The 72,089-nt window shown below is 39.2% G+C and overlaps 1 protein-coding gene and 1 long non-coding RNA gene across 4 annotated transcripts in view; both read left to right on the top strand.

Moving 5' to 3' along the window:
• The window catches only part of LOC104237698 (uncharacterized), a 4,379-nt gene extending 1,960 nt beyond the window's left edge, over positions 1-2,419 (top strand). Inside the window, exons 1-3 of one of the 2 annotated variants that reach the window (XR_011401818.1) lie at positions 1-920; positions 1,017-1,072; positions 2,087-2,419. The exon at positions 1-920 is cut by the window's left edge and continues 1,960 nt beyond it. This is a non-coding gene — a long non-coding RNA (uncharacterized lncRNA). The remainder of the gene's footprint in view (positions 921-1,016; positions 1,073-2,086) is intronic. The other variant, XR_713698.2, reaches the window with a different exon arrangement.
• Positions 2,420-34,627: 32,208 nt separating this feature from the next.
• LOC104237697 (villin-4) lies at positions 34,628-69,198 on the top strand. 2 transcript variants are annotated; one of them, XM_009791895.2, is made up of 23 exons: positions 34,628-34,934; positions 40,836-40,903; positions 41,047-41,146; positions 42,179-42,247; positions 42,324-42,560; positions 42,655-42,832; positions 42,915-43,047; positions 46,403-46,565; positions 46,656-46,803; positions 46,930-47,030; positions 47,211-47,366; positions 53,980-54,048; positions 54,141-54,209; positions 54,312-54,449; positions 56,594-56,722; positions 61,505-61,652; positions 61,817-61,827; positions 62,133-62,273; positions 67,081-67,206; positions 67,276-67,341; positions 67,825-68,152; positions 68,228-68,469; positions 68,559-69,198. In XM_009791895.2, the coding sequence occupies exons 2-23, from the start codon at positions 40,848-40,850 to the stop codon at positions 68,670-68,672; spliced, it is 2,922 nt and encodes a 973-aa protein (XP_009790197.1). In that variant the 5' UTR covers positions 34,628-34,934; positions 40,836-40,847; the 3' UTR covers positions 68,673-69,198. The 2 variants fall into 2 exon arrangements, with proteins under 2 accessions (XP_009790197.1, XP_009790196.1); XM_009791894.2 differs by having other exon boundaries at positions 40,824-40,903.
• Positions 69,199-72,089: the final 2,891 nt, after the last annotated feature.

Genomic DNA, 72,089 nt, shown 5'->3' with positions numbered 1-72,089 from the left:
TCATTTCTATAATTACAAACTGTGGCACTCAATTCACATTGCGCTTTTGGAGAGCTATGCAAGGAAGATTGGGCACTCAAGTAGAGCTCATCATGACATTTAACCCAGAGACAAATGGCCAGTCCGACCGAATTATTCAGATCCTTGAGGATATATTGAGAGCCTGTATTATTGATTTTTGAGGGCTTTGGTGTAAGGCCCCGTAAAAGTTTGCTAGTGATCTAAGGTTTTATAGTGCCAAGGACAAGTTATGATGTTTAGAAGGTTGTAGAATAAGTTTCACACAGATTTGTGGACTGCACAATGCGTCGCGAAGTGTGTAGAAGAACCAGCTCAAGAGGATGATTCTTAGTCAATTATGCGGACCATGAATCAGCTTCGCTAACCACAGAAACGTCACAGAATGGGTCAGAAGAGTGCTAGTTTTAGAGATCTTTTCGTGGTGAACTTTCCGGAGTGCATATCAATTTCACGGACCGCAGATCTGTCATAGAAATAGTTGGGCCACTTAGGCAATTTTTGAAGGAAGAATCTATAGTCCAATGTGCGGACCGTAAAACATTATGCATACCGCAGATTCCCTGCATATCTGACCAGTCCATTTAGAAATTTTAGATGACCATTTAACGATCCCTTTTGCGAACTGTGTATTGAAGTGATCCCTTCAATAATGGAAATGTTAGATGGGAATTGAACATTGGATCTTATGGGATGGTGATTGGAAGTCATAAGCTTCCAAACTTGAGTTTGGGTATTACGGAGAGTAGGGAGAAGGTATTTTTTGATGTAGTTATTGGTTGGGTGTAGTTTGGGTGACCATGCATGTGTTGTTGAAGGTCACATAGTAACCAAGGGTAACTATGGGTGTGAATTGGTCATGGAAGAGGTGTGAAGGATGAGAAAGCACAATTACTAAGATGGTAAAGGGCTATTCCCCCTACGTATTTGACAAAATATTTAAATGACTTACACATAGAAATCCTCTAATGTTGGTCAAATTAATTTTTTTGATGTAGATTGAAGTATAACGAGTGGAGCAACATAGTAGGAACCCTAAGGAAGTTTGATTAAGGTATGTTTGGCTAAACCCTTCCTATAGAATTTGATTTCATGAACTCCTTATAAACTCCAAGTTTGTTTCATTCAAGTTCCCTTTTTCCTTTGTTCTAAATTGCTTCAAATGATTGTATAACTGAATGCCTATGAACTCGATTCATGTTATATTTTCCATCGTTATGCTCTCTTCTTTGAAATTCATTTCAAGTGTTTAAGCTTTCATATACTTATGTGTTTGTAGCCATGGCTTTTCAATATTTTAAATACATTTTTCTGACTTTTGATTACCCATGACACATGAATGAAATGAAAGAATGAAGATGATATGTGGCCATTTGTACCCAGAATGATAATGATGATGTATGTCGAAAAGTGTTAATAAAAAGAAAGGTTTCATGAAATGCTATAAAGAAATATTTTTGGGAATATTATTATGTAACCGAGAAGGTATAGGTTGCAAGGACCTATACATGAAACTACACATGTCGTGGAGGAAGACGATTGGGAATGAGTCCCTTCACACTATGATGCGATTATGACCCTTAATTGGGATGAATGTATTTCTAGAAAATTTACATTGATTCACATGGCATTATGGTGAGATGGCTTAACCGATCAGGTCGATATCTAACACAATACCTTCTCCCAACTAAATCTATGCGACTGTTCTCCCAACTAAAGTGATAATGTTCCTATGTCGGTAACTATGTGACCTTCAATAACACATGCATGTGGGTGTGACTGTAGTTTGGGTGACCATGCATGGGGGTGCGACTGTAGTTATACATTCCTATGTCGGTAACTAATGATCTCCCAACTAAAGTGATAATGTTTATTTGAAAAGTTGTACTCATTTACATTCACTTCTTATGTTATAACTTCTTGTCGTATATTTCTATTGATTTACTCCTTCTTCCGTGCTTTCTCTCCTTATGTTGACATTTCATTTCATGTGAGGGTATTTAGCCTTTCATACTAGTATTATTCCATATGTACTAATGTCTCATTGCTGGGGATACTGCATCTTTAGTGGATACAGGTGGTACCTCAGCAGGCGGCACAGATTCACGATAGGAGTGCATCCTTTCTTTAGCTAATTATGGTGAGCCCTACTCTACACCAGGGCCCTCATATTGTATTTTGGTCTTCTTGTATATTTTTTTGGGTATCGTCAGGGCCTTGTCACCGGCACTTTCTTACTTTACTCATGACAGTTTAAGGATCAGTAGATAAATTGTGGGTCACGTATGTATGGGAAAATTATAAATGTTGTTGTCTTTTTTCTTCCACTTATAACTATTGGCTTGTAATGTTTTGTCAACTATTAATGGGATTCTTAAGTAATGGAAATCAGCATTGCGTATTTCTATGTTCTTTGTGGTCAATTGTGTATTATTTCTAGGCATTATGTCAACTTGCTTGACTGGATTACCTCGGTTGAGCGTCGATCCCTTTCTCGAAGTTTAGGGCGTGACAATTGGGATCAGTTCCTACCACTGGAGGAGTTTGCTTACAACAACAACTATCAATCCAACATTCAAATTGTGCCTTACGAGGCTTTATATGGTAGGCGGTGTCGTCTCCTATTTGTTGGTTTAACCCTGGTGAGGCTAAGATGTTGGGTACGTATTTAGTTCATGATGCCTTATATAAGATGAAGTTGATTCAGGATTGTCTTTGAACAGCGCGGAGCAGAAGAGTTATGTGGACAAAAAGGTCCTTGATGTGGCTTTTGTGGAGGGCGAGAAGTTACTTTTGAAAGTTTCGCCTATGAAGGGTGTGATGTGATTTGGGATGAAGGGCAAGTTGTGGACGAGGTTTATTGGCCCATTTGAGGTGTTAGAGAGAGTTGGGGAGGTTGCTTATAGGCTTGCTTTGCCTCCTAGTCTTTCAGGAGTTTAATTGGTATTTTATGTTTCTATTCTTTGGAAGTATCATGAAGACAAGTCACATGTATTGGACTTCATGTCTTCATCACAGTGCAGCTTGATGAGAATTTGACTTATGAAGAAGAGTCAGTAGCTATAGATCGGCACGTTCAAAAGTTGAGATATAAGAAAATTACTTCTTTGAAAGTTCTTTTGGAAAGGGAAGCCAACTGAGGAGGCTACTTGGGAGTCCGAGTCCGATATGAGGAGTAGATATCCACATCTTTTTGCCAGTTCAGGTACATTTCTATGTCCATTCGAGAAAGAACGTTTCTTTAAAGGAGGAAAGGTAACGACACAATCGGTCATTTTGAGTTATAGATTTTCATTTCGTGATTAGATAGCTTGAATAACTTTATTTGACGATTTATGACTTGTATGCACGGTTTGTTTTGATTTTCCAAAGGTTTAGATGTGTTTTGGTAAAGAAAATTGATTCTACAACTTTAATGTTATTGAAGTTGACCACGGTCAATATTCTTGGTAAATGACCTAGATCGGTGTTTTAATGATTCTGGTAGGTTTGTGTGATGATTATCTACTTGTACATATGTTTGGTTTCGGTTTCGGGTGACCCGAGGAAATTTCAGCGCTTAGAGTTGAAAGTTAGAAATTTTAGTTAAGAACATTGGAAGCTCCTTACATTTTTTGGGGACTGATTCTTGATTTTAGATTTTATTATGATGTTTAGAGCTTACGAGTGAGTTTGTGCAAGGTTTATATACTTGATTGAATGCTTAGACTGGGGACCGAGGGGCTGGGTAGGTTTTGAGGTGGTTTCCAGCAATGTTTGCACAAATTGCAGCAACTGTTCTTCTACTGGTTTACTATGCATCACGAAAGCGAAGCTTGTCTTGCGTTCGCAGAGGGATATTTGGGGCTAGGGAGGTTTAAACTCCGCGAATGTGAAGGGCATATCAAGAATGTGATGGCCTAGGAGGAAGCTAGCCTACACACACGCATAGGCTTCCAAGTGTTTAAAGAGCTGGATGGTTTTCTTCATCGCAAAAGCGGTAGGGGGAGTGCGAACACAGAGGCTTAGGGGGAATCAGTCTTCGCGAATGTGATGTTATATTGACCATTGGCCTTCGCGAACGCGAAAGGTGCATCGCGAATGCAAAAAGCACCTGACGCCCAGGTATATAAAGTGTTGAAAATCGGAATTTAGCATTTTTTCACTATTTCATTAGACCTAGACCACGAATTGAGGAGATCTTTTAGAGGATTTTCTCCCCAACTTCAAAAGTAAGTAATTTTAACTTAATTTGTATTTATTTTCATGATTTCCCTTATATTTCACTCTTAAATCTAGGAATTTTAAGCGTAAAAATTGGGGTTTTGGGGTAAAATTTAAGAGAGCTAATTTTGGAGATTTGGACCTCGATTTGATGTCCGATTTTGAAACAAATCAGATATTTGGACTTGGAAAAGAATGGGTAATCGAGATTTGATCTTAATTTCGGATTTCGACCAATTCGGCCCGGGTTGACTTTATATTGACCTTTCCAATTATGATAAAGATTGAACTTGTTTGACACTAGAATAATTTCAATGCTTGTTTTGACTTATTTGAGTATTAATTGACTAGATTCGAGTTTGTTTGGAGGTTTGTGGTAAAGAGAAAGCAGTATTGGAGAGTTGATTTATTCCGGAAAGAGGTAAGTATCTTGGTTAACCTTGATTTGACAGATTTACGTTGTAACTGGGTCTATTTTCTACGTGCTATATGTGTTGGGGGCGATGTATATACAAGGTAACAAGTGTATATACGTTTGCGGTTAAAGCATGAAGTTAGATCTAGCCTTAGTCATGCCTTGTTTGCTTCATATATTATTTCTCCAACGTTTTAGATAGTTCATTGAGTTACATGTTTATTTATATATATATGCTATTAATTATATTCAGGCTTGTTGAGTAATTTGGACATTACGGACCTTGAAATGTTGATTCATCGATTTGTGCAAAGGTCATGATTATCTCTTATGCGATGTTTTATGCTTAATCAATCTCCTTGATGTTATTTATGATTTTCACCTTCCTTGGTATTGATTGACATATGCTTGGTGAAGATGAGAAATTATGCACTATGGGTATTTTTGTGCTTTTGAGGATGAGAAATTATACACGACGCGTATTTTCGAGCTATGAGAATGAGAGATATTGCACGATGGGTGTTTTCGAGGGGTGAGAATGGGTGATATAAGCACTACAGGTATTTCTATGCTATTTTATAAGATATCTTTTACTCATTCCTTTGTTATGCAGATTTATGGACTCGGCTATGTTAATTCATAGTTATCATTTTATTTTGTTAAATTTGAGTTGTGGAGATAGATTTGGTTGTGACATTTGAGAAGCATATTGGTTATTTCGTTAGTTGATCCTTTTACTATCACTCATATTTACTCTTACAATTTCTCTTATTATTTATCTTGTTATTCTCTGTTTGTTCTCTTGCTTATTAATAGCATGTGTTTATAAAGTAGGTTGTATACGGCTAAAATTAGAGAGTCTGATTTTATGATCATTATGATATTCTATGGCCCGTGTTCAGAAGGCCCGAGGCACAGCTCAAGGTTTGACCCCGAGGGTTCCCTATGCTCGACCTCGGGGTAGCGCAAATCGATGGCTATCTTAGACGAGCAGGAAATTTCCAAAAGGCACGTGGTTACAGCTGACCAAGTCTGCAAGAATAGTACATGTCCGTACCATGACATTAAATAGTTGTACCAGCTGCATTCCTTTGTAATAAATGCATATGTACTACGTTGGGATTCCCCTCCTATATAAAGGGGACCCTTGTCATTTTGTAAAGATGGATGATAATCAAAACAAGAACAAGAACATTCTCTGGTCTCTAACTTAAACACTCTCCATTGTCTTTCCTTTGATTTATTGCTTACATTTATTGTGTTTCATTGATTGTTCCTCATTTATTATTCATCATTGATCGTAAAGAGCCATTATTGAGGCCCTTGGAACTGTTAGTCCTTCATCGGTCATCCTCAGTCAAGCTCGTTAGCTAAACCTCGAGGCCCAGCCTAGGCCAGTCAGAGACCCCGGTTCGCAGCCATTCAGTTTGAATAACAACACTACCTCTTACTCTTATTTTACCTTCTTAGCTCATACTTAGCACCTATCGCTTAACAACTAACATTAAAATAAATCACGCATTTTTAGAACCACAAAATCAAATCTAATTGTAATAACCATTTTCAAGGTAAAAAGTTTGGCGCCCACCGTGGGGCTAAAATTAATAGTGATTGTTTTAGTGTTGGTTTACTGAAAAACACAAGTTATTCTTCACACTTTTTCTTGTCCAAGAATCTTTGATTTCAGGTCAAAATGTTTAACTCAGTGAATCCACATGAAAACAACGGTCCTGAGGACCATGGAGAGAATGGTGTAGCTGTTCCACGCATCGGTGTACCACTGCAAAACCCTGAGGATGCGCTAGAGCCAATACCCATGGATGTGGTCTCACGCAATGCCTAACACGTCGATGTAAGCTCCCACACTAACGGGGGTATATGCCGAGAAAACCAATAAGAAGCTCAGAGAACCCCAGATCAGGAGGAACGAGAGGTTAGCCTTCACGTCATTTTTGAGATGTTGCAGGTGCAACATCTGGTGATTGCTCAACTGTAAAGCCACCAAAAAACTCCAAGCACAACAACACCGGAAATGGCTCCGCGAGCCGAATAGGTACCGGGAAGATCGAGCAATAACGGGTCAGCAATCGACCCCGCTATTATGAAGATGCTCGAGGACCTTATAAAGAGGATTGAATCGGGCAAAAAGAAGATAGAAGCTAATGACAAAAAGGTGGAGACCTACAATTCAAGGGTCGATCAGATCCCGGGCGCACCCCCGATTCTGAAGGGTGTAGATTCAAAGGAATTCGTACAAAAGCCATTCCCGTCGAGTGTTGCTCCAAAGCCCATCCCAAAGAAATTCAGAATGCCCGATCTCCCGAAGTACAATGGAACCTCGGACCCCAATGAGCATATCACTTCTTACACTTGAGCTGTAAAGGGAAATAACCTGAAGGACGACGAGATTGAATCCGTCCTATTGAAAAAATTCGGAGAAACCCTATCAAAATGGGCCATTATATGGTATCACAACCTATCTCTGAATTCGATAAACTCATTTTCCATGCTGGTAGATTATTTTAAAAAGGCACATGCCGGTGCCATCAAGGTTGCTACAAGGAAATCTGACGTTTTCAAAATCAAACAGATAGAAAACTAGATACTACAGGAGTTTGTATCTCGCTTTCAAATGGAACGAAAGGAGTTACCACCAGTCTCTGATGACTGGGCAGTGCAGGCCTTCACCCAAGGTTTGAACAAACGAAGCTCAATAGCTTCAAAGCAGCTAAAGCGGAACTTGGTTGAATATCTCGCCGTGACCTGGGCGGATGTCCACAACCGGTATCAATCAAAAATTAGGGTCGAGGATGACCAACTAGGAGCCCCCTTGGGCTTAGTATATCCTAGAAGGCTCCTGGCAAAGGAACTAAGGCCAAACAAGGAAAGGTACCAACCGTACACTGAAGATCAAAGAAACGCCCCAAGGCGTAACATACCTCGAAATGACTGAAGGGCAGATCGAGGTCAGAATCCATGGGGACTCGTGAGCAGATCCGGATTCGACAAACATGCAGGACCGAGGGAGGCACCCCGATTATCTGAGTACAACTTCAACATTGATGTTTCGAACATCGTATCAGCCATAGGTAAAATCAGACACCAGGTGGCCAAAACCCATACTACTAGATCTGTTGCAAAGGAACCCTAACCTGATGTGCGAATTCCACGGCACGCACGGTCATAGGACCGAAGATTGCAGACAGCTCCGAGAAGAAGTAGCCCAACTAATCAACAAAGGGCACCTCCGAGAGTACTGTCACGCCCTAAGCCTAGGGGCGAGACTAGCACTCAGTGCCTTACCTATCCTTGCGTATCACTTGCGACTAAGAATCTCTGAACATGTAATGTCATACATTGGCCATGGGCCACATTACAAGATAATGTGCGATGCAAAATATAAAAACTGAATAGAGACTAACGCTGACTAAATGTCAACATAAGGATGGGCCGGCAAGGCCGTCATAATTACTACAACTGACAAGCCAACAAAATATACATACAGGGCCTACAGGCCCAACATACTGCACTATCTGATAGGATATGTCTACAAGCCTCTACTGATAGATGTACTGTGATCAGAATAGGGCCCTGACCTACCCATAACTTATCTACGTATATACATAAGATATACACCACACTGCTAGACCCGGCAACTCCGAAAGAGGGGGAGCTTACCGATAAAGCTGAACTCGGGCAACACCTAGTGAGGAGGTCTACCTATCTGTCTGTCTGAACCTGCACGCATGAAATGCAGCATCCCCAGAAAGGGGGTGTCAGTACGAAATAATGTACCAAGTATGTAAGGCAATATACTGAAGCTGAAATTGAACTGATAATATAATAACTGAAAACAACTGGGAGTCAAAAAAATTTGAAGATATGCTCATCTGCTGATACTGACTCAACTCTCTTAATATAGTGAGTAAAATAGATGTCCGGCCCTATAAGGCTCGGCATACATATATATCTGCTCTGCCATAGTAGGCTCGCTCATAAGCGCTCGGCCATACAGGCTCTATATCTCGACCAACTGGGCTCGCTCATAGTCACTCGGCCACAACAGGCTCAGTATATAACTTACCATCTGATCAGAGGTTGCCCAACAGGGGCCTGCCCATCGATTATAGCTCGATGGTAAAGAAAATACTTTAATACTATATATATAAATTCTCTGCTCTCTTTACTGGAAAAAGGAAATACTCAATTGAATATGAAGTCCCGATAAGAAGAATATCATAATTTATAAAACTAGAAAAATATACGTAACTTGCGAGACTAGCAAAATATACTTAAATTCCGGGATATGAATTTTTCTTTATGACTCGTTATCAAACTTGTGTAATTACGAGATCATGCAAAATGAAAGAAGAGCTTAGCCTTAACATACGTAGAGTAGGGAAAACTTCGTATAATATTTCGTTGGAAAACCTTCATTGATTGAACAAAATTTGCCTCTGCTCCTTAAAGATTCACGGATGAAATTTGTTTCTGGTTCCTAAAATTTTAGAACGAATTGATCTGATTTGGAGTGAGGCTTGGACAAAAATTGTTTAGAATTGAAATGAATTGTTTCTGCTTCCTCACGTTTTGGTCTTAAGGCGAAATGTATATTGTTGTTTTATCTTGAATGAATCGAGCTTATCAATTCTAAATGCTCACCAATCTTTATTTGATAAGACCAAGACTTTGTAAATTAGCTTGTGACACATGTAAAGGTGAGTAATGAATCACCTTATACTAAAAAGAGGGCTACCACGTTCTCTTGGTTTAATTGATTAAATTTTGTCCGCTTATTAATTAACTGGGTAATGTTCTGTTACCTGTTAATTAACCACTTACCCGCATTATTTAAAAATTACCCTAAATTACTTAAAATTCTATTTATTTTAATATACTTTATATATTATACTACCGTGGCCATATGGTACCTTGCATGGTACTAGTTCATAATTATCGGGTATTATCGTTCGACCCGTATTTTATTCCAAATTGTCCACTCCCAACGAAACTCATTTCGTTAATCCGTGTACCTCTTTATTCTTCATAATACTTATTTATCGCTTGTTATAAATAGCGTAAGTACGTTAACGTCAAGAAGATCTCATCCCCGAGTCTACGTCGGTTAACCGAAAACGAAATTTTTAATGTACGAAAATCGCGAGATGTAACAAGTTCCTCAGTGACCGCACCAAAAATCAATTTCGGGAAAGAGAGGCTAATAGGAAAAATGAAACAGAAGAGCCACAACATGTCATCCACATGATCGTTGGAGGAATCAACATCCCACAGGAACCCATTGTCAAACGAACGAAAATATCCATCACTAGGGAAAAGCGAACTCGAGGTTACATACCCGAGGACGTTCTCACATTCAACAAAGAGGATATCGAGGCCTTGTCTCAGCCTCATAATGACGCATTGGTAATTTCTTTTCTTGTGAATACATTTCAAATTAAACGTGTGCTTGTGGATCCAGGTAGCTCGGCCAATATTATCAGGTCGAGGGTGGTGGAGCAGCTCGGACTGCTCGACCAGATTGTGCCCGCCTCTCGAGTCCTCAACGAATTCAACATGGCGAGTGAGACAATGAAATGGGAGATCACCCTCCCGGTCAACGTGGTTGCTACAACCCAAAATGTCAAGTTCCATGTCATCGAAGGAGACATGAGGTACAATGCCTTGCTCGGAAGGCCATGGATACAATGCATGAGAGCAGTACCATCAACCCTTCATCAAATGATGAATTTTCAAAAAAAGGACAGAATAAAAATGGTATACGGGGAGCAGCATGCAGCAAGAGAGATGTTCGCGGTGCATGATGTGGCACCGGCATCGACACCTTCAACATCGAAGGAGCCAAAGGATAAGCGAACAACGAAGTAGAAATCACAAGCTACATTCTCGGATGCACCCGAGTGAATGAGAAAAGGATTGTACCGCATCCTCGGAGCGAGCAGTTGAAGCATACCGAGGCTCGAAGTGCCATTGCTACTGAGGTATAACCGTCTCCTTTTTTATTTACATCTTACACTAACCTGTGTGCAGGTGTCCGGTTAGAAAAATCATAGCACCTTCTAGCTTGAAGACCTTAGGTTTTAAAGCATGTGTTACACTCTTTTCCTTCGATCGGATTTTATCCCAAGAAGGGTTTTAACCGCAAGGTTTTTAATGAGGCAACATCTATATGCTACCTAAGGAGAACTTAACAAGTATTCAAGGCTTCTCTTCAATCAACCTCGAATACTGGGGGTCATCCCCCCGGGAGATCACCTCCCCGGAAAAGTCAAGATGAGCCAAAGAGGGTCTCGATAGAAAAATGAAGTATTGGTCCAAACAGTCAAATGAACCGTGTCCGCATAAGAATAGTCAAACCCTAGACGACGAAAACATGTATACTTGTACCAAGTAGTCAAAAGAGTATCTTTTACCATCAAAACGCTTCGCACTTCAAAAATATTTGCTATTTTTTACAAGAAATGGCCCCAGGGCCAGAAATTTCCCGAACACCCGGGAACTGACATCAAAAACTCGAAGTTGTAAGACCTTCGGGCCGGAAACTTTGAGCTCATAAACCCTCTATGAGGCAACATCAAGTTTATAAAGAACGGCTCCAGAGCTAGAAACTTTCGATGTCTTGGGGACTGTCACTGACTGTCACCCCATCAAGCTATCAAAAGACTCGAGGCCATAAGACCCCAAGCGGGCAACCTTGAGCCCGAAAGCCCTCTATACGGCAATGCTAGAAAATGTAAGACCTCCATGAGGCAACCTTGAGCTCATAAGACCTCCATGGGGCAATACCAAATATGTAAGACCTCAATTAAGGCACGAATTATACTTGTGCCAAGTAACCGAAGAATCTGTAAGACCTTAATTAAGGCATGTTCAAATTTATAAGACATTACAAAGGACATAATCCCGATCTTAAAGTCAAGGCTATATACTCGAACTTGTAAGACCCCTAAAAAGGCATACCCACAATATAAACGCTGAGGCTACCTCACTCGGGGACTAAAAGGCTACGGCCAAATACAATGACTACGGTCATACAGCTCCGGCCAAACTAACGCGACTCGGGGACGCCCGACCATCGCCGTAAAATCACAAGCCTTCAATTACTTCAAAAATACTTTGAAAAGAACCGATTAATCAGGCTACCCTCGGCATAATCAAAAGAGCTTCGATCATGTCAGCTCTAAACAATAAAAGGCTTCGAGACAATTCAGCCATCGAGCGAAACCTCCTGAGGTGCTCATTTATCATTTCATAACGGCTCACAATCGAGGTTCTTATCGAACCGCCGAAGAGTCAGACGAACACAAAAACTTCAAAAAGTCTTTAATGAGGGAAAAATAAAGCCTATGTAAGAGGTCGTACCGACCCAACACGTAAGAGCCTGAGCGCCAACCTATATTAGAGGTCGTACCGACCCAACGCATAAGAGCCTAAGAGCCAGCCTATATTAGAGGCTGTACCGACCCAATGCGTAAGAGCCTAAGCGCCAGCCTATATTAGAGATCGTACCAGCACAACGCGTAAGAGCCTAAGCGTCAGCCTATATTAAAGGTCGTACCGACCCAATGCGTAAGAGCCTAAGGACCGGCTCAAATAGCCTCAGGGCCAATTTTTAGACCTAAAGGTCAATGAACTCAAGTCAAAACTTGACTCGGGGACTAAGCCCCAAACGGTCAACTTTTGACCGTTACAAATCGCTCAGCAGTAGCAAGAACCTAAGGGTTTAATTTGAGGTCCAAAATTCCGGACCAATTGTCAACAAATGTCAAAATTTAAAACAAAAGAAAGACATACACAAGCAAAGGGAAATTCATGAAAGGGGAAAACCAAAAAACTTCTTTTTATATGTATATGTGAAATAACACAAGGCTTCATTTACAATGTTCTCTAAGAGCATTGTACGCAGAATCAGAAAGGAAAAGCCTAGTCTACTTTCCCCTCGGGGACTACGGCTCCATCGGCCTCTTCCTCATTATCTTCGGCATCGGAATGAGGAACTTGGCATCGTATTCATCCGCCTTGGCCTGCTCAATCTCTTCCAAGAGATCGAGACCCCTAACGTGGATCTCCTAGAGGGTTTCCGTCCGGGATCTGCATCAGGCAGATTCATTGCTTCTGCTCTCCCAAACGGAAATCTCTCTCAACTCAGCTCAAGCGTCGGCAGCATCTTTTAAATAGACAGTCACTTTCTTATCAGCCTTAGCTCGAATCTCTTCAGCTTCAGCCCAGACGTACATGACCTCATCCTTCATCTTTACTAGGTTAGACTCAAGCCTTACAATCCTGCTCGTCTGGACCAAGTTGTTTTCATGAGCATTTCGGAGTTGCACCTCGAGGGAAGAAGCCTTGGCCAAAGCATTCTTCTTGGCCGTAACTTGGGCATCAAACTGAGCCCTTAGCTCATTACACTCATACTTGGCCTAACCAACTTTGCCCCAAAGGCGTTCCAGGTCCTCCGTCTTTCTCTACAACTGAAGTATCAAAATATTAATCTCAGAGGGTAGAAGAAGAAACATGCATCCCCTCGAAGCAAAGGTTACTTGTCTCTCGAGGCGGCCTTCGTAGTTCAGGCTTCGATTCATCTCATACCAAAGGTGTGTCAACTCCTTTCCCCTTTAATCACAAAGAAGTCTGAGGGATTTCTCCCCGTCCAAGGCTTTCTGCAATCTGGCTTCACGGCGGAGTAGCTCGGACTTGAGCTTGTCAAAGGCCTATAAAAAATGCTCAGTGAGAAAATGAAAATGCAAAATCGAAAAACCAACAAAGTCAACCAAAAATCACCACTGAATAGAGCCACTGAGCCTCTTCAGAAGTTGAGCGTACATCGACTGGCATGGTCTCATCGGCCCCAGTCGAACCGCCCTCGGTGGGGATATGATCGCTCAAGACCCCGCTTGATTTAGGCGGCCCCTGACCTTGAACATCCCTCGAAGTACCTTCAAGGGGAGAAGAAGATGGCGGTAGAAAATCTTTACCCCTCAAAGTACCTTCGACGGGAGAAGAAGATGGCGGAAGAAAATCTTTATCCCTCGAAGTACCTTCGACGGGAAAAGAAGAAGGCGATAAAGGAGGAATAATTTTTCCGAGGCTAGAAGCCTCGGGTACTGTAGGCTCAGCTGATACATCTTAGTTGAGCCTTCGGGCAGGGCTTGCCTCGCTATGAGCACCCTTATCCTTCGAGGATTCCTTTCGTTTGTTATCATTCCTCGGCCCCGAAGATGATGATCTTTCCTCCTCTCCGAGGGGGCATGGTCTCATCTTAGAAAATTCTCCAATGCCTGTGGTGACGGAGTTAATACACATAAAAGAAAGTACCTTTCAAAGAAAATAAACCACACAACGCATACCGTAGTGTTTTGCCCCCCATCTACCCTTGGACAGATCTCGTCACTTACGCTCATTATAAGTCAAGCAAGTTGCCAGTTTCTGAGTCCAATCCGCCAGGTCGGGGACCTTGTATGGCAGCCGCGAGATTGCTGTAGAAAAGAAAAGGAAAACATCTTTACGGAGTCTGCCTCCACCATGAACAAAAATGATAAATACACAAATGTACCACATACGTGTGAAATTCCATTTCTCAGGAAATGGCAGGAACTCTACGGGGATGATATCGACAGTCCGCACTAGGACAAATCGACTCATCCACTCTCGGTCCCCATCTTCTTCATCGTTGGCAACAAAGGGCCTGGTGGATCAATGTTGTAGACCTCGGTTTTGCAAGGGCCGATACAATCTGATGAGATGGCTAAGGGTGAACTCGAGTCCGGCTTTCTCCGCAAAAACCTTATCATCAATACTATCCTCCAGAACGACGGGTGAACCTGTGCCAGGGTAGCCTGATATCTTCGGCAGAAGTCGAGCACGACTCTATCGAGAGATCTTGATGTAAAGGGTTACATGTATACGTTCAAAAACCCCTCTACATGAGCCATGATGTTCTCTTCCAGGGAAGGTACCTGCAGTACCACCTTTTCTCCCCATCCGTAGTCTCTCCTCACTGCCTCGAGGTGTTTCTCTCCTATTGATGGGATAAACCTCGACGCATGCTTCCAATGGCCCTGAACAATTGGGAGGTATCTCTAACGTAAAGTTCCTCCTCGAGACAAAGCATCTCGAGGTTAGCTCATCGTACGCCGATGGTGTACTACCGACTAAGTGGGAAGTAGAGGTAGAACTATCCCCTTCTTGATGAATAGATTTAGGCACGACAGCCATGATTATGGTGAAACAATAAGGAGGTGAAAACTTAAGCGAAAGCTTTGAATTAAAATGATGGAAGCACTGATTCAAGGAAGAAAATTTCTACAAGAAGGATAGTTGCTCAAAATAGCAAAGGCCTCAAATGAAAGAAAAGCAAGCTCATATGTAGAGCAAGCGGTGACTGTTCGCCTACTCTGAAGGCTAATTAACTTTGACTAGGCCATTATCACTTTTGGGGAAGTGTACCAGCGGGACCACCTCGGTCACTTCACGGTCATGTCATATGAATGACGCTATCATACATCATTCGGGGGATCAAGATCCTCGTATCAAATCTAGCCTCGAGATGGTGCCCGATCTCGAGGATCTTTGTTATTACGAGTATGGGCTTTAAAAAGCTATCAAATCTAGCCTCGAGACGGCGCCCGATCTCGTGGATCTCTGTTACTACCAGTGTGGGTCATTCACCTGATTATTTAGCCCCCGGGCTACCCGAGTCTAAGTCAGTTCTCGCTCGAGGACTATTAATAAAGCCTCAGGGCTATCTTCGCTTTAAGTTCAATTTAAATGCTCTCTCGATTACTTTAGCCCAAGGGCCACCCGAGTTCGAGTGCATCCTCGTTCAAGGACTATCTATAATGCCTTAGGGCTATCTTCATTTCAAGTTCAAAGAAAGTTTTCGAGGCCGCCCGAGTTAAAGCAAACTCTCACTCAAGGACTATTTGTAAAATCCTAAGGGCTATCTTTATTTTCAGATGATCAAGTAAACTCCCACTCGAGGACTAGCAACGAGGCCTAAAAGGGCTAAGCTTTATTTCAAAGAAAATCGGGACCCTGCTCTCGCTCAACTCAAACTTAGAAGTCCCAGCAACCTAAGTTTGTATCAGATCAATTCAGACTTAGTCCGAGGCATGACAAAGAATCTCAAGGAAGATTATATTAACCAATCGGGAACCAAAGGGACTACGATGTCCGGGTCCAGTATTCGGACCGATCGAAAGTAAAATGGAAGTTCAGCACAAGCCAAAGGCAAATCGAAGAAACTTTTGTATTGATAAAAGACGATTAGAAAAGTCCACGAGGGATCCTTACACAGAAACAAAGAAGCAAAAAACAACAGCTAAAAAGCCTAATCTACTTTCGAAAGTACATCCTTGGGAGCAAAATCTACAAAAACCGATTCCTCGGGGACCCTATTTCGATCTTCAAAGCGACGTCTTCGGGAATCTCCTCCGAAACAACAGTAATGAAAAAGGGCTATAGCCGATCAAAGATCAAAAGCTTTTAACAAGCAAGGGAAATTGTGGCTTGGTGAAAAATTTGGCGAGTATGGGTCTCGTCAACACTACTATTGTGAAGCTACTTCTTAAGACATTGCACTGGTGTGAGATGCAAAAGTTAGTAGATGATTCCACCTCACTCCATGGAAAGAAAAAGGAATGAGGCGCCATACCAGGTTGAAGTTAAGAGAGATGAGCAGCGGTCTATGGTCCATATATCTTCTGATGCGGGATTAGAGGCCTCTCTCTCATTATCTCGGGCCAACAACAATAACAACACAACCCAGTGTAATCCCACTCAGTAGGGAAAGGCTCTGTAGAAGAGCCATGGCATAACTGACAAAGTTGTTGTCGTATGACCTTACGGTCACTGGCTTGAACCATAGATATAGGAGTTTGGATGAGGATGAAGAGAAGGGAAAGGGCTAAAGGTTGTTGAAGGAAGACTGAGTGAAGTCTTGGCTCAAGCAATCGCCCATTTATAGAGAGACAGTAGTGTAACCGACAACGTAATCAATGCCTTTGGAAACGTAGTAACGGCGCAATCACCGCTTTTAGGAAAGTAAACCGACAGTATATTCAATGCTTCTAGGGAGACATTTCGGTTACTTCGAATGCTTATATCACAAGCATGACGTCATTGCGTGATGTTCGAGAAGATCGAGGTCAAAGTCGTTTCATATCATTCTATTCTAAGAAATGTGGGGACTATCTGTATACGGCTAAAATCGGAGAGTCTGATTTTATAATCATTATGACATTCCATGGCCCGTCTTCAGAAGGCTCGAGGAATAACTTAAGGTTTGACCCTGAGGGTTCCCTATGATCGACCTCGGAGCAGCACAAATCGGTGGCTATCTTAGACAAGCGGAAAATTCCCAAAAGGCACGTGGTTAAAGCTGACCAAGTCTGCAAGAATAGTACATGTTCGTACCGTGACATTAAATAGTTGTACCAGCTACATACCTTTGTAATAAATGCATATGTACTATGTTGGGATTCTCCCTCCTATATAAAGGGGACCCTTGTCATTTTGTAAATATGGATGAGATTCAATACAAGAACAAGAACATTCTATGCTCTCTAACTTAAACATTCTCTATTGTCTTTCCTTTGAATTATTGCTTACATTTATTGTGTTTCATTGATTGTTCCTCATTTATTATTCATCATTGATCGTAAAGAGCCATTATTGAGGCCTTTGGAACTATTCGTCCTTCATTCATCATCCTCAGTCAAGCTTATTAGCTCAACCTCGAGGCCCAGCTTAGGCCAGTTAGAGACCCCGATTCGCAGCCATTCGGTTTGAATAATAACACTGCCTCTTACTCTTGTTTTACCTTCTTAGCTCATACTTACAACCTATCGCTTAACAACTAGCATTAAAATAAATCACGCATTTTTAGAATCACAAAATCAAATCTAATTGTAATTACCATTTTTAAGGTAAACACAGGTGTCTTATCATATCTCATCACTATCTCGTCGAGGTTAGACTCGACACTTATTGAGTGCATTGGACTGGCCGTACTCATACTACACTTCTGCACTTCTTGTGCAAATTCTAGCATTGGTCCTAGCAGTGTTCCAAGGGGCGACTAGCTAGAGTCACCTTCCTTATCTTGTTTACTATTAAATTTTATAAGATAATATTGTACTTCATTTCAGACTTTGTACATAGCACTCTTTAGAGCTCATGTACTCAGTGACACCAATCTTGGGATGTGTTATGTCAATTATGCCGGTTTTAGAGATATGATATTGTTATAGGAGCTTTTACTCTTTATTTATGATATTATGTTGTTTAATTTTTAATTTGCTTCATTATTTACTATTGTGTGTTGGCTTTCCTAGCACGTAGTCTTAAGTTCAATCACGACCACTTGGTTGGGATTTTCGGGCCGTGATAAGTTGGTATCAAAGCCCTAGGTTGCATAGATCTCAGGAGTCATGAGCAAGCTTTGTAGAGTCTTGAGGATCGGTGCAGAGACATCTATACTTATCTTTGAGAGGGTATAAGGCATTTAGGAAATGTCACTTTCTTTCTTTCTCTATCGTGCAACTTTATTTTATCCTAAAGTTTGAATCTTTTTTCTCTATTCTCTCACAGATGGTGAGAACACGCGCTTCAGCTGCAGCAGAGTAGGAGCCAAAGCCCCAGGTTGCAGCCTCTACCATGGGTAGAGGCTGGGGCGGGCTCAAAGCTAGAGCCCAGACTAAATCATGTGCAGTGGCACCTAAAGCTACTCATGCTCGTGCTAGCTCAACGTTGTCTAGCCCTAGATAGCTCTAGATGGTGATATTTCAGTTCAAGATGAGCTGTTAGGGACAACTTAGGTTCTAGAGGGATTTATTGCCACCTTAATGCTTCAAGAGGCCTTGGTATGTATGGTTGGGATTATGAATGGCATTGCTCAGGCAGGTGTACTTCCTATGGCACCCGTTGCTTCTTGGGGGGTAGAGCTCAAACTCCTGCTACCTGCACTCTATAGCAGATGGTGTAGGGATATCATACCCCAAGAGTATTACCAACTGATGTAGTTCAGCTTACTATTATCGTGCAACCTGAGTTTAGGCCCGCTATGTCTGATCATGAGCTGAAGAGGATGGATAAGTTTCAAAAGTTGCATCCTCATTGTTTTAGTGGGTTGCCTTCAAAGGATGCCTAGGAGTTCTTAGACCGATGTCATGAGATCTTGCAATTTGGGACTAGTTGAATCCAGTGGAGTGGACTTCACTATTTTTCAGATGTAGGGTTCGGCCAAGAGGTGGTGGCAGACTTATGAGATAGGCAGACCAGTAGGATCACCTCCTCTTACTAGGGCTCAATTTGCATATCTTTTCTTGGAGAAGTTCATCCCAATCACTTAGAGAGGTGATCTACGTAGCCAGTTTGAGCGTCTTTAGTAGGGTGGTATGATAGTCACCCAGTATGAGTTGAGGTTTGTGGATTTGACTCGCTATGCAACTATCATGATCCCTACTATGAGGTAAAAGGTGAAGGGGTTCCTAAAGGGACTTGTTTATGGTATCAGAGTCGAGACTAAGACTTCATTCACACAGGTAGCGGAGATTGCTAGGAGGATTGAGCGCATTCATGGCCAGGTGAGATAAAAATGAGTGACAAGAGGCCTCGTCATTTTGGTGGTTTCAGTGGTTCCTCATCTGGAGGAAGGTGTCATTGTGGTAGAGGTCATACTAACAAACTAGTACAGTTAGCAGTCCAAGTTTCTCGTAGTACTTTAGGCAGCTACAATACTTATGGTTCCTGCCTAGGTAGTCATCATTTAGTGCACCTCCGATACAGAGTTCTATGGTGGTCATTAAAGTCATCAAGGATAGCTTGAGATTCAGCAACCACGTCAGCAGGCAGGTTGTTATAAGTGTGGTGATATGGGGCACATAAAGAGGTTTTGCCCCAGGTTGTAGAGTGGTATGCCACAAACAGAGTACTCATGCCATGATTTTGGCACTAGTTGTTACACTCCCTGCCCAGCCAGCTAGGGTTAGGGGTCAACTAGATAAAGATAGAGATCATCTAGGTAGAGTCCTTCCTAGAGGAAGAGGACAGGCTGGCGGGGCTCAACCAGTTTCTATGCATTTCTGGGTTGGCCTGACGTAGAGTCATTCAATGCAATCATCACAAGTATTATCTTAGTCTGTCATAGACATTCTTCGGTATTGTTTGATCCGAGTTCTACTTATTCATAAGTGTCCTCATATTTTACATCACACTTGAGTATTCCTTATGATTCTCTTGATATTCCTATTACTGTCTCTACACTATTGGGGATTCTATAGTAGCTAATCGATTGTACATGTCATGTGTTGTGACTATTAATGGTTTTGATACCATGGATGATCTTGTATTGTTAGATATGCTGAATTTTGAGGTTATTCTTGGGATGGATGGGTTGGGTCCATATCATGTTTTTTTTTGAAATTTCACAGCTAAACTGTGACTTTAGCTATATCAGGGTTTCCTAGACTAGAGTGGAGAAGGACCCTTGTCCATTCTACAAGTAGGGTAATTTTATTCTTGAAGGCTCAACATTTGTTTGAGAATGGGTGTTTAGCATGTTTGACTTACATTAAAAATTCCCTTATGAAGGTTCCTTCTATGGATTCAGTATCGGTTGTGAGGGAGTTTCCATAGGTATTTCTTGTAGATTTACTGGACATTCCACCCGATAAGGATATTAACTTTTGTATTGACTTGGTTTCGGACACTTTGCCCATTTCTATTCCACCATACCATATGACTCTAGCTAAACTAAAGGAATTGACGAAGTAGCTACAGGATTTACTTGATAAGGGGTTCGACCGAGTGTTTCTCCTTGGGGTGCACCTGTGTTATTTAAGAAGAAGAAGGGTGATTCTATGAGGATGTGCATGGATCATCGACAGTTGAACAAGGCTACTATCAAGAACATGTGTCAATTGCCTCATATTGATGATTTGTTTGATCAGCTTCAGGGTGCTAAGATATTCTCCAAGATTGATTTGAGATCTGGCTATCATCAAGTGAGATTAGGGCTTTGGCTATCATCACCCGTTATGGTCATTATAAGTTCTTGGTGATGTCATTTGGGTTGACTCATGCCCCAACAACTTTCATGGATTTAATGAACCTGATGTTTAAGAGAATGACATTGTTGGTATGTTTCACGGTGTTTGAACTGCCAGTAGGTGAAGTATTAATAACAGAAACCAAGTAGTTTGACTCAGTGGTTGGTTATACATGAGTGGAAGTGGGAGCATATTATAGTGGACTTTATAGTAGGATTACCACAGACTTCGAAGAAGTTAGATGCCATTTGCGTCATCGTTTACAGATTGACCAATTCTGTGTATTTTATTCCAGTGATGACCTCTTACTCTTCAGAGAAGTTGGCTCAGATCTACATCTGAAAGATTGTTTGCTTGCGTGGTGTGCCCATTTCTATCATTTCATATTGTGGCACTCAGTTTGCATTGCACTTTTGGAGAGGTGTTCGGTGAGAGTTAGGAATGTAAGTGGAGCTCATCACTACATTTCATCCACAGACAGATGGGTAGTCCGAGCAGACTATTCAGATCCTAGAGGATATGCTGAGGGGCCTGTGTTATTGATTTTGGAGGCCATTGGAACTAGTTTCTACCAATGGCGGAGTTTGCCTACAATAATAGCTACCAATTTAGCATTCAAATGGCATCGTATAAGGCTTTATATGGTACACGATGCCATTATCCTATTGGTTGGTTTGATCCTGGTGAGGCTAGGATGTTAGGTACGGACTTGGTTTGTGATGCCTTGGATAAGTGAAGTTGATTCAGGATCATCTTCGGACAACACAGAGCAGGAAGAAGAGTTATGCGGGCAAGAAGGTCCGTGAGGTGGCTTCTATGGAGGTCAAGAAGGTACTTTTGAAAGTTTCACCTATGAAGGGTGTGATCGAATTTGGGAAGAAGGGCAAGCTGATCCATAGATTCATTGGCTCGTTTGAGGTGTTATAGAGAATTGGGAAGGTTTCTTATAGGCTTCCTTTGCCTCCTATTCTTTCGAGAGTTCATATGTTATTTCATGTTTCTATGCTCTGGAAGTATCATAAACACAAGTTGCATCTATTGGACTTCACACAGTGCAGCTTGATGAGAATATGACTTATGAAGAAGAGACGGTAGCTGTTATAGATAGGCAGGTTCGAAATTTGATATCTAAGTAAATTCCTTCCGTGAAAGTGCTTCGGAAAGGGCAGTCGACTAAGGAGGCTACTTGAAAATACAAGTCCAATATAAGGAGTAGATATCCGCATTTGTTTGCCAATTAAAGTATATTTCTATGTCTATTCGAGGATGAACGTTTCTTTTAGAGGGGAGATTCTAACAACCCGATAGGTCATTTTGAGTTTTAGATTTTTGTTTCATGATTTGAGACCATGAATGTCTTTATTTGATAATTTATGACTTATGCGCATGGTTCATTTCAATTTTCGGAAAGTTTAGATGTGTTATGGATAAAGAAATCTTAATTCTAGAGCTTTGATGATGTTGGAGTTCACCCAGTCAATATTCTTGATAAAGGACCTCAAATTGATGTTTTGACGATTCCGGCAGGTTCGTATGATAATTTTGTACTTTACTTATGTTTGGATGGGGTTCCGGATGATCCGAGGCCGTTCTGTGCTTATAGTTGAAAGTTGGAAACTTGAGTTATGGACATTTGAAAATCCTTGAGCTATGATGTTTAATTCTTGATTTTTGATGTTATTTTGATATTTAAAGATTTCGAACGAGTTTGTGTAAGGTTTATATACTTGTTGGGACTAGGTACTGGGATGCTCGGGTGAGTTTCGGGTGATTTTTGGTCATTTTTGCACAAATCGTAGCAGCTATTCTACTGCTGGTTCACTTTGCATCGCGAACGGGAAGCTTGTCTCGTATTCGCGAAGGGATATTTAGGATTGGGGAAATTTACACTTCGCGAAAACGGAGGGCTGATCACGAACATGATATCCTTGGGAGAGCTGGCTTTCATGAACGCGATGGCTCGTGCGTGAACGCGTAGGCTTTCGGGCATTTTGAGGCCGGGTGGGTTTTATTTATGGCGAACGCGATAGTGGGGATGAGAATGCAGAGGCTTGGGTTGAAATGGACTTTGCAGATTCAAATTAGCCTTTGCAAACACGGTGGTCAGGTGACCATTGGCCTTCGCGGAGATACATCGTGAACGGGAAGAACAACTAACGTCCAAGTGTAAAAAGGGCAGAACATCGGGATTCAGCTACTTTTCACCATTTTGTGACCTAGACCATGAATTGAGGAGATTTTTTAGAAGATATTTACTCCAACTTCTAGGGTTAGTAATTTTCACTTATGAATAAGTGAAACGCGGATCAAATAAAATTGAGGCATCTCTATGGAAAAACCGGAACAAAATGACCGCATCTGATGACTCTGCCTTAGGTCTAGCTGGAAATGCATAGAAACGAGGTTGAGCCCCACTAGTATGACCTCTACTTCTTAGACGACCTCTCCCTAGCCGGCTTCCACCTCTAACGACATGACCACCACCCCGGGCTGCCTGACCCCGCCTCTAGTTGGCTGAGCAGCGATGGAGCAACCGGTGCAAAAACCATGGCACGAGAATCCTGCTGTGGCATACTACTCTAAACTCTGGGACAGTATCTCCTGATATGACATGACCTTCCACACTCAAAGCACTCGATCGGCTGATGTGGTTGCTAAATCTAGTACTGACCATGATGGCTCAGATAATCATTGTGATAACTCTGAATCGGTGGAGCATTGATGGGAGTTAGAGTGTATTGTAAGCTAGTTGCTCAGGATGAGACCCATAAGAATCACGACTGCACGAAGCACCATGTGATGCCTGAAGTTCTGATTGAATCGGCCTGATAGGATGGCCTTTACCAAAAGACCCCAGCCTCCAGATGTGGTACTACTGAAACCACCGAAATGACGAGGCCTCTTCGCAGGAGCCACCTCTCTACCCTGAACCTTCTCGATCCGTCTAGTAATATCTATAACTCGATTGAAAGAAATATCATCATCAGTTTATCTGGCCATCTGTAGCCTGATACCAAAGTAAGGCCATCAATAAACCTCTTCACCCTCTCCCTCTCAGTGGAAATCAAGAAAACTGCATGGCGAGATAAATCCACGAATCTGATTTCATACTAGGTAACAGTCATGCTACTCTGCTAGAGGTGCTCAAATTGGCTGCGGTAGTCCTTTCTCAGATTAAAAGGAATGAACTTCTCCAGAAATAGCTGTGAGAACTGATCCCAAGTGAGTGGAGGTGAACCTACTAGTCTGCCCCGAACATAATCCAACCACCACCTCTTGGCGGAGCCATGCATCTGAAATACCGCAAAGTCAACTCCATTGGACTCCATAAATACCCATGTTGCACAACACCTCATGACAAATGTCTATGAAATCCTGTGGGTCCTTAGAAGGTGTGCCACCAAAGCGAATAGGAAATAACTTAGTGAACTTGTCCAACCTCTTCAACCCTTCTGACGAGATTGCGGGCCTCTTAATGAGCTGAGTAGAAATGACGGGTTGAACTCCAACAGCTGGGACTGCCGGAGTCTGATAACCATGAGTCATCTGCTATGGTGTGTGAGGAGCGGGAGTCTGGGCTCCTCCCCCAGCCTGTAAGACAGTTGGTTCTATATGAAATACTCTAGCCTGGGCCACACTCTGCATAAGGCCGACCAGGCAGACTAGAGCCTCCTGAAGTACGGGAGTAGCAATAAACCCCTCTCGTACCTGAGTTGGTCCAATTGGCGCAGTCTAAACAGGGATCTCCTCCTCCTACTCGATCTGAGGCTCTGCAATGGGGCGTGCTCTAGGCTGAGCTCTACTTTTGCCCCTACTTTGGCCCCGGCCCTTACCCCTAGTAGTGGCTACAACTTGGGGATTCGGCTCCCGGTCCGCTGTGGATATTGTGCGTGTCCTCACCATCTGTGAGAGAACAAGAATAGGATAATTCAATCTCAATTATAGAATAAAACCACACGATAGAGAAGGAAAGAAGTGAAATTTTCCTAAAGCCCTATAGCCTCTGGAAGATAAGTACAGATTTCTCCATACTGATCCTCCAGACTCTACTAAGTTTGCTCATGACTCGTGAGACCTAGGAAACCTAGTTCTTTGATACCAACTTGTCACGATCCGAAACTCCAATTGCGGGGCCGTGATGGCGTCTAACGTCCACTTGCTAGGCAGCCAACATTAGTACACAATTAATCATTTTAAAACCAATTTGAAATCAATTTAATAAGAAATAAAGCTGTAGAATTTCAAAAATAGATATAAATACTCCAGACGCTAACTAGTCAAACCCCGGAATCTGGTGTCACAAGTACATGAGCATACTAAAACAAAATACTACAATCAAGGTCTGAAATAAAGAAATACAATTATCTGTATGAAATAACAGTGCAAGAAATAAGAAGGAGACTTCAAGGTCTGCGAACGTCGTGCAGCTCTACCTCAATGTCTCTGTGATAAGCTAATCCGAGCGAGCCTCCCCTAGCTGCTGCTGGGACCAACACCAGAATCCGCACAAGAAGTGCAGAAGCATAGCATGGTTACAACCGACCCCCTGTACTATGTAAGTGTCGGGCCTAACTTTGACGAAGTAGTGATGAGGCTATAACAAAGTACTCACTATAAACTTGTACGAGTATAATGGAATAACGACAAAACAGAGAAAAGCAAGTGTTGATACCCAATTTTTCCCTCATATATTTCAAATATGCATATATACTTTCAAAATAGTGCATGAGCATCATCAAGTATTTTTTTCTAATTTTTTCATAATTTTAAAGATTTTTAATCAGTTTATTCCCATATTTTATTATATAAATAATTATTAATTGCATCACAAATAATTTTTATGATGAATTTATCATCTAACTTCATCATTTATATCCATATTAAGCAGCCTTAAATGTTTTTGACGCATTTATTATAATTACATTTGCATCTTTAGGCTAAAATTGCATATTTTGCAATAATAGCCTTTATATACTTATAATCACTCTATTTATGCAAAAACTAAATTTTTATATTTTATAATATTAAATAATTGTTTTAACCATTTTATGCATAAATAATATTTTTACTATTTTATTTATCATTTTTATGAATTATTTTATTAATTAAAAAATAGGTATTTAACTAATAGTCCTAAATTCCTAATTTTCGGACCTAAGCTACCCAAACCAGCCCAACATCTAAAATGCCCAACCCAATCCGCTAGCCCAAATCAAATAACCCAATTACCCATACACATTCATTAAACCCAACCCCAATCCGCCTAAATTCTGACTGTTGATCAAAGTTGATCAACGGCCCACAACTAATGCCCTATTCCCTTTTATCCCTCCTCTCTACCCTAATCCCCACTTATTAAAGACCACTACCCTCAAACCCCACTCATTTCTTTTACTCTGAAATCCTAGGCATCGTCACCCATAATCTTTCTTCGATTCCAATCGGATATGAAATTCCTTGACGATTTTCTTACCTTATCGGTCGTATTTCACTACTGGCTACTCGATTATGGTATTATTTAGTAGCTTGCCTAACATGTCAAGCTAATCTCTCCATTTTCAGACCAAATCTGGTTCGAATCCCCCCATTTTCTCATTTGTGTTCGTCTTCCCTCTCTCTATGTACGAATCTCTGAGATTTCTCTGTTCTCATTTACCTTAAATATTAGAGTTTAGATCTTTTATAGATCTATTTATATTTTTATTATTTTTGTTTAAAAAATAAACCTTTTTATGTTCTCGTATGTCTGTTTTGTAATTTTTCATTAAAAACCCTTGCCTAATTTATTTTGCCCTAAAATTAGGGCTTAGATCTGACTAAGATCTATTTTGGCCGATTATTTCGACCTTCCGTATATTTACCTTATATTTTTCATGATGTTGTTTGTCTAAATTATTGGCCCTGGACGAGGGTTCAAAACTGTTAAAGGTTCTTGTATTTCTGATTTCTTTCTCAGTATCTATCTAGGTGCATTTCGACTAATAACTTTATTTTAGGGTTTCGATTATTATTATGTTTCATCCTGTGGTTACTTGCTTTAGTTAAACCTGTTTAATTATCGACTTTCTTTAATGGTATTCCGAACTTTCGCTTAAACAATATGATTGATTGTTTCCATATTTGCATGCCCTAGTTTAAGACTATTTAAACCCCTTCCCCCTTCCCCTTTATGATAGACTGAAATCAATATACTCTCACTAAAAACTTAGGGTTTTGGCTCTATATTCTCTTTGCTATCTCGTTTGCTTCTGGTCTTGGCCGGCTGAAAGCCAAGGCCAAGTAATTCTAGGCTCTCAACTATTGTGGTGTATTTCTTGTTTTCTTGCCTAACTGGTGAGTGACTATCCTTTTGTCATTTCATTTCTATGTATCTATGAACTGTGTTTATGATCCAGCATATTTAAAATTCATTCTAAGCATGATTCTACCACTTTTATGTTCCTATGATTTCTTTTAATCCTATAAATGATATTGTTAGTTCCGAGATTAGTTATCTTTGAATAATATGAATTCTCTTAGAGGTTAACTTAATGTCGTTTAACTTGTTTCATGTATGTTGTTTTGCTAGTTCTGAAATTGTCTTGAACTTGGCATCTTTAGGATAATACTAGTATGTTCATCAGTTAATCAGTCTTGAGTCTTTACAAACTTGTATTGTTATTAAACATTTCTCTGTCATTCATGTGCCCTGATAACTTGCCTTCTAATGTGTTTTGCATCCATTTGGATTCATGTGATTATCTGACTGTTTGCCTTAATGCATTGTCTAAATGTTTTCTGTGATTGAACAAAGCTGTCCTGAAATGGTAGCATGTACACTTAGCCTAATTAGGCCTCTCAGACTTTAACTCATTAGATACTGTGCATAAACAACTTTGCAAATCTTGTCAAATTGTCTTCTTAATGCAATTATGCCTATATTATGTGTTTTGAACTCTGTCATGATGGCTTTTCTAAAATCAAACCTGTTTTAAAAATTTATCCTTTACCATTTTCTCCTTTTATATGATGCTACTTTTAAACTCCCATTCCTAGGTCCTTTAGATTATATCCTTCACCTCCTCAGTGTGAGTACTGCTCGGGGTCCATATGAGACCCTTGTGAACTCTGACACACTGAGTTTGGTTTCTAATCTCCTTTGAACAGTTTCTGAGTATTTATTCTTTCATGTGAGCATTGCCCTGGGATCTTGAAGCCCTTGGGAACTTTGACACACTAGAGATTTGGGTTCTGTGTGCTATGGGTGAATCATTCACCACTAATTACTGTGTATCTATGAAAATGAGCCTTGGAGCTATTACGAGTCCAAGGCCTGGGTTGCCCAGGTATATTTGGGCCTGTTAGGCTCTCTATAGTTTTACTTACCTTTTGTAATTCATTCATTAACTCTGGTCTGTAATAATTGTTGTAATAAAATTTTTGGGGGTATTAGTAAAGTTAGGAAGGGGTTCTTATTTTTATTTGCAAGGTTAGGTAGAAATCCTGCCTATAAGATCTCATTTGTGTTGTTTCATATCATGCTTATAAGTCCTATGTTATGTTTACATACTAGAGATCCTGCCTATAAGATTGATGTTATGATTTGTTAGAAATCCTGCCTTTAGGTGTATCCATCTGTCCAATAAACGTGTGTTAGCAATCATGCCTATAGGATCAATATTTGACGTAATTGTTTTCTGGCTCAATGTGTATAAATTCCTGCTCATATACTGCTCAATGCTAGAAATCATGCCTATAGGATTAAAATCAGTTTGATGCTAGAAATCATGTAATTAAAGTCAGTTCAATGATAGAAATCATGTCTATAGGATTAAAACCAGTTCAAACCTAGAAATCATGCCTATAGGGTAATAATCAGCACACTCGTATAAGCCATGCCTATAGGATTCTATTAACTAATTCGGAATTCGATTATCACCGCCAATCACTTAGACAACATGCCCATAGGGTTTAACAATAATTCTAGACTTGTGATTGTGATTTACTGTTGAGACGCCCAGATATTGTACTGAATTAAAATCAGTAGGCAAATATACATAGGCCTTAACACTCGCATTAAGAACTGACTCTACATACTACTGCTTGCATGTTCATCATATAGATATCCTGCCCATAGGACTCCAAGATTAATAAAGTCTGCTAAATCAGTTGCGTGCATTTGCTGTTTACGTGCGGAGGTTAACGTGAGCCTATATCTGTCTTTATTTGAAAAGTCCTAATTCTTTTGCTTGTCGCCTAGTATTTTACAATTTTGAGAACCTTAGGCCTAGTCTAGGACCTTACTAAATAGAGGTCCCAATGCCTCTAGGACCTTAGGTAAAGGACAGGTAGTACACACATAGGACAGAGTTAGAATCAACGAGAGTGTTTTAGGTAAAAACTCAAAGATAGTAATCAGGTAGCAGGAGATGATAGTCTGTGCCCGCTGAATAATAACACCCCCGTCTTGGGGGAATTATGAAGTATTATTTATGTTGCACGGGGTGATTCTATAGGCTAAAAAATGTAGGACCCACATCCTTATTAAATAGTTTATTCGCTTCCTTAGACTAATTCGCATAATTTAAGTTCGGCCGGGACCCACCATTGTGGACCTCGAGGGGTGCCTAACACCTTCCCCTCAAGGTAATTTGAGCCCTTACCTGATATCTGGTGATGCAAACTGGTATAATCTGAGTTATTTACTATAGGTGCCCTAACACACCTTAATCTGTTAGGTGGCGACTCTAATAACCAATTCCTTCCCCCCTCAAAAGGAGTTGTCAAAATGTCGAAACCCGATTTCGCGAGAAAAAGGGGGCGCGACAACAAGTATAACAGGAAAACTGGAATAGGAAATACATAATAGGGGGCCCTAGAATAACATCAAAGCTCAATCTCCTCAATACAACACGGAACCACTAGTTATGAACAGTCAATATATCTTCTCCGTTATACACACACACACACACAAACACACACACACACACACCGTTGCAACGTGCACCTGATCCCAAACAGTAGTACCGATATTCATTGCGGCGGGCAACCGAATCCCACATAATAATACCAGTAACAGTTACGACGTGCAACTCGATCCTACACAATAATAATATAAACGTATAACTACAACCAACTACGACGTATCTCAAATAAAATGCAATAAGAGAATTACATGATAAAAGACATAAAGTGGATAAAGTAGTTGTCTAGTAATACACAAGGTCATAAAACAGGTAAAAGCAATTAATAAATAAAGGCACGGATGCATGGAAACAATTAGCAAGTAAGGCATGTATAGGATAAAGTCATGAATTTAACAAGTAACGACAAGTAATAATTAAAGCATTTAACAAGTAATAACATGGATTAAATGAAAGCATAAAATAATTAAAGACAATAAATAAATATTCTAAGCCGCATGTTTAACCCATAACTACGTATATACACTCGTCATCTTGCATATACGCCGTCCCCACACATAGATCCTATAATAAATAAACCAAACAAGTCCTAATTCCCTCAATTCAAGGTTAACCTCGATATTTACCTCTTCCCGCAAATAAATTAAGGATTAACCACGACTTTACCTTTAGAATCAACCTCCAATTCAGTCAAATCTAGCCAAATATAGTTCAAATAATTTAAAATAAGCTTTAAAAACTACCCACGAGCGAAAAAGATTCAATCTTTAATGAAATTGAAGAAAGTCAACAAAAGTTAACCCCGATCGCGCTTGGTCAAATCCCGAGATTCGGACCAAAATCCGAATACCCATTCACCCTGGAGCCTGGTTATGTGATTTATTTCAAAATTCAACCTTAATTAGATGTCTAATCTCAAAATCCCTAATTTCTACCCAAAACCCCTAATTTCTATCATGAAATTCATAGATTAACAACAACAACCACCCAGTAATCTTATGAAGTGTGGTCTGGGGAGGGTAGTGTGTACGCAGACCTTATCCCTACCCCGATGGGGCAGAGAGACTGCTTTCGATAGATCCTCAGATCAGGAAGATAGAAATATAACAAGAAGAAACAGTTCATTAGTAATGTCAGTAGAGAACCGTAGAAATAGTAACAGAAGCATAAAAATTAAAAGATAAATGACATGCAATAATAGTAACCAGTATTTAAGGTTCGGGGCTAAGATAAACAAAAAGGATAGTGTGGACTCAACATAAACCACAATCCATCTAAGATCAACCCTATCCAACCCCGCCTCACCCCGGGTATGAAGTAGGAAAAGCTCTACTACCTTCTAGCCTACAACCCTAATGCTTGACCTCCGGACCTTCCTATCAAGGGCCATGTCCTCGGAAATCTGCAGTCCTGCCATGTCCTGCCTGATCACCTCTCCCCAATACTTCTTAGGCCACCCTCTACCTCTTCTCGTACCCACCACAACCAACCGCTCACACCTCCTTACCGAAGCATCAAGGCTTCTCCTTTGCACGTGCCCGAACAATCTGAGCCTCGCTTCCCGCATCTTGTCATCCACAGGGTCCATGCCCACCTTCTTCCGAGTATCTTCATTCCTAATCTTTTCTATACTAGTGTGGCCGCACATCCACCTCAACATCCTCATCTCTGCTACCTTCATCCTCTGGATAAGGGAGTTCTTAACTGGACAACACTCTGCCCCATACAACATGGCCGGTCTAACCACAACTCTATAATACTTACCTTTGAGTATCGGTGGCACTTTCTTGTCACACAAGACTCCAGATGTAAGCCTCCATTTCATCCAACCCGCCCCTATACGGTGAGTGACGTCCTCGTCGATCTCTCCGTCCCCCTAAATAACCGACCCAATGTACTTGAAACTACCTCTCTTGGGGATGACCTGTGATCCAAGCCTCACGTCCCTACCTACTTCCCTCGACTCAACGCTAAACTTGCTCTCCAGGTACTTCGTCTTAGACCTGCTCAACTCGAAAACCTTAGACTCGAGGGTCTGTCTCCAAACCTCCAACCTCTCATTAACATCGTTCATCGTCTCATCAATTAGAACTATGTCATCAGCCAATAACATATACCATGGCATATCCCCTTGAATATAGCGTGTCAGTGCATCCACCATCAAGGCAAATAAGAACGGGCTAAGCGCAGAGCCTTGATGTAACCCCATAACAACCGGAAAATACTCCGAGTCACCTCCCATAGTCCTAACCTTAGTCTTAGCTCCATCATACATGTCCTTGATTACTCTGATGTAAGCTACCGGTACGCCCTTCGCCTCAAGACATCTCCAGAGCATCTCCCTAGGGACCCTGTTATACGCTTTCTCCAAGTCAATAAAAATCATGTGCATGAAATTCATAGATTAAGGTTAAAAATCAATGGGTGGTTATGGAAATACATCAAAACTAGTTAAAATTTACTAAACAATGAAGTTGGATGAAAATCTCTGCAAAATCCTCTCTAGTCCGAGCTCTAGCTTTCAAAATTTCGACTTTCAGCTTTTAAATAGTTGCGCGTCAGGTGTTCTTTGCGTTCGCGAGGCACCTGATGCGTTCTCGATGAGCATTGGCCCAAAAGCCTACACGTTCGCAAAGTCCACATCGTGTTCGCGAAGGCTTATTCCCCAGCCAGCCTTCGCATTCGCGGTGAGGATTATCCTGCCTTCCCCAGCCACTCCCTAAAGCAATGCGTGTGCGATTGGTCAGTTGCCTTCTTGAAGGGTAATCCCCCCAATGCTTCGCTTTTGCGACCTCCTTCTTGCGTTCGCTAAGAGTAACCAGCCCCAACCCAAAATTTCCCCTTCGCGATCGCGAAGCACTTGACACTAGAAGCAAAAACCAGCAGTTTCAACGAGTTCAAAAATGATCTGAAACCCACCCGAGCCCCTCGGGCTCCAAACCGAATATGCACACAAGTGTAATAACATCATATAAACTTGATCGCTACCTCGAATCATCAAAATAACATCAAATCACAAGAACCGATCATCAAAACTCAAGATTTCAACATGAAAACTCATTTTCACAAACTTTCACATAATGTGCCGAAACGCGCCCGAGTCACCCCGAAACCCAACCAAACATGCGTACAAGCCCAAAAATATCATACGAACCTACCAGAATTGGACCGATCCAAGGTCGTTTACCATGGTCAACTCAAGTCCTATTTTATGCCAATAATCATATTTTCTTCAAATTTTTACGTAAAAACTTTTCGGAAAATGACACAGACCACGCACGTAAATCAAGAAATATCAAATGAAGCTAATAAAGGTCTTAGAACACGAAAATAAATGCTAGTACTCAAAACAACCTATCGGATCGTTACATCACGACTCCTTGTTTGTAATTTTTGTGTCGTGGCAATCTCTTACCTCTAAGTCCACAAAACAAGTGAAAATGCCTACTGAAAATCGAGCTTTATGACTTTATAGTGCTACAATTCCTTCTTTGTGTTTGTGACATCCAAGTCACATGATTGCGATGCAATCTGGGGTTTTATAACTCGTGGTCACACTGAAGGTTTGATCAGACTACCCGTTAACTTCCTCTTTTCCCCTCGCGGTCACGGACTACCCTCTTCGAACCCGATGACCAAGCCAGCTGAAGCTTCATGGCTGCGACCCTTCTCATGGCGATCGCGATAGAGGAAATTAAAACTAGAAAATCTACAACTGCAATTATGCTTCTCAATATGCCGAAATACCCCCGTGGCCCTCAGGTCCCATACTCTCTCTCTATATATGAAAGTATCATATGAAGTTGTAAAAAATCTCAAATCGTACAACGACACACAAATATTTAATACGAATGATTGAGTTATTACACGTACAATCCCTCAACCTTAAGAAGTACACGATATTCTATTATCTTTGAAAGTTGATTATCTACACCCTTCCATCTTTATAGTACGTCTGGAATATACTGATGAGAAACCAAGCAAAAGAAATAATTGTCCTCGTAATGGAGAAACTGATGGCTAGTGCAACGATGAACATATAAACTTATTTTCGCTAATTTTATTTTGATTCAAATTCAATAAAATGAGTTTTATTATTTTTCAAGCATAACATCTTTACAATTTGTTTTGAGTGATCAAATCAGAAAATATGTGAAAAAAGAGAATTTAATTTGCCTTTATTTTATTTTTCTAGCTAAAAGGGGAAAATTTGGTCATTTTGTTCAATCTATTATCAAAATATTTTCAAACTATAATAATATGCATAGTTACTGTGAGTATGTTTGGTATGGGGAAAACTCTTCAATTTTTCTTGTTTACTTGGCCCAAATATTTTGAAAAATATTTTTCTTTAGAAAAAATAAGTTCCTTAGAAATTTAAAAAATGACTTCCTTGGTAAAGGTAAGAAAAGTAAGTTTTATAAGTGTCTTCTTCCCACCCCCTAAACCCTGCATCCTACACGCCCATCCCACTCCACTGATCCATGCTCTTACCCTCTCACCCCACCCGACCCCACCCCACCTTTTCCCTAGGTCCAAAAGCATTCCAAAAGATCTGATCCAACATTTGTTATTCTCTATTTTCAAATTCAAGTGCTTAAATCAATAGCTATATTGACCTATAATATGTTTCATGTAGTTTATATATATATATATATATATATATATATATATATATGAATTTATTCTAAAAAATCAAGTGTGTTGACGGTCGGAAAATATAAGAAAAAAAAATTTTATTTTTCAAAAAAATATATTCCGTAAGTATTTTTTTTACACCGAGCACACCCTATGACACTATCCGATGTTTAAGGAACTACCTTGGTGTAAACTGAAAATTTATTCGCATTAATCTAGACCTCACTCCATTATTTACGTTGTATAATTGCACTTAGTCGAGAGGAAAGAGATAAAAGAAAAAAGAAAAAAGAAAAAAGAAAACGAAAATGAAGAAATTTCTTCATTTTCAGCTTTAATTTGCAGTTATATATTTGACGGAATATTGATTAATCATAAGTCTTTACAGTTCATCTCACTGTCTATTTTCTCTCTCTTTCCTTTCACCTCCCTTTTCTTCTCTGCCGTTAGTGACAAGCACGCCTGGCAACAAATCATTCCCTCCAACCCCCCGACTTTCTCTCTCTCCCTCTCGAACATATATTACCCCCCCTAGTGATAACAATACAATACTCTTTCTCTCTCCAAAGAAAAACAAAAACACTTTCCCTTGTTCCTGTCAGATTTTGCATTTCTGCTTAATTGTGCTGTTGGATTGGATCTGTTGATCTTAAGGCTGTGGATTTGGGTCAATTCACTAGATAAAGCTAGGTAATTTTCCTGTTTTTGTTGTTATTTCTGAAATTTGCTATTATCCGTTGTTTTGGGTCACGAAATACTTTTAGAATTATTAACTGGGAAGATATTTTATGTGTGATCTGAGAATGGAAGTTGCATTATTGAAGTTTTTTTTATGGAAATAGGTGGCAATTTCAATGCTGTCTGATGCTCGAATGTTGGAGCATCAGTTTTCGGACCCCCCCCCCTCTGTGGACTGTGCAATCTGAGTTTTTTTTTTTGGTTTATTATGTCTTGTTTTGTTTTGGTTAGATTTACAATTCCCAGATCATTGGGAACGCAACACCTTTTTCCTGGGGTTGTGATTTTGGATTTAATATGATATTATTGGTCCCTCTCTTTTTTTCTTTTATTTTCATTTTCTCCTTTCTTAAGTTTGCCGCTGTTCTCTCCGAGTCCTTTTGCTTCTTTTCTCCCGCTTCAAAAATTTATTGCCCCCTTCACAGAATTCTCTCTTCCTTTCTGTCTGTTCCTTGAATTCCTCTCCCCGCCCCCACTCCGATAAAGGAAATGAAGGAAAAACTCTGTTTTCTTTTGCATGCAATTGGGGGAGTGGGGCAGGGGTGGTGTAAGTTGTGATGCCTTCTCTTTTAATTGTTTTTAATTTCTCTTTTAGTTGCTTAATAAGCTTTATATGATCAAAATGGAATTAAAAAAAATGCATTCATGAAATGGGACAAGTATTGTAGGCGACGAAGAGAGGGTGGAGGATGATTTTTGAAAATCCAAATGGATGGCTCTACTTGAGAATGAAGCTAAAACCTATGAAATTGGGTTTGGTTAGGAACTGGTAGGTTATAAAACATTTATATATCACTCTAAAACAAATGGCTTCAAGATTTAAAGGGTTCAAGTAAGAATATCCTGCACTTGTTCAATTACAAAGGTGTATTTAAATTACAGTGTGATTATTTGAATCCACCACACGTTCCTTTCTTAGATGATGTGTTATATATCTTGCACGAAGATTGCTTTACCAGCTCCTTTCATGGAAGAGTCGCCATTTCCTTTCGTTTTAGTGTTATCTGGAATGCGAGCAGTATCTGAAGTCATGAGAGGCTACCAAGTGATATGTGTTTTGCCTTGGTGATGTACTTTCAAGGTTTTGCACCTCTCACACACAAAGAAAGAGAAAAACAAAAGCATCCCGCTAAAGTTTTCACAAAATTAGCGAAAGCGTTCTTCAAACTCACGTTAGAAGAATGTAAGATGAAAAGAAACCTCACCCACACGTTCTTCAATCTCGCAAGATTGCAAGAACCGTTGAATAAAGGAAGAACAATGAAATAAAAAGTAAATCACGTTTTTGAAGCAAGAGCTTAGAAAAACTAATTACCAATGTTTATTTTCATCATATTGAGCCCTTTAAATAGACCTTACAATGAGTAAAATTGATAAGATTAAGGAAAACTAATCCTAATTAAACTAGAGTAAGAATAAGGCTGAGAAATCTTATCCTAACTAAAATGGGAAAAAGAATTCTAGTAGGAATGAACTACCAACTAATAATCCTAGTTTCATTAGAACTATAAATATAATCCTACTTAAACAAGAATTAAGAAATCTTAATCGTCAAGGAAAAGAAATCCTATTCTTGAATGGATTCTTGGACTTTTTTAATTTCGTGGATTCTTGGCCTTCTTGATCTTGCATCATTCTCCCCTGGTTGAAAAAGACTCGTCCTCGAGTCTAACAACTTCTACAGATAGTGCAAGATTTGCTATAATAAAGAATGGGGACCCAATGCTCACCAGGTTTTAAGTTACATTTTGATAACTTATCATAGAGCTTTTTTACGTTGTAAGCAAACTTAGAATGTGGTCGAACCAAATCCCACTTTCTAAGTTTCAATGTTCTATCAAGCCTTCTCCATGTAATCTTTCCATGTTAACTCTCAAACTTCAACTTACAATATGAAGTTATTGGTGTAAACTTAGAGGTGTTTAACAGGCGGGTTGAACAAAAAAACCCAACCTGTTCGTTAACGGATCGTGTTGGTTAGCGGGCTGATAGCGGGTTGGGAATTTGCGGGCTTTTGTGGGCCCGTCCGGGTTCGGTCTTAACGGGCTCGGGCGGGCTGTGCTAATTTTTTTTAAATTAAATTTTGTTAGCAACGGTACACAGATTAAAAAAAATAAAAATTTTAACCCGTTAACGGGCTGAACCGGGCTGCAGCCCATTAACAATTCGTTAACGGGTTAGCGGGTTCCGGTGCACCGGTATCCAAAATGTGTTCGTCTAAAACCTGCTCCCCGTCCAACCCGTCCTAGCCCGCGCTATATGCTACAGCGCCGGGCCGAACCGGGCTGAAAACGGGTCAGCCCGGCCCGATTAACAGGTTTATGTAAACTTAACCAACTCCATGTCTAGCTTTGAGTTAAGCATCGCGATCAACACTCTTCTTGGGAATGCATCCATTGCATCGCTTGTACACCAACAATCACTTTGATGATAGCCATATATATATAATATATTTATGACGTTAAGACATCTTGTTTCTCCAATATGTGGACTCAAACTCTCCATTATCCTCTCCTTTATAGGTAATCTTTCTTCTTGTTCATGCATATTTTTATGGACTTATTAACGCAATATGCAAACTTGTTTGGGATGATAAAGTCAACAATCAAGTCAATATTATGTTGAGCATCTCTGAAAGGTGAAAAGTCAACGACACACATGGCTGAATAATCCAATGGATCCCCATAAAACTTTGGTGGTAATTCCTCAAGTTTTGGATCCAATGCATGTTTTTCTTCATCTCTTTGATAATGGTCTTCATCAGTTTCGTCCTCTTCACTCCCTTGATTATCCAAAAATTTATCATATCCGGCATGGTTCCTTGGTACTCTTATGCCTAGATCAGATTCAACCTCTTCATCATGCTTGATATATCTTGCTCTACACGGTTGTATTGATGGATATAGAAGTGGTAGCACTGGTATGTTATGTGGCGGTGGAGGTTGTAGGCGTTGTGGTGGATTTGGTAGCTGTTTTTGAAGCACCAAACCTTCAACCAATTCAGTAAGATGCCTCATTGATTCCGCCAAGCTATCTAGCTGCATTTTAATTTCTTCATTGTCTCGTTCAATGACTGTAATTCTTAATTTCTGAAATTTTAATTGAAAATCCATTGGAGAGGATCACAAATTTGCTATTTTCTTGTTTGGTGACACGATGAACAAGATAGCAAGTCAAGAATTCGAACCTGGAACTTATGCTCTGATACCAAATTGATGTACTTTGAAGGTTTTGCACCTCTCAAGCACAAAGAAGAGAGAAAAACAAAAGCACCCCACAAAACTAGCGAAAGCATTCTTCAAACTCACTTAAAAGAATGTAAGATGAAAAGAAACCTCACCCATACGTTCTTCAATCCCGCAAGATTGCAAGAAGCGTTGAATAAAGGAAGAACAATGAAATAAAAAGTAAATCACGTTTTTTTTTGATGAAGTAAGCAGGATATCATTAAAGGCATCAAGAAGATGCAAAAAGATTACAAAGCAAAGTTTATCAGCTCATTTATATTTGAAGTGCTACAAAACTAGAGAGCTGACAAAGTCTAAAAATATGTCAGAGTTAATTTACAGGAGAGAGGTTAGCCCAACTAAAAAAGTTAACCAAACATCTAGCCTTCAGATAGCCAATTGAAGTTGATACACCATCAAAGAATATACTATTCCTCTCGGTCCAGATACACCAAAAAATGCTAGCAGGAACCATAATCCATATTCTTCTGATGGTCTTATCAACTTTCCTTAAGCTCCAACTTGCACAGGCATCTTTGACAAATGATGGCATAGTCCATTTCAATCCAAAAATATTAAGAAACAAATTCCAGATGTCTGTGGCGACTGGACAGCGCAGAAGAAGGTGGTTAATGGATTCTGAATTTGACACACATGAAACATCTGTTTGCTAGTTGGAAATTTCTTCTGAACTTGCTAACAGATGCCATATATGTCTTAGCAACATGTGTCTTAGAAATCATGAAACAATCAATCACCTGATCCTCCACTGTACAGTTGCAACAGACATTTGGTCTATGTTTATATCACTTTTTGGTCTACATTGGACTATGCCGCACAATGTCAGGGATGCCTTTGTGAGCTGGAGCTCCTGGAAAGTTGAGAAGTCCATCAAGAGAATCTGGTCTATGGTTCCTGCTGCTATTTTGTGGTGCATATGGACATTAAGGAATCAAAGATGCTTTGATGGCATTTCAACTGTCAGACACAAACTCAAGGCTAGATGTTTGGTTTTACTTTTTTGCTGGGTGAATCACACCCCTGTGTATAACCCTGACCTTTTTTTGGACTTTATCAACTCTATAGTATTGTAAATAGGTTTTTGTCTTTCCTTGGAGCTGATATCTCCTTTTTTTTTGTAATCATTGCATCTTCTGGATGCCTTTTAATTAATACACCACTTGCTTCATAAAAAAAAGGTTGTCTTGGGTGAGACAGGCACCCTTTAGAGCCAACCAGCTGAAGCAGCTCACTTTAGGTGGAAGTTTTGTTTTCCAAACTAGCTTCCAGGGCCAAAGATCAACCATCAAATTGTTAGAGCAAAGATTAGCATACCCTGCCTTAACAGTGTAAAGGCCATCCTTAGAGTTGCCCCATTTCAGTTTGTCCCTTAGCTGAGAGTTGATTGAACATTTCTCCCGTGTTTTCATCATGTCAATGAACTCATCTACCTCCCAGTCATGCAAGTTCCTTCTAAGAATGGGATTCCATGTGTTGACCTCTCTATTGTGTGCAATGAGAGAGTCTGGGTTATCTTCAATAAGGAACAGAGTTGGGAATGCTTCCTTTAGTGTAGTATCCCCTAGCCATTTGTCTGTCCAAAACTTTATGTTGGTCCGATCTCCAACCTGGAAGTATGTGCTGCTGAAGAAATCTTCCCGTAAGCAGTTTGTGTTTCCATAGCCCTCTGCCATGGGGTGATCTCACAGGTTTGGTACACCAGTAGTTAAGTCTCCCATTCTTGGCCGTGATAACCTCTTTCCAGAGACCAGCATCATCTTGATTGAATCTCCAATGCCATTTCATCAACATGGCCTTGCTATGTAAGGCTAGATCTTTTACACCAAGTCCACATAGTGATTTAGGAAGTGTGACCTTGGACCATTTCACCAAGTGGATTTTTGCACTGATGCTGTTGCCATCCCATAGAAAGTTCCTTCTTAATCTGTTTAATTATGATTAGTTTTTCTTAACCTTATTTTACTTATTGTAAGGCCTATTTAAAGGGCTCAATATGCTGAAAATAAACATTGGTGAATAGTTTTTCTAAGCTCTTGCTTTAAGGAAAACTAAATCCTAATTAAACTAGAATAAGAATAAGACTTAGAAAACCTATCCTAACTAAACTGGGAAACAGAATTCTAGTAGGAATGGACTACCAACTAACAATCCTAGCTTGACTAGAACTATAAATATAATCCTACTAAAATAAGAATTAAGAAATCCGAATCGTTAAGGAAAAGAAATCCTCATCTTGAATGGATTCTTGGCCTTCTTGATCTTGCATCACTTGGTGAAGCATACATTCATTTGATTTCGATGTTTGATGGATTTTTCTGTTCTTGTATGAGTTTCTGTATAATTTGTCCTTTTTCTGCTAAATGTACAGGTTTGTGGCAGCTGTACTTATCTTTCACCTTTGTATTCTTTTGTTAAGTAGTGCAACCTGCCTCTACCATCTTTTTTCGTCTTTTGGATAATTATGTTTCGGATTATCTTCTGAGAAGTTTATGAGGCTCTTGTGCCATGAGCCTAGTAGAAGGATTTGTTTCGAAACTTCTCCTTTTCTATTGATATTATCCCTGATTATTCATACCCTTCTCTTCTGTTGAAGTACTGAAAGCAGAAAGGAACAACTATGGCTGTTTCAATGAGAGATTTGGATCCAGCTTTTCAAGGAGCAGGCCAAAAGGCGTATCCTCATTTAGGTCATGTAGAAGTGTAACATTGTCGTGAATTGATGTCTATGTTTGTTTCCAAATTTAATTTCTAATTTCATTAACTAACGTTTTAGCTAAAGAAGTGTTCAAGTTCAAATTCCTTGACCCCATTAATAGTGGAATAGAGATCTGGCGTATTGAAAAGCTAAGTCCAGTCCCTGTTCCAAAGTCATCACACGGTAAATTTTACACAGGAGACTCTTATATTGTTTTGAAGGTATGTTTTTTTTGTTGATCTATTATCTTTCATCATCTGTTTAAAGATCTTACTGATGTCATTTTGTTTTACTTCCATACTGTTAGACTGACAGGAAAACGTTGGTTGTCATTGCATAGTGTTTTACTATTATATACGTGGTATAATCTTAAATATACAACATACCTCAAACTAGCAGTTATTAAACTGTTAAAACAAAATAAAATATTCCTTTGGCCTGCTAGATTTTCTTGAATATTTCATTCTTAATATAATCTGGCCGATCCATAGAAGATGCTTATTGCATCCTATGGATGAGGAACAGTCTAACTAAATGAATCTATTTAGGCTATCTGTTTCTTCCTTTGAAGTCTGGCATGTTGTATTGTACTGCTTGATTGAAGTTTCAAATTGGAATATAACCTTTATTTCTAGAATGCTTTGTGCTTCTATGCCATGGTAAAGGGTAACTGTCATTGTGCTATTATGGAGCCATTTATGATGTTGGATCAGCATGAGTCACTTGATGAATTGGAAGTCATTTGTGTCTTATCTGGTTGAAGGGACGGTACTGACCTAACTTTTGCAGCTTAATAAGTCAGAGTTGTCAGCTATAAGAGCTTTAGTCTTTCCCTCTCGTTTGGATTGTAGGAGCTTACTGTGATTGTGGCTAAACTTTGATGACGCTGGAAAAGACCTCATATATCTTATATTTCAGTTGGATTATGTGTATAGGTTGAAAGTGCTGAAAATTCAAGAATCAAGAAGACAAGGAAAAAAAAAATCAATTTGGCCTAGAGAAAATTCTCAAATGTAGTCTGGAAACAGAGAATTTATGGGAGTATCAGTTGCCATTTGCTTGTAGAGACATAATTTAGATCTAATCATTAAAGCAGCATTTAGTGGACTAAATAAGATGCAAAACAGTAGACTTGATATCCTTGAGAAAGTGTTCCTTTTCAAAAAATGTTAGAGTGCTGTAGCTTATCAACAATTTTTTCTTTTATATTGCTTTAGTTGTTAATCTGAGGCTTTTTTTTGCTCTTTTTGCAGACCAGCACATCAAAAACTGGTGCCTTACGACATGATATTCATTATTGGCTTGGTAAAGATACTAGTCAGGTTTGTTTCTAGTTAGAAGATTATGCAGCCAGTATTTTTTTAAATGTAATCTTATAGTTGAATCTGTTTTATTTAGGATGAAGCTGGTGCTGCTGCCATAAAAACTGTTGAATTAGATGCAGCACTTGGTGGGCGTGCGGTTCAATATCGTGAAGTGCAGGGCCATGAAACTGAGAAGTTCCTTTCCTATTTCAAACCATGTATAATCCCTCTAAAAGGTGGAATTGCATCTGGATTTAAGCATGTCGAGGAAGAAGAGTACAAGACCTGTTTGTATGTATGCCAAGGGAAGCATGTCGTCCATGTGAAGGAGGCAAGTCTGCCCAACTACTTTGCTTCTGATAATGAATGATGAGAAAACCTTTAAGCTTAAATTTTCATTACCAATTTCTACATTATTGGGACAGGTTCCTTTCGCTCGATCCTCACTTAATCATGATGACATCTTCATTCTTGATACCAAGTCAAAAATCTTCCAATTTAATGGTTCCAATTCCTCTATTCAAGAAAGGGCGAAAGCACTTGAAGTTGTTCAGTACATTAAAGATACGTACCACGACGGCAAATGTGAGGTCGCTGCAATTGGTAAGTAGTTAGTAATTTAGTTACTTAAGGCAATTATGCTGAAGTGTCTGTTGCATTAAACTGTGGTCTGATTGACATGTAGAGGATGGTAAATTGATGGCTGACGCCGAGACCGGAGAATTCTGGGGCTTTTTTGGTGGCTTTGCTCCTCTTCCAAGGAAGACTACAAGGGATGAGGCTAAAAGCATTGATACTGTTCCTACTAGATTGTATAGGTGAGTTATTCCTACATCTGATGTTGCATCCTCAGATTCCCCTTTCCACATCAAATTAGGTAATGCTATTATATATGTTGTTGCTTGATTCATCACCTTACTGATATGCTGATACCTTTTTCCCCTGTAAATCTGTTGTATTTTCCAGTAGTTTAATTTTAAATTGCAGATAAAATAAGGACTATGACCTGAAGGTCTATTACATACTGCCTTCTTTCCTGGCAATTTTATGTTTATTTTTTATTGTTTAGAGTAAAGTAATATACTAATATTACTCCCTCGTCCATAATAAGTGACTTTTTGGCCTTCGGCACACCCCTTAAGAAAATACTAGCTCCTAAAAAAAAAGTATTTTGACTAATTACCCTTAATTAGAATTTGCATATTGTTAACTTGACATATTGGGATATGTAAATAAGGGAAAATTTTGGAAAAATAAGTTAATTCCTTCGCGATTATGTAAAACGACACTTATTTTGGACCAAAAATACGAAGGCCAAAAAGTCACTTATTATGGACCGTAGGGAGTAATATACAGTACCTAGAAGGTGTCAGTGGACCTGGTTCCTTTTATATGTGTACAGAGTTATAAGGTCCAACCTTGTACCCTATACCAACTTACCACATTCTTCCTAGAACAATAGTATAGATTTTGAAGGCGTCTAAGCTTTATATAAGAAATGTATTTCTTTTTCCCCTCAAACATCTATGATTTCTTTTCTATCCAAATCATCCAAGATACACATAATGGGATAGTCTTCTAGCATTGTCTCTACTTCTTTCCCACTGTCCCTGCCCACTAGTAAGGCCATGATTTAGGTCACCTGGCATCACCCACTGGACTCCATATAAATTCCGAAACATTGTCCATGTTTTCCATGTTTGTCTGCAGTGTGGAAGATGTTTGACTGATTGAGTGTATTCTTCACAAAGATAGCCCCTGCTGTAAAGAGTAAAGCCTCTTCTTTCTATATTATCGAATGTTATCAAACTTTGAGCACTGTGCTCCATTCAAAATAGGCCACCTGAGGAGGGGCCTTAGTTTTCCAATCATTCTGGATGGCCAGTGTTCTTCTGCACTGCTCTCATGCTTCAGCCTTCAGCAATACTAATAGCATGACTTAACAGAGAATTTGCCGTCGTTCCTACAGTCCACTGTATGGAATCATTCAAGTTTTCTTGCCATTCTATTGTCCCTAATTTACCTAACAGAGATTCCACAGTAAGGAATAATTCAAATCTTCTTTTAACTCTACTGTCGTCAATTTCTCTAACAAGAGATTGACTCTTCCATTTTTTTAAATTAAAATTATTCCTTCTAAAATTTAAGTTCCAAGCAGTGTCAGGAATAGTATGAAATTGTACATTCTTACCCCGGAACTAGCACCTCTAGTGCAACATTTTTTTTTGGCAGAATCACCAGCAAAATGACGTCTATCCTTAAGTAGTCTCAGCAGCTTGCAAACGCTAAGAAAGTTGACTCTACCAATTCTATTAGTTTCCTCTCCTTTCAGTAATCATGTGTACCATTTGTGATGGTAGTTCCAATCTCCTGACTTCAAACAGTTTTTTTTTTCCAGCCACAAGGAGCGTATTTGTTCTCTCTCTCAAGTTTAAACAGCGAATTTAGCCTTACCTTTCTCTTTTCTGTAGCCTAGGCCTACATTACCCAGTAAACTAAATCCATTATAATCACTGGAATGTTTATAATTTTGGGTTAAGAGTTCAAATCTGTTGGTCGAAAAAGAAGTTGAAGATAATGGACTTCTCCTCCCTCCTCCACTGTGAAGTAAGCTAAAGACATTTGGAGCATGTTCCTAAGGGGTCGTTTGGTAGGGTGCATAAGAATAATGCTGAATAGGGTGTATTAGTAATGCTGGTATTAGTTATGCTTGCATTAGTTATGCTGGTATTCGTTATGCTGACATATTTCTTATCCATTGTTTGGTTTGATGTATTAAAGCATTGCACAGTTTCTAAAAGAATTGTTTGTTTACAAAAATATCCTCAAAACTAGCCCACACTCTAACTTTTTAAAAGAAACATATGTTGAGAAATGTTTTTATATGAAAAAGTTTAAAAAAAAATTATTTTATTTGTCTACCTATATTGTAAAATAAAATTAAATATTTGTTTATAAAAAAGGAAATATGCTAAGTATTTATTTATTTACTAAGGATATAATTTTATTTCTTACTATTTGGATTATTTTGAAGTTGCATTAATATATTAACTAGCATATTTTAATCAAGCATAAATTTTGAAGGACAATTTTGTCTTTAACTAAGCTAATGCATGCATTAAAACCCATTGCATTGCTAATACCATTGTTTTCTATGCATTAGTTATGCATCCTATTTATGCATAGGATAATACCAAATAGGATGTATAACTAATGCTTGCATAACTAATGCATAGGTTCAAAATGTCTACCAAACAATGTATTATTAATACACAAAGCTAATGCATGCATTAGCTTATCTAATGCATCCTACCAAATGACCCCTAAGAGATTTTGGGGTACACTTGGTAATGCCCTATAGTAACAGAGATGCTTACGCAAGCTGGGGACTTTGGAGAGTTAGAAAGCCTATTAAAAAGATCTGGCTAATGGTTTCTGCCTGCATTTTTTTGGTGTGTATGGACAGAAAGAGATTGCAGATGCTTTAATGAAGTTTTAACTCCCATTCACTCTCTGAAAGCTAGGTGTTTGACTTTCTCTTTTTTGCTGGTGCAATTTGCACAATGTAAATAGCATCGTACAGATCATTGATTTTGTTAGCTCCATGAATCTTATTTGAAACTTGAAAGCTCAAAGTATATTTACTGGAGCTAATCTTACATTAAGTTTGCTTGCATCCTCTGGATGCTTATGAACAATGTTTACTTTAACAGAAAAGAATTCAAATCTGTTTGCTGGAATCCTAGAGAGGGAGACTCCCTGTTAGAAATACTAACATTAGTCCTAGGAGGCATACAGAAGTTGGCCTTTGGGACTAAAATAAGACTCAAGCATTAAAAATCTATGTTTAGTGATCTTCTATTACCTTCATATTTTGGAGGTATAAAGTTCATGTTTTTCCAGTTTATTTCTGCTGTGGTCAGGTACTTTTGGAGTGTTTCAGACTTTAATAACAGACCAGAGTAAATAAAAAGCAAAATGATGTTTATCCAAAAGTTGCAAATTATAGGTAAATGTGCAACGTTTATACTTGAGAAACATTTGCCACTAAAGAAGGATTTCTTGTTCAGATACGTTTCAAGATGTTAGAAGTGTAATTTCTTTTTCCTTTTCTTATGATCACCTTTATAGCCTCTACATCTCAATTCTGCTGGTATTTGTTTATTTTTACAGAGTTCAGAAAGGGCAAGCAGAACCTCTTGAGATTGAGTCTTTGACAAGGGAGTTGCTAGATACAAATGGTTGCTATATAGTTGATTGTGGAATAGAAGTTTTTGTGTGGATGGGAAGAAACACTTCTCTTGATGATAGGAAAACTGCAAGTGGGGCTGCAGATGTAATATTTCACTTGTCGGTTTGGATTATTAAATCTGTATCTTAACTTATGTTTACCCTATCATTATCTCATTTCACTATCACCTTATAGGAATTACTCCGTGGCCTTGATAGACCAAAGTGCCATGTAATTCGTGTAATTGAAGGGTTCGAGACTGTCATGTTTCGCTCAAAGTTCGACTCTTGGCCTCAATCAACTAATGTGGCAGTGACGGAGGATGGTAGAGGCAAAGTTGCTGGTTAGTCACTTTACTGGTGGATTTCTGCTAATTCCTAGAACTAAAAAGCAACATATTTTTGTTTCTTCGCGCAATTTCTCCTGTTGATGATAGTACTGATGTTCTCCTTTCCTCGTGGTTCTTCAGCGCTTCTAAAGCGTCAAGGGCTTAATGTGAGGGGCCTAATGAAAGCAGCTCCTCCAAAGGAAGAACCTCAACCATATATTGACTGCACAGGCAATTTACAGGTGTCTAACTTCTGTCTATTTCCGTATTGATCTACAAAGATTTTCTGGTGATTTCCATGTTAAAGTAGAAGTTATTTGTGAAGCAAAGTACGAGAAGCGTGTGAAGTAATATATTGGACAAATATCTTCTATGGAACATTACATTGCTGTAAGTATTTGATTCATCATTTCAATGTTCAGGTGTGGCGTGTGAATGGCCAGCAGAAGACTCTTCTTCAAGCATCAGATCAATCAAAATTTTATAGTGGAGACTGCTATATATTCCAATATTCTTATCCTGGAGAAGATAAGGAGGAACATCTCATTGGCACCTGGTTTGGAAAGCAAAGTGTTGAGGTAAAATCGTCAGCATTATCATTCTCTGTTCTGTTCCCGGAAAATTTTATGTGTGTCACGACATGAATGCCACTAGGATCGTAATGACATCTAACCCAATCCGCTGGCGAACCAACACTCATATTCAACCATAACAAGACAATATAAATAAAGTCTCACTGTAATATCATAAATAAGAAACATAATAAGTCTGGAACAATGCGGAAATAACCAAAATACATAACCCTGGATAATACATCACTCTTTGGTATAAAGAAACAGTAACAAAAGACGAAAGTGACTTCAAAGCAGAGTAGTCAAAAGCGTAAATTGCAAAAGAGCTCTAAAGTCTGTTGAAGCGTTAAAGGCAAAGCGCAATTAAAGTGTGGGTCTTGGCAAAAAAAAGTGTCAAAGTGAAAAATATAAAAACATAAATGTATTTGCAAGAAAATGTAACTATAAACACAAATATAATTATTTGGACAAAAGAATGGAAAAACTTATTTAAGCTCTATATATGATGCTGTGCCCTTAACGACATAACCCATTGGTGAGGTGCTGTCACACCCCAACCTTGGGATGAGCGACTGGCACACGATGCCTGAAGGCCCGTGCGAACCAACATCTATTATTACCTTCTTTTTATCCACAAAATCGGGCCATTGAGGCCTCCAAGCATTAGCACCAGAATTAACATGTGAATAACTGATTATCAAAAGAAACATTGGCATTTTATACATGATCATCACTGTCACTAGCATAGCCATACCCGACCATTACATGCAATCAAACACTAACACTAGTCTGCAAGCCTCTAAGAGTACCAAAAGAGATAGATATATATATTACACAACTTGGTCGGGATAGGGCCTAGATATATATATTACACAACTTGGTCGGGATAGGGCCCCGTCATGCCCAAAACGTTTATGACTCTGCTTCAGTACCTAATGACTTCTGAACAGCTACTCCGAAGGAGTGGAGAGTAACAACCTATCAACAGGAACAACACCCTACTGGGGAGGGACGTCACCGGGTCTATCTGCACCCATGGACATGAACATAACGCCCAAAAGAAAGGGGAGTCAGTACGGAAAATGTACCGAGTATCTAAAGCTAAGAAAGCATATAAATCAGAGTCATAGTATAAGAAACATGATCGCATGATATCAACCTGGCTACCGAAAACAGTCACAGGGGGCATGAACTTTAGAAGCCATAACTTGTAAAGATGCAACTTTATAAAGGAGTAGGCCACTTATTAGATCTTTGCATTGAATACAATATAAGATTACTTAGCCCTACATTGGGACATCTTACTTTATATCGTAGCATCGCAAAGGACTCGGTAAGATTCATTCCTTTTATCACATCATACCCGGCCTCAAGAGGTCTCGATCGTACCCGGCCATGCAAGGGCTCGTTAATGTCTTATATCACATTGTTTCGTACCCGGCCTCATAGAGAGCTCGGTCGTACCTGGCCACACAAGGGCTTGGTCGTACTCGGCCACGTAAGGGCTCGGTAGCATTTCACATCGGACCCAACTGATCCCAATAGGTGCCGTACTCGGCCGTCTATAGTGTGGCTCGGTAAGGAAAAATAGATACATATACATATAAGTGATATGCAGAATCATCTTCAAGAGATAATAAGTTTAAACTCAGAATGAATCATACTTTTCGACCACAGGGTGCCAACTGGAAACAATTTAGACTTTAACAGGAACGCTACCAGCAAGAATATACAAGGACAAAACAACATCATTTGGAGGGGCTTAGAACCACCAAACCATTCAGTGCAGGAATCATTTAGAAGGAAGGAGAAACTTACACTAATTCATGCCAACAAAGAAAGTCGCCCTACATACCTTGTTGAAGAACTAGCTACACTTCTAGGATGATCCACCTTGCCTTCAATGAATCCCAAAAATCGATCCAACTAGATAATAACTATTACAACGATGATTCCAGGCTCCTTCACGCTAAATCCTGCTTAGATTCAGACTCACCTTCGACTTTGCCTTTATTTGTTAGGAAATTTTAAAGGGGCGTTAAGAGTATTTTGGGAGAACAAGTGTTGGTAATACTTCTAGAATCAGAGAGAATGAGCCTTACTACCGTTTTTTATGCAGGTACCAATCATAGAAATCTCCACCGGGTCCTCATGCAAAATCTCCACCGGGTCCTCATGCAAAATGGGCTGCCCCGCCCCGGTTATGACACCGGGTGGGACAGTTGGCGAAAGCTTGCTGAAACGTGTAAACCCCTTTAGCTTCACACGTGTCGCCAGCTTACTAGCCACGCTAGAGACCACACTTACCAAGCTTTATTTAGGTGTGGAGTGTAACAGGTGCATACACCTTAACACCTTGACACATGCACTAAAGCGCCAATTAAGCGAGGCGAAGCTCACATCCTGGGTTCCACCGAGCTTCTGGACTCAAGCGTGCTTTGAGCGAGCTTTTAACAACACTGCTTCAAGGTATGAAAACGAACGGACAACTCTACCTCGAGTCTCCACACGAACCACTACTAGGCTCACTCCTGGATCCTGCTAGTACCCGGACTGTATCTGCACAAATATGTGCAAAAGTGTAGTATGAGTAAAATAATCAACATGTACTCAATAAGTGTCAAGTCTAACCCTAACAAAGTAATAACGGAATTTTGGCAAAAGATACACGCTTTACATAACATCTAAAATTTTATACATAACAGTGATAGAGAAGAGGCACATAAAACAACATAATCTATATGCATATAAGAGCATATAAAAATGCATGAATAAGCATAGAGGATTCACTTAAACGGATAAAGTTTCCACCTTTATGCTCAAACTCATCAATTAGTATCATAAAAAAACTTCGCACATACAACCTAAAGTAGAATGGTGATCACGTGACTCTGGAGGGAATCCATACGCTCTACACGGACATGTAATGACTTGCCTAAACTGATACCTCAACAGGAACGTGAGTCCAAACGCCCTAAAAGCTCAATAGCTCTCAATAGACTCAACAAGTATGAGAACAAGAGATATATGTTATCAAGGTGCATATATGAAACAGTGTATCAAGGAAAAACACCCAATATGGGTGTGTGAGCCATGAACTTGATTGAAGAAGATGGACATACAAACACACCCACTATGGGTGCGTTAGCACTTAAATCAAATAGAATTGTCAACGAAGAAGATGGACATACAAACACACCCACTATGGGTGCGTTAGCACTCAAATCAAATAGAATTGTCAACATTCAGTCATGGCGACACACCTTAAATGCCCATCCACCATGGGTGGGTTCTACTAAAAAAATATTAATTAAAAAAAAATAGTGTATGACTACGCAACTCTACCATGTAAGACAAGTACATGAAAGTTAAACTAGCGTGTGAAGGATGCCTATAATATTATTCTAGCATGAATAAGATGCTCAAGTAGTCATACAACAAGTAAAGACGTGCAACAAGTAAAGACATATAGCAAAACAAAGCATAATAAGGCCTAAAAAACTACCCCGAGCATGGATAAACCCTTGGTATATGTATATACGTTCGTCACTTCTCATATACATTACCTCCAACCTCATAGCATCTAACAAACAAGTCCAGGGAGAATTCCCTCAAGTCGAGGTTAGGCAAAATACTTACCCTCTCCAATCAAGCTTCAAGCTTCGAGAATGCCTTTTCATTTCTCTATGGTCTCCAAACGTCCACACTCTAGCCAAAGAATGCTTAACGAGGTCAAATAAGGCTATAGGAATCAATCCCATTTAATTCTAGCCCTAGGTCAGAGTCAACAAAAATCAACCCAGGCTCACATGGTCAACCCCCGAAACGAGAGTCAAGCCTGGAGATCACACATTTGCTTCATGCAGATGACTCACTTATACTATGTGAAGCTAAGGAAGATCAACTGAGGATGATCAGAGTGATTCTCACTATATTTGGAGGAATTTCTGGCCTACATATTACTTGGGGAAAAAGCTCATTATTTTCTGTCAATCTAGTCCTGAGATGGAGAGCCTGGCACAAATTCTAGGGGCTAAAGTAGGGAATCTGCCCAACAACATACTTGGGAATGCCTATGGGAGCAACAAATCTCTGGAGATCTGGAATGGTGTTTTGGAGAGGTGTGAGAAAAAGCTTACAAAATGGAGAAGTCAATATCTATCCTTGGGAGGTAGATTAACCCTGAACAATAGTGTGTTAGATGCTTTGCCTATATACATGATGTCTTTGTGATTCGACAAATTAGGAAGGAGCTTTCTATGGCATGGAAATAAGGAAAAAGAATCTTTGGGAAGAGGGGCTATGGACAACTAAAAAGCTAACTACTCCTTATGGGGTGGGAGAGGAGAGATCTACTAGGAACCTATTCTAGGGTGGGGAATGGTATGAAGATCTTATTCTAGGAGGATAATTGGTTGGGACAGGGAGCTTTAAAGATGGGTTTTCCAGATATTTATATCCTAAGAACATGGATGTAAAATTGGAGAAGTTTGGACTCATCAGGAATGGAACCTAACTTTCAGAAGATTTTTAAATGATTGGGAAATTATGAGAATTATTAATTTCTATAAGGTGCTTGGACAGTTCAAGGGCACAGAACAAAGGGAAGACGGATTATGGAGGCAGGGCAACAGTTAGGGAATCTTCATAGGGAAACATATATCGAACTCTCTTCAGTCAAAGCTATCTATGAGACTCTCAACAAAGCTCTCATTCAGCTAGAACTGTGGCCATGGAAACATATATGGAAAGTCAAAATGCCATACAAAATGGCATGCTTCATGTGGTTAGTGATAAAAGAGGCCTATTTAACTGAAGAAAATCTGATGAAGAGAGGCTTTCCTTTGTGTTCTAGATGCCATCTATATGGCAGGAAGGCTGATACCAACTTTCATCTATTTTTTGCATTGTGAGGTTACCTCACAAATCTGGAACATTTTTTGTGTGTATGAGGGGTCTCTCTTGGGTAATGCCAAAAAGCTCCTTGGAATTGCTTAAATGCTGGAACAATGCTGGAACAGGGGAGGTGGTCTTCCCAGGCAGAAAAGCAGATGGAAGATGATACCACCATGCATTTGGTGAACTATCTGGACAGAAAGAAATTTAAGATGTTTTGAGGGTACATGCAGCCCAATTCAGAAGATCAAAATGAATGCCCTTTTGTTATTTTATTTTTGGTGTAAAGAGGAATTTACCGTCAATACTGAATCTATCCTAGAGATTTAGAATCCTTGTAAGTTGTAGGACATTTTTTTCCTCCTTTCTTCCACTTTCTCTCCTGTAAATATGGCTTTGGTACATCTTTAGTGCTTTGATATATGAAAATTGTTACCACTCTAAAAAGAAGGTTCAAAATACGAAGGTAAACGCCCCACCATCAAATCAAGACTCAAGTCAAGTGAATTCTTAAGTTTCCAACTTTCATGCAATCGTGTACCCGAGCCCCTGTACCCGAGCCCCTGGGGTCCTAGTCCGAAAATTGTACAAGTCCAAAATTATCTTGTTAGAAGCTTCAAACCATGATTTGAACCATGTTAACCCAAATTGTTGACTTTGGTCAACTCCTCGAACTTCAAGGCTTCTAGTTAACTAGTAGGCATACAAAAACGCTCCCGGGGACCTTCAGGACCCGAACCACCCATATCCGCAAGTCACAAACAAATCACTGAACGAACCTACGGGAATATGGTCCAAGGCTAGTGCTTCTTGAATTGACACTGTTTTTGTAAATCAACGTTATATTCTGGCATCAAGAAAGTGCCAGAATGAATATCAAACCAAAATATCAAGCCAGGCATCCAGGGGCGGATTCATAGGGTACAATGCGGGGCACGTGAACCCATGGTCTCTTTGCAAAATTAAATATTTTATGTACATATTTTCTAAAATTGGTATAATATTAACTCTTGGCACCCATGCTCCAAGAAGTTTCAATGGTGCATTTGCTTGAAAGTTGAGTTATTTGCCAAGAGGAAGAGGGATCGATTTCCACGTAATACCTTTTTTTCTCATTTTTTAGTAGTGCACCCATATACTAAAAATCCTAGATCTGCCTCTGCAGGCATCTATCCTTTTGGAAATCTGTATCAACTCCAACATTGATAAGAAATAGAGGACATCCCTTGATCTTCCATACAAGTAGTTGCAACTTCTCCAAAATGTTTCTGTTCCTCTCCTTCCATTAAATCCAAAAGAATACTTGAGAGGTCCTTCAATCCCCCTCTTCTCTTGCTGCCTGTGTATTGAATGTTCTATCTCGCAGACTTCTTAACTTGTGAACAATCGGAAAGGCTAACGATCAATATAAAAAGGATACAATAAAAATTATATAACATATAAAAGAAGCATGTTTCAAGTTATCAAGTCAGCAAAGAAAATGAATGTTGAAAGCTTCTAGAACTAAAAAAAGCAAGTGGAGAGAATATGGCTTTTGGTTTGGTTCAGGAAGTAGAGTGGGGATGTGTAGTTTTGAAAGGTTCCCTTGTGCTTGTGTCAAAACAAATTCTAAACGGCTATTAAACATTTAGAGATAGCATTACTTATGCTAATAAAAATCTTTACTTCATCAAAAAAAAAAAAAATAGCATTACTTATCCTGCTTTCTTGTTATGGAACACAGGAAGATAGAGTTTCAGCAATTTCTCAAGCAGTCAAGATAAGTGAGTCACTGAAGTTCTCAGCTACTCAGGTAATTCACTGGCATGATAATAGTTCAAAATTGAAAATTGATCATTAACTTAGAGTTGATGCTGAATTTTGATTAATATGGAAAACTTCCAGGCTCGCATATATGAAGGATATGAACCACTCCAGTTCTTTGTCATCTTTCAGAGCTTTATTGTATTTAAGGTTTGTGGAAGTGCAGAAAGTGTCTGACTGAGGCTATTGTTTCGTCTTTTCTAAAATCATTTTGAACATTTATTGTAAACTTATTTCTACTAAAATTACCAGGGTGGTCTTAGTGAAGGATACAAAAAACACCTAGTAGAGAAGGAGCTTGCTGATGATACATATAAAGAGGATGGAATTGCATTATTCCGAATTCAGGGTACTGGACCTGATAATATGCAATCAATTCAAGTAGAACCTGTAAGTCCATCCTGCCAGTTCATTATATACATGCACACATATTGGTAATGGAGGTGTCATAAATGTGTCTAGTTGGAATGTGAATCGATGTAGAATGTTTTCCCATTTCCAAATGATATACAAAAGGATGCTACAAGGGGAAGAAGGGTGCGAGTGGGTTGGTTTATTCAGCATGGTTGACTTAGAAGTCCTCTCATTCTTCCTAATATCTCTGGCCTCAAATCCATCTTAAAACGGTTTTATTTGTGCTGGTTCCTGTTTAAGTGAGATTAGAAATTCCGATTCAAAAGTGAATGGCGTAACTCATGACCGCTGAATCTTCAGCATTTGACAATTAGGAATCTTCTTCACTCTGTCTAACTGACTGGGGATGAAAAGGGGGCTGGGGTTGGGGTTGGGGAATTACCATTTATCATGTACTGCTCAGATTGCAGTACATATTACTCCCTCTATCCCAATTTATGGCACACTTTTTCAACCTACCCGAGGTAAGGAAGTAAACACTTTACTTTTTAGTCTGTCCCAAAAAGTGTCACCTTTCTATATTTAGAAATGATTTAATTTTAAAATTCTCATTTAATCCTTGATGACATGATTTACCGTCACACAAATACCTGAGGTTTGTTTTAGACCACAGGTTTCAAAAGTCTTCTTTCTTTCTTAAACTCCGTAACTTGAGTCAAATGGTACCGCATAAATTGGAGAGGGAGTATTCTTTTTTAATTTCTTGGTTTCGTGTGTATATTAGGATCTCTACTATATTTTTTCCCTAGTTATTTTAGGATCTCTGTTCTCTTGCTTTGTTTTCTTTCCATTTTAGCTGTTCTTCGTCAGCAGTGATTAAGAGTTCTAGTTTAGGATTCCAGTTTTTCCATTATTTAAATGATTTTCTCATTATTTTATATGGACATTGAAAGTAGTTTTATTTATTTTTTGATAAATTAATACTGTTTTCGTTTTATCACTAGTTTCTCTTGGTTTTTATGATGTCAATTATCACATTTTCTTATTTGTTACTTCCCCGTCACCAGGGTGTGTCAGGGAACAAACAGGCATAGATCATCAATTAAGAAGTTGCTCACTCTAGATTCTATCTTGCTAGCCCAGCCTACTACTCTTCAAATGCTACTGAGAGGACTGCAGTCTTCTCTGATTCTGAGATTTTTTTTGGAAAGGAAAATGCTTCCAGATGAAAGTTTTAATCTTGTTACACCAAAACCGTATCTGTATCTGGACCTTAGTGTCCAACTAAGCGACCCTCACAGAAATGTCATCCTGCAGATGACATAGTAGATTAGTAGCTTGTCAAATCTTTCCTTAAAGAGCTTGTTGTGGTCCAAATTCTTTTGTTGCCCTCAGTCCTATTTTATCTGTGTTTAACTTGTTGCAGAGATTAAAAGATAGTTTGACTAATGTGATGTACTTGCAGAAGTAAAAGAATGCATTTTACTTGGTTTTTTGTTTTCACAAAAGAAGGATTACTTTATTCAAAAAACATCGACTACTTGAGTTGGAATGCTTGAAAGCTCTTTGAAGAGCTGAAGTAACAACCTTGGAAACCAAGGTTCGAATTCTAGATGTGGCAACATTAGGTGAATTCTTCCTTATCTACTTAATGCTTTAACAGGCAGAATTACCCAATACCTGTGTTGGTGGAGGTAGTATGTATTCAGTGGAACATCACAGCTATAGGAAAAAGGAGCTGTTCTTATAATTGAGATGTTTTCCAATTACTGTAAGATGTCCCAATTTGGAAAGTTTTTAACATGAAATAATTGGAATAATTAATAAATCATTGAGTGGATGAGGTACACCATATATTATTCCTGAAAACGTCATGCTTGTGTATGGCAAATCCTGATTTTAAACATCTTCCTATGTAGTTCTTCAGCGAATTGGGTTTTGCAAGTTGTTGCACTTTTCTTTTTCGTAGATCCTAATAGAAACAAAACTAATATTAGATAGGCAGTCCAGTTACTAAAAATTGAGTGGTCATTGTTTTTCGGAAAATTTATTTTACCTGAATTTGTGTCTGTTGTGCTTGTTGAGAGCTACATGTATACACTTATGTTATTCTGCACTCTGCCTACGTAGTGTTTGGCTAACAAATCACAATTTTCATTTTACCATTTTAACGGGATCAGGTGGCTTCGTCTTTGAACTCCTCATATTGCTACATATTACACAGTGGCTCCTCTGTCTTCACATGGACTGGAAATCTTACCACCTCTGAGGACCAGGAACTTGTTGAGAGGCAGCTGGATCTTATCAAGGCAAGTTGTCATATGATGCTTTCTCATAGTGAACATGTATTACTTGACCTTTATCTGCAAGCTACTAAGGAATTATGCTTGGTAGTCTTTACTGTTAGAATAGTTATGTGAATGTATGTAATTAATCCTAATCCCTTATTTAATAGGAGTAGGTTATGTATTATGTATACATATAAATAGAGCTTATTGTAACATAGAAAATTAATCTGTAATATTATTTTCCCGTGTCATATTTCTCACATGTATCAGAGCAGCAGTGAGAAAACATTCAGGAAAGAAAACTCACTCAAAACAGTCGCCGTGCTTCACTTCCGGCGACCAACCCGTAAAAATTTCTCCGGCAGACCCCTTCCCACGTGCCCTCATGCGCCGCCGGAAAATATTTTCAAGCTAGTCTCCGTCGTCACGCGCCGGCGCGTGAGGCTTCTTCCGGCCATTTTTTGGCCGACCTTCTTCAGGACAGCCTGGTCGCACAGCAATTCCGAGCCTACCCATACTTTTTTCTTTTTATTCCGATCACTTTGAGATTTTCCGGCAACTACACTGACTTTCCGGCAGCTACAGTGATTTTTTCCGACAACTTTTTTGGACAGCTTACTCAGGAGGTTATTCCGAGTCTTTTCGTTCAAGTTTAAATCAAATTCCGACCACTTTTATACTCTTCGGCGCAACATTATAATGGCATTCATATCAGAAGCCTTTAACTCACAATCCGTTGGATCCATTCCAGATGGTTTCATTACCATATTATATTGAGTTCCTTCAGTACAAAGCACGTAAACAGACATCTTCAGGATTAGCCTCCGTTGTTCCAACAGACAGTAGCGTGACTTTGTGTCTCCCAATCTTCAACCTCCGAGTCTTGGGTCATTGATTCAGGTGCATCTGATCATATTTCTGGTAACAAATCTTTTGTCACTAGTATTTCATATTCTCAATCTCTTCCAACAGTCACAATGGCCAATGGGTCTCAAGCCATGACAACTGCAATAGGTCAAGCAAGTCCACTTCCTTCCTTACCTTTAGACTCAGTTCTTGTTCTTTATGTTACTGGTAGTCCTTTTAATCTCATAGCCGTTAGTCGCTTAGCCAAATCACTTAAATCTGCTGTTTTATTTCTTGGTGACCTTGTTTTTATACAGGAACGTAGTACGGGGCGGATCATTGGTTCCGGATGTGAATCAGATGGACTTTATTACCTTATCCTTGCAAAATCACATGGACTCGCATCTTGTCTTCCTTCAATAACTTGTCCCATTACTGATTCACCAGATTTATTATATAAACGGTGGGGACATCCTAGTTTGTCAAAACTTCAGAAAATGGTACCTGGCTTATCTCACTTGTCCACTCTAGAGTGTGAGTCATGTCAGCTCGGTAAGCATACCCGCTCGCATTTCTCACTGCGTCTTGATAATCGAGCAGAGTCACCGTTTACTTTAGTCCATTCAGATGTTTGGGGTCCTAGTTGGGTTAGTTCTACCTTGGGATTCCGCTACTTTGTCAGTTTTCATTGATGATTATTCCAGGTGCACTTGGATATTTTTGATGAAAAATTGATCTGAGTTGTTTTCTATTTTCCAGACTTTTACACGCTGAAAATCAAAATCAATTTGGGGTTTCTATCCGCATATTTCGTAGTGATAATGCCCTAGAGTATTTGCCTTCCCCATTTCAGCAGTTTATGAACTCCCATGGGATCATTCATCAAACATCTTGTCCGTACACATCCCAACAAAATGGGGTAGCTGAAAGAAAGAATAGACATTTTATTGAAACTACTCGTACCCTACTCATACAATCTCATGTTCCGCTGCGTTTTTGGGGGATGCAATTCTTACATCTTGCTATCTTATTAATCGTATGCCATCTTCAGCTATCCAGAATCAGGTTCCATTCGCTGTCCTGTTTCTCCACTTACCTTTGTTCTCTCTTCCACCCCGTGTCTTTGGAAGTACGTGTTTTGTTCATGACCTTACTCTAGGAAAAGATAAGTTAGCTCCTCGTGCTCTTAAGTGCATATTTCTGGGTTACTCGAGAACGCAAAATGGATATCGATGTTATTCTCTTGACCTCCAGCGGGTTTTTATGTCTATTGATGTTACCTTCTTTGAAACCCAATCATACTTCACAAGTCCAGTTAATCACTGACATTTCTGAGGTGCTACCAGTTCCGTCTTTTGGAGATTCAGTCACTATCTTCCATTCATCTTCCTCTATAGATCCAGTCGCAGCTCCACCACCTATAGCTCCAGTTGCAGCTCCACCACCTATAGCTCAAGTGCCACCACCTAGTCCAGTTCAACCTTCTACAGCTCCACCATTGCTGACTTATCATCGTCGTCCGCACCAGCATCAGGCCCGGCTGATTCACGTCCTGCACCTGACCCTGCTAATACTGTGCCTCTTAGTCAACCGATTGCACTACGAAAAGGTATACGGTCCACACTTAATCCTAATCCCCACTATGTCGGTTTAAGTTACCATCGTCTGTCATCATCCCATTGTGCATTTGTATCATCTTTGTCCTCTGTTTCCATCCCTAAGTCTATAGGTGAAGCACTGTCTCATCCAGGGTGGCGACAGACTATGATTGGCGAGATGTCTGCTTTACATACGAGTGGCACTTGGGAGCTTGTCCCTCTACCTTCGGGCAAATCGACTGTTGGTTGTCGTTGGGTGTATGCAGTCAAAGTTGGTCCAGATGGCCAGGTTGATCGACTTAAGACTCGTCTTGTTACCAAAGGGTATACTCAGATATTTGGACTCGATTACAGTGACACTTTCTCTTCCGTGGCTAAAATAACATCAGTCCGCCTTTTTCTATCCATGGCTGTTGTTCGCCATTGGCCTCTCTATCAGTTGGACATTAAAAATGCTTTTCTTCATGGTGACCTTGAGGATGAGGTTTATATGGAGCAATCACCTGGTTTTGTTGCTCAGGGGGAGTCTAGTGGCGTTGTATGTCGGTTGCGCCGGTCCCTCTATGGTCTAAAGCAGTCTCTTCGAGCCTGGTTTGGTAAGTTCAGCACAGTTATTCAGGAGTTTGGCATGACTCGTAGTGAAGCTGATCACTCTGTATTTTATCGACATTTTGCTTCAAATCTTTGTATTTATCTGGTCGTTTATGTTGACGATATTGTTATTACCGGCAATGATCAGGATGGTATTAGTAAGTTGAAGCAACATCTCTTTCAGACTAAGGATCTGGGCAGATTAAAGTATTTTCTGGGTATTGAGGTCGCTCAGTCTAGCTCATGTATTGTGATCTCACAACGGATGTATGCCTTAGATATTCTTGAGGAGACAGGAATGACAGGTTGTAGACATGTTGACACTCCGATGGTTCCGAATTCTAAACTTCTACCAGGACGGGGGAGCCTCTTAGTGGTCCTGCAAGATATAGGCGGTTGATTGGTAAATTAAATTACCTCACAGTGACTAGACCTGACATTTACTTTCCTGTGAGTATTGTGAGTCAGTTTATGGATTCTCCCTGTGATAGTCATTGGGATGCAGTTGTCCGCATTCTTCGGTATATAAAATCAGCTCTAGGCAAAGGCTTATTGTTTGAGGATCGAGGCCATGAGCAGATAGTTGGATACTCAGATGCTGATTGGGCAGGATCACCTTTTGATAGACGTTCTACGTCTGGATATTGTTTCTTAGTAGGAGGAAATTTGGTGTCTTGGAAGAGCAAGAAACAAAATGTGGTTGCTCGGTCTAGTGCAGAAGCAGAATATCGAGCAATGGCTATGGCGACATGTGAGCTAATTTGGATCAAACAGTTGCTCAAGGAGTTGAAATTTGGTGATATTAGTCAGATGAGACTTGTGTGTGTTAATCAAGTTGCTCTTCATATTGCGTCAAATCCAGTGTTCCATGAGAGAACTAAACACATTGAGATTGACTGTCACTTTGTTAGAGAAAAGATACTCTCGAGAGATATTGCTACAAAGTTTGTGAAGTTGAATGATCAGATTTTCACCAAGTCCCTCACTGGTCCTCGTATTAACTACATATGTAACAAGTTCGGTACATATGATTTATATACACTAGCTTGATGTATACATATAATTAAGGCTTATTGTAACATAGAAAATTAATCAATAATATAATTTTCCCGTGTCATATTTCTCACATTTACATTTAATGTTTATTTGTTGAAACCTGCGTAACTCGTTAACTTGCGACTATGTTTTTGGACTCGGTTGTGGGTACTTGATCCGAATGCAGATATAGAGGTCGGATTCTTCATCACATGAATTTAGGATCAGGGGTATGGGTCCGAGTGTGGATATAGGTGCTGGGATACGACCAATAAATGTAAATTACGACATATATAAGTATATAATGCGATTAATTAAAGTTATTTAACTACACTAATAAAATTTCGTTCCTTCTAAACACTTAATATTCTATTCATAAGATACTCGTGTAATATAGCATAACGTTCAGATACTTCATATAACTTTATATATATGACATGAACCAAACTCAAACCAAATACCCAATTAATCTATACTTCTTGGTCATAGATGTAGTCAGAGCACCCAAAAGTAACTTGACCAATCCAGTGTGGATCCCACACCCACACCTAAATCATGTCAAGTCGACACAGGTGCGACAAGGAATGTGAAGGGTCTGAGCATTGAACCAGTTTTGTGCTCTCACTGAAGCATCTTGGTTCTCTTCATAAAAAACAAAAAAACAAAAACTGAAGCATCTTGGTTCTATTAATTATGCTATATCCTTGTCTTATTTGTCACACACAATGTGCAGCCTGATATGCAGTCGAAACTGCAAAAAGAAGGGGCAGAATCTGAGCAATTTTGGGAGTTATTGGGTGGAAAATCTGAATATCCTAGTGAGAAGATTGGACGGGATGCTGAAAGCGATCCTCATTTGTTCTCGTGCACCTTCTCAAAAGGTAAGGATTCTCACTTTCTTTTTGTTTTTATTTTCAGAATCTTTTACTTAAAGAATAGATCAACATTTTTGCAGTAATATGGTTCTTTGCTTTTAGTAGTTCAACTAATTTAATTTTCTTCACTTCTCCATTTCTTGGCTACTGGAATTTGACTTGATCTCCAGGGGATCTAAAGGTGAGTGTTCGGATGGACTGTTCTTTTTATCGCTCAAATCTTCTTAGACTTTTGCAGTTTGTTGTTTTGCCTAATTACTTCGTGAGAGAGGAGGGGAAGTGATAAAATACAATGGTCACAAGATACACACTGTATCCTATTACAAGTAGCTTGTGTATATAATAGATAGTTATTAGACACCTTAAGTGACGAAGTGTGGATGCCCACTTATCATCAAGTCAACACTAACGGAAAAATTCTAGACTTCACTTTGACTTGATTCTCTTAAAACTTGTCCAATGTGACAACTCACCTCTGTATTACAGGTGACAGAGATCTACAATTTCGACCAAGATGATTTGATGACAGAAGATATTTTTATCCTTGATTGTCATTCGGATATTTATGTTTGGGTTGGCCAGCTGGTAGAGTACAAGAATAAAATGCAGGCTTTATCCATTGGTGAGGTATGCCTTCAACATTTTATCTAGGAAGTTCTTTCATTACTAAGGTGATTATGAACTACTAAATATAAACTTCCGCATTTATTTGTTGGTGAGGTTTACTTTAGGTTGTTAATCTGAGTCTTCAGAAAATTGGATTGAGCATGTTATAGGATTATCCTGGTATGTACTATTCAGATAGGACATGCCTTGTTTGAATTCCTTGAATGACTGGAAGTTTTAAGGGATAAACCCTCAGTTTGTTCTGTAAAGAACTGATGGAGTACCAAAATTAGGTTTTGTTCTTTGTTGCAATTTAAGAAGAATGTCGAGAGAGCTTAGATGATGAAACTCTCTGCTGTTGAGGAATCTATGAGTTGTAATTTCGCAATGCATCGTAGCACGATAAATTTGCAATGCAAATGATTTTTTATTTTTTTTAAAATTCAAAATAATAAAAGCAAATTGGTTAAGGGATTTGTGACAGGATATATGGAAGTCAAGAAAATGGTTCAATAGCAAAAGTATTTATAATCATTTGATCTAACGAGAGGATGAGCATAGTAAGAAAACAAACTTTCATCGCTCGACACTGCTTCTTTGAGTAAACAAGAGAGAGATAGGGGAGCCTCAAGGAAAATATTCTAGTGATTGAATCGTGATTGAAAGGGAGCTGAAATTAGCTTATCAATTACTAGCTTGAGCTTCTCAGCTAACAGCTTAACAATAATTTTATAAACATTTCCCAACAAGCTAATGGGCATGAAATCTTTCACCTTGACTGCTCCCTTCTTTTTTGGAGTTAATGCAATAAAAATAGCATTTAAGCTTTTAACAAAGGTATCTCTCTGATGAAATGGTTCCACAGTCTTCCAAACATCATTCTTCACAATATTCCAACATTTCTGAATGAAGTATAGATTAAAACCATCTGGGCCAAGAGCTTTGTCACCTTTGAAAAACTTGATTACAACCTCCAACTCTTCCATCGAAAAGGGTCTTTGCAGCCACTCTTTATCATCTTCAGAAAGCCTCTTTAGATTTTCATTTTCCCGGGTTGGCCTCCATTCTTCTGTTTCTCTGAAAAGATTTTCATAAAAGCACTGTATATGGTCCTTTATGAGTTTCTTATCATCATTCAGTTCCCCATCAATTACCATCTTATCAATGCAATTAAATCTTTTATGGGCATTGGCTGGTTTATGGAAGAACTTTGTATTTCTATCTCCATGTTTTTAGCCATAGACACCTAGACTTTTGTCTCCATGATATCTCCTTAGCTTTTGCTACCTCCTCTAATTCCCTTTCAATAGAGTTTCTCTTTGTCTCTATCTACTCCTCATCTTGATTGATTCTTTGTCCATGATCTATCGCTTCCACTGGCCAATGCCTTATTCTTCTTCTAAATATCCAAACACTTCTCTGTTCCATTTTTCAAGATCACTTTTCAGCATCATTAATTTCTTGGCAAGTGTAGCATCTGGTTCACCTTAGATATTATAAGAGCTCCACCAATTCTCTTAACTGTTAAATAAAGCCCTGATGTTCGAACCACATATTCTCAAACTTGAAGTATCCTTTTCCTTTTCTCCATTCCTCACACCCCAGAAGGATTGAACAATGATCAGAGGTGGTTCTGGGGAAAACCCTCTGTATCACAAACTTGAAATGTTCATCCCAACCTTCTGATACTAAAAATCTGTCTATCCTGGAAGCACACTGACTGTTTCTTCCCCTAAACCATGTAAAAGCATCCCCATGAAGAGGCAGATCAATCAGAGACAGATCATGAATGAACTTTGAAAAGCCTCATTGCTCTTGTATTTCTGGCCCTCCCTTGCTTCTCCTCTTCAAATCTTATCACATTGAAGTCTTGCTCCACATTTCATGGTTGTGTCATAATCCCATTAATTGCGGCAGTTTCCCTTCATAGTTTTTTCCTCGTTTTCTTGTCGACCATAAACTCCTTTAAAAGCATATTGGAGCCCAGAAGTAGCTTCTTCCAGCATAATAGTTACTGAATGCTGTCCCAAATATTTCTCCAGGCAATTCCATCTTCTTTTGTCCCAGAAAATAAGAATCCCACCACTGTTCCCTTTTGCTTCCAACCCTACCCAATCAGTCCATCTTTAGCCTCCAATCTGACTGATACAAGAATGATATATACCCTCCATTTTTGTTTGTCAGACAAACAATATCAGCATTCGACTTCCGCAACAGAATGTTCACCATGTCCCTTTTATCTTTGTCATTTAGACCTCTAACGTTCCAGCATATGACTTCAAATTCAGTGATCAATTGTCAAAGGCCTCCTACCCTTAACTCTGCTCCCTTTTCTTGCCTTTCCCCCAAAGCCCATCCCCAACTCAAGAAGCTTCATCTCCCTTCATATTTTTTGTTTGCGAAGTAAAGAAGGAGGAGGAGGAGGAGGAGGAGGAGGAGGAGGAGGAGGAGGAGAGAGAGGTTTCTTGGGTCTAGCATTTTCAACTCGTAAAAGGAGCTCCATTAGCTTGTCTTCAACATCAACTGATTTTATCCCCAGTTGCTTGCTGATTTTTAGCATGTTCCTTTTCGCCCTCCTTGAAGCTTCAATTTGATTGAGTGGAAGTAATAAGGCCTTTACTGAAGAATTTCAGTATAAAGTTTGGCATCTTGAAGAAGATAGAATGTGAATTGAGAAATAGCTGGAGAATGTGACATTGAAAGAGCTCTTCCCAGATTTGTTCAGCCTTGTCTTTTATAAAAAATACACTATGGTAGACTGCTACCCAAAGTAGCTTGTTTGTTGGACTGCAGCACTTGGTGCTTGTCTGAAACAAGATAGTATGTGGAAAAAAAGCCAAAAAGAGAAGAAAAAAGGAAGAAAAGAAAAAGATTAGGCCTCAAAATCTGCAGTTGATGTTTTCTTTGTGAAGATTCCACTGGATCAATCGGCCACCTCCTATTGTATTGCATGCAGAATTGGTAAATTTGAATAACATTTTTCTGTTTAGAGTCCAGTTGGTGATGTCAGAAGACTTGAAGTACTCAACAAGTGGTTGGGAGAAGAGTTAGCTATGATTTAGAGACAAATCTGGAAATGATTTTGTTATGTATCATTTGGAAAATTTGGATAGAAAAGAAATAGTAAGTGTTTTGAGGGGAAAAAGGACTACATTTCTTTTGTACAGTTTAGATGTCTTTGAAATTTTGGGCTTTTGCTTTAGGATGAATATGGTAAATGATATAGCACATATTATGGACTTCTTAGATTCTTTCAATCTATAAGCTGGGTCAAGTCCACACTAATCTTTTAGCATACCCTTGGGTACTTATTGCCAAAAAAGTACACCGTGGAAAGAAAAGAAAGAGGGCTGGCTGTTCAGTCTCATGTATCATTTAAATAAAACTTGTCAAAGAAATTTCATGTGTGATAACTAAGTGTTATCTGTTCCTTTAAATGTGTGATTTACAATTTAAACATTGATTAAGAAAAGAGCAGGAAAGAGAGTCGTGTCAAGAGCTACTTCCTTGAATGATTGCAGGGAGCCCCGACGTGAGGACTTCCAAATAGAGAACTGGAACATAGTTTCTAGTTTGGGACCATTTGGTTCGAGGACTAGTTATTTAGGGATTGAAATACGGAATTGGTTGTTCGGTGAATGATAATTTTGAGATTGTTATGTGATGAAATATTAACAAGGACTGTTGTGCAGTTGTAATGCCGAAGTGAAGAATTAACTTTGTCACAGTATTGCTGATACACGTCTTATTCCATGTCTATCGAGTATAAAGTAAAACATAGATTCCCGTATACATTATACAGGAGATCAAATACTAACTTATTAATGCAGTGTGCTAATAATCCAAATTTTATACCAGAAATCAAATAATGCATAATGCTGAGTTTTATACTTAGATTACTTTTTATAGTGCAATCAAGTGAGCCCTGAGTGTCTAGCAGGGTGACATGATGGTCCCAAATGGGTAAGAGAAATATCAAAGCTCAAAAGACTTTTGCGGAAAGGCCAAAACTGGGTGGATGTCTAAAACATGTTCGAGTGTCCAAGTAGTGTCACAACAGCATTCGTGTAGGATTTTAGTAAGACCCAAACGCCCAGCTTAAATTTTGGTAATCTGGATCCTAGGTTGCGCTTTACTCTTCTTATGTAAGTAGCTGGATGTACTGATATTCCAATGTAATTGTGACATCATCACCTGTTCAACGTATTTTTCCAGTAGTTGCTATTGGCATTTTTCTCATATATAGGGTCAGAGTTAATATTTTTAAAAATTAAGAATGAACCCTTTCCATTCTCCTTGATAGGGATGTATAAAGTGAAGTTACATGCTTAGCTATTTTGTTTAGAACATGTAACCCATGTTCAAGAATAGGGTTTTTTTTTTTTTTTTTTTTTTGATAGCTAACCCTTGTTACTGAAATTCCTTGACATTTAAACAGCAGAGTGATTCACTAAATAACTCACAAAACCCCCATCATCGCCAGCATTCTTCATCTATGCTTTCTTTCTACACCAAAAGAGTTAATTATCTCTTACTTTTGTGGACTTCCTCTTGCCTCAGCACCCAAGTTCCAATCTTTGAAGACATGTAGTCTTCTTTTTCTTGAATTCCTCTGTGAATACAAGATTAACTGGATAATGCCGTTTCCCTGGGAAGTATAAGATAACAATTCTTCAGAAACCTAAACACTAGTTTTGCATAGTTTATGAAGTGCTAAAGCATAAAGTTTATAGCTGCACAGTTTAACAAAACCAAAATTGAATTTGTGATCTCGTGGTTTGTTAATTTTATTTTCTAATATGACATTATCTTTGATCAATTCCATCAGAAATTCCTGGAATACGATTTTCTTATGGAGAAACTATCTCACCAAGCTCCAATATATATTGTTATGGAAGGGAGTGAACCGCCTTTCTTCACTCGTCATTTCAGTTGGGACTCCATTAAATCTGCTGTAAGTGTCTTAATGATGTTTTCATATGATTTCTGACGCTAATTTTTGCTAATAGAGAACACTTGGCAGATGCATGGGAACTCATTCCAAAGAAAGCTCACACTAGTGAAGAATGGGGGCCCTCCACCAATGGATGTAAGTTTCTTCCTATATGTACTTGCTGTCTTTCCTTTCCTGGAACTACAGTGGTAATGAATTACTATACGTTTCATTGTCCATGTTTGTTTTATTTTCTTCTTTTACCATCTGGCACTTTGTTAGTTCATATGACACTTTGTTCGTTGATTTATCCTTTCAAATTTGTAGTTGGGATTGCAAAAGTCAAAGCTGTTTTATCATTCTTATAAGATACGACTTATAGAATGCAAACTTTATTTCAAAGTCTACTTGAAGAGATGGCTTTTTCCCTTTGTATACATATATTTCTGGAAATAGAATCATCTTGCTCTTAGGCGCTTCCACGTGATTTTGGTGTCTTGTTTCTTCCCTGTATAGACTGCTGTCCCTTTTCTAATTTTTAGCGTTTGGGTGAGTTCTTTGAGTTGTTGTTGCCCTTCATGTAATGACTCCTCTATCTTCGTGCTGATTTTTCTAACTTTGCATGCTTTGCTTTATCAGAAACCTAAAAGGAGAACACCTGTGTCATATGGTGGAAGGTCTGCTGCCCCTGAAAAGTCACAGCGATCGAGGAGCGTATCTTTCAGCCCTGACCGAGTTCGTGTTAGGGGCAGGTCTCCTGCTTTTAACGCACTGGCAGCTACTTTTGAGAACCCAAATGCTAGAAATCTATCTACGCCTCCACCAATGGTGAGAAAGCTTTATCCAAAATCTGTGACTCCAGATTCAGCAAAATTGGCACCCAGATCAGCTGCTATTGCAGCATTAACAGCAAGTTTTGATAAACCTTTACCCGCCAAGGACGTCATAATACCTCGCTCTATCAAAGGTACAGTCTCTTTATCTTGGAACTAACAACTTCGTTTCTCCATATGAGAAAACTAAACCTCTTCAAATGATGAAGGGATCCCTGAGGCACCAAAATTGAGCACTGAAACCCTCACATCAAGTCCTCAGGCAAACTCAAAGGAGAACTCAGTTAATAGTACAACAGAGGAGGCTCCTAAACCTAAACCAGAAACAATACAGGAAGATGTGAAAGAGGGTGAAACTGAAGATGAGGAAGGACTTCCGATCTATCCTTATGACCGGCTTAAAACAACAGCAGCAGATCCTGTTACTGAAATTGATGTAACTAAGCGAGAGGTGCGTCTTCAGAAAGCTCCATTTGGAGGATAGTACATGATGCTTTAGTTGATTTTACTATGATCCCTTTTTTTTTTCCTTCCCTGCAGACTTACTTGTCTTCAGAAGAGTTCAGAGAGAAATTTGGGATGGCTAAGGATGCTTTCTACAAGTTACCCAAGTGGAAACAGAATAAGCTAAAAATGGCACTCCAGTTGTTCTGAGTGCATCCAGGCCTACTCTCTCCCAGGTTGCTGCAGCATAGACTGCGGATAGAAGAAAACATACTTAGAGAATTTTACAACCCTTCTCTATCAATTTTCGCCCATTCCAATTGCTTCCAGTTTTCTATAATTGGCTCATACAGCAACAAGGGACCAATTTCAACAGTGTTGAGGGACAGCGCCAGTGTAATTTTAGCTGCTACTGGTCCTATGTTTCGGAACTGAACAGGACTAAGGATCCCTTCTTTACTTCCAGTGATATTTTTGGGGGTTTCTTTTTGCTAATTTATTATAAGTTAGTTGCTTGATTCTTTTTGTTTGTTGTGAGTTTGCATTTTTTTACGCATCCTATTTCTTTTCCAATTTTTTTTATTTTTGGTTGGTTTTAGCCATCATTGATTTAATAGAAAACCTGGGGGTTTGCAAATGAAAACTCATTAGGCTGTGACGCGAGGTTGTGTACAGTGTGTAACCACTCCACTTGTTATTTGTTTAGTAAATGGAAGTCTTGATTGGTTTTCCCTAATTCCTAGTTTCTCTGCAGTGTTGGGATTGTTTAATTTCTGTAAGTCTGGCTGTTGATTCTTTTTCCCATTTAATAACAATCAAATCTTCACTCTGTTAAAATTTTGTGAATTCCATCAATAAGTCTGATTATAATGTTACATCAGATATATCGATATACTTTTGTTTCTTTTTGTGATTGCAAATCTAGATTCATCTTCTTTTTTCTGTAGTGGCTTGAGGCAATTCTGAGACCCATGTTCCTGAATACAAGGCATTGACGGAAACTTGTATGCTTAATAGATGCTGGGAGTTAGGAATACTAGCGTCTGGCAGATATAAATATATAATAGTGGTAGATGCGAACTTTGTTTTGGCACTACCATCTCAAATTGACAGAGAAAAAAACTAGGACAACCAGCTGAAGGAAACAGAAAAATCTGATGCTAAACTAAGTTCTAAAAAAGCACATCTTTTCGTTTGCTATTCATTTGATTTCTTTTTATCCTTATCATCTACCCAAATAACAGCAGGAGTGGTGTGTTTTTTATAATCCTATTCGAACATCATTCCTTCGCATATTCAGGAACATATCCCACAATTGAGATATCTGATATTCATAGCAATGTATTATGCTTCTCTTACAACACACAGCATCTGCTACATATCTGCCTCCCCCTTTTCCGCAGATTATCTTAGTCAATAGCTGAAGCAACTTCAATTTATGAGGAGAACAACAGCTTTGACTATTCACCTGCATTATTTGTATCTGATAATATTCCTCTTGTGCTTATAAAAGAATAAAGAATGTCTTTTATATATATATTACCACTAGACACTCTGCCTACTGGCTAATTTTATTAATAACATCAAAATCCAAATAATGTCTTACAATTTATTTAAAAAAAAAAAGAACTTGCGAAAATAACTAAGGCTAGGATCAATTTCAAGCTACTGCGTAACTCAAACTTGACATTACAGCTATCTAACCTAACTAACTTAACATAAATCTGCAGAAACTCAAAACTGGTACTCCTTTGTCATTTGCACTGGACGTCCCCAACCTATCCATAGTAATGCACTCATGAATAAGCTTCCTTCCGTATCTGGCGATAGAATTGTAACAAGTGCTATCGTAAACTGTCATGACATAAAACACTATAGAGCTCATCCTGCAATAATCCTTCTTGTTTTGATTATGAAGTTTGGGACTTGAGCCTTATCCAGGTTCAAGATTTTGCGAGCTTGGGATGGAAGTCCTGCAAAAGAATGGAATTGCACCAGTCCATCAACTTCAAATGCATGATTAGCCAAGAAATCTGCCAATGCATTACCTTCCCTATAACAATGAATATGCTGCACCTGACATAGTTGCATATACATCTGAATATCTTCCACAGTAGAAGCTGTAGACCATGGAGTTGTTTACTCGTAAAACGGTACAGTTGAATTTGTAACGTCGTTTATACATACGTGATTAATTTGATCCAAGAATATAAAATAACCAAGAACAGAAATAAATTGAATAAAGGAACTTGAAGAAAATACAAGCCTGACTGTGAGACGAGCTTCCCTGGAAGCAAGAATAAAGACAATATGTAAAACAAAAAGAGAGAATATTGTTAACATAATAAGAGCAATTTTATTTTTTTGCGTACAGATGTTTCGTGTCCTACAATGAATACAAGTTCTATTTAGCTCAATTCAAGGAGACAAGATCCCCAAATCAAGCTCTTCTTTAATATGAATAAAACTCCTCTTGATGACTGCATAACATTTGAGTATAAATGCAAAGATTTTTTGTAACGGCTTCTCATTGAATGCTGCCCTTTCCATCCGATATCTTCCTTTCAAACTTTCTCCCCGGTTCCAGCGTCTTCAGAACTCACTCAACACCGGTTACATGTTCATAATCGGCGCTAGCTATTTGCTGACTCATATCTTATTTGTCTTCACTGCCATGTGTCAACTTGACGAACATCCACTTGTCATTTATCGATTTTACCCCATACAGATAGTCCCCCTACTTTCCGGTGACTAAACTTTATATTACCAGGAAGTAGATAAGACCTCTTTTCTTGGCGAAAAAATTCTTGAACGATTTCTGACACTTGAAAGGACGCACGTTTCCTTGCATTTAATGAGCCGAACATGTGTTATCCCGTAATTCGGTAAATATTTTCGCCATTTTCCTAGGTAATGATGACCATAAATTTTGCCGCCTATAAACTCCTTCACTTCTCATCATTTTTACCTTTCACTTTTACAAACTTTTCTTCTTCGAATTTTCTTAAAGCTTTTCTGCAGACTCTCTTTCTAAGTAAAATTTTCTTACTCAAATTTTCCATCATCATGCCTTCTTCTACCTCTTCCCCCGGTAACTCAGGCATTTACATCGGTGGTAGCCCTTCTAAGAAGAACAAAACCAAGGAAGCTGATGTCAGTCTTCCTACTACCAACACAATCATTCCCTCTCAATTAAATTTAAGGACAGATCTTCAAGTACAAAAGGAACCTCCTAACCCTAAAAATGACAGAAATTAGCTAGTCAGCAGATATACTTCTTCTATTAGTCCTACTAGTATCCCTGTCCTGAAGGAAGACTATGACTAGCAAAATATTAAAGTTTTAGCCCCTAATGAAGTGGAAAGGGTCACCTTCAGCAAACAAGGGTTCATGTACATTTATACATATTCTTCACTTTAAGAATGGGCCGAGAAATTGATCCCATTATTTTAAAGTTTTGCAAGAACTACCAAGTCTGTTTGGCTCCGGTAGTCCCGTTAATATGGAGAACTGTGGCGTGCCTTCGGGTACTATGCTCCTGGGCCGGTAAAACCCTCACTCTTGCTCATCTGATCGACCTCTACTCCCCAAATATTTTCCGAGAAGGCATGATCAAACTTAGTAAAT

Source organism: Nicotiana sylvestris, chromosome 8 (genome assembly GCF_000393655.2).
Source record: "Nicotiana sylvestris chromosome 8, ASM39365v2, whole genome shotgun sequence".
NCBI classification, from domain to species: Eukaryota; Viridiplantae; Streptophyta; class Magnoliopsida; order Solanales; family Solanaceae; genus Nicotiana; species Nicotiana sylvestris.
Note: the sequence above shows the minus strand (reverse complement) of the source record. Positions and strands in the feature narration are given on the sequence as shown.

What these genes read in the sequence shown, in the direction of transcription:
- LOC104237697 (XM_009791895.2), top strand. Translation starts at nt 40,848, where the DNA reads ATGGCTGTTTCAATGAGAGATTTGGATCCAGCTTTTCAAGGAGCAGGC. An exon ending in CTGCAAGTGGGGCTGCAGAT is followed by an intron (nt 46,566 to 46,655) that starts GTAATATTTCAC and finishes ATCACCTTATAG; the next exon opens with GAATTACTCCGTGGCCTTGA. An exon ending in GGCAGCTGGATCTTATCAAG is followed by an intron (nt 56,723 to 61,504) that starts GCAAGTTGTCAT and finishes CACAATGTGCAG; the next exon opens with CCTGATATGCAGTCGAAACT.